Consider the following 70,553-nt stretch of genomic DNA (forward strand, 5'->3'; position numbering starts at 1 on the left):
TATTTTTGGCTGCATTGGGTCTTTGTTGCTGTGCGTGGCCTTTCTCTAGTTGCGGCGAGCGGGGGCTACTCTTCATTGTGGTGTGCCGGCTTCTCATCGCAGTGGCTTCTCTTGTTGCCGCGCACGGGTTCTAGGGTGTGTGGGCTTCATAGCTGTAGCACGCGGGCTCAGTTGCTCCGCCGCATGTGGGATCTTCCCCGATCAGGGATCAAACCCGTGTCCCCCGCATGGGCAGGCAGATTCTTAACCACTGCGCCACCAGGGAAGTCCAGGGTCTGGCTTCTTAAATACAGTGGAGCTCTGAGAGGCCACAGCAAGCAAACAGCCGGACTGCACACAGGTGGTCCTTGAGCAAAAACTAACATCGCTCAGGTTCTACTGATAACCTCCTCTTTCGTGACAGGCACACTAGTAACTGCGGGGCCCGCACAGCGACCTTTGTTGGAAACCCAAGGGTGTCCTTTCCCCCAAGGTCCCTGGCCTTGGTCTGCATACCGGACCCTCCCGACCGAGTCGGGCCTGCTTCCTCCGCGAGTCTCCAGGTGCCCTCTGTGTAGTCCGGGAACACCCCGCAAAGCAGACGCCCCAACCCTTCCCCGAGGCCCCTCAGACACCGCCTGGAGCGGACCCTCCCCGCGGTGCCCGGGGCTGAGCGGGCCGCACAAGGTGACGTGACGCCATTGGCCGGCGCGGGGCGAGGGGCGGGGAGGGGCGGGCCTGACGCTCCAAGCCCCGGAGCAGTAGGCGCTGCGGACGCGTCTCCGGTGACTGCGAGAGCAAGGCAGCAGCAGCGGCTTCTGGACAGCGCGATGAGTGGACGGTGAGTGATGCACGGGCGAGAGAGTTCGGGGCGTCCACGGAGCGCCGACCTCCGCCCACCGCCCGAGCCCAGGACCTTCCCCAGCCGGGGGCTCCGGAGTCTGGGCACTGGTGCCCTTGGCTGCCGCGTGCAAAGTCCCCTCCCTCTGCCAGCCTGGCGTATTGTGGGCCTCGGGCCCAAGGCTGAGAGTGAGCACTGCGCCAGGCACCTCCTCCAAGGAGAGGGCACTTTAGAAGCTAAAACCTGAGCACAGCAGGTGTGCGCGCGGCAGCAGGCTACATCTTTGCCCACCTTGTCTCTCATCTTGGCCAATATCCTAGAAGCATTGATCTTAGAACTGGGGGGAGAGGCTCGAAGTGCCTCTGGCACAATTCTGATTTCATGGATGGAAGACCATGAACACCAAGATAATAGCAGAAGCAGGGCCTCACAATTGCTATTTATAGAGGATTTGCCTTGTTCCCAGACCTGTGCTAAGAGCTTTAGCACAATATGCCACCTACTTCTCAAACCTTGATACTTTCATTATCCCCATTTTCAGATGAGAAAACTGAGGCTTTAAGAGTTATGGAATTGTCCAGTTTTACCCAGATGAGTCAGTGGTGGAGTCAGGATTTTAACCCAGGGCTTGTTGTGCCAGGTCTCATTCATTTCACCCACTGACTTCAGAGCTCACCCTGCCAGCCACTCTGCTCGCCCCCGTGCTCCTGACTGTGTCCTGCACTTCCCACTCCAGACAGATGCCTTTTTTTTTATTCATCTGGCACAGGCCTGGGGGAGTGAGGGCCTTCTCTCACACCAGGATCAGTGCCAGGCCAGTGCCAGTGTTTTCTTGAAACACTGAAAAGAGAGCTGTGAGTAATCCCACTTCACAGAGGAATTAAATAGGGTCACAACCGGTGAGGGCTGGGATTCTGGAATTTTAGCCCAAGCAGGTTGGACTCCAAAGCCATGTACTTGCACTTGCAGGAAGCATCCTCACTGGCTTCTCTCTAGTTTAACTGCTCACGGCACAATCAAGATTTGTTGCCAGAAGCCATGAGTAAATATTAACTACAACTAAAATGCCGATCTGCCTGCCCCCCACCCCCCCCGCCGGCTCCCCTGAGTAATTCCTGAGCTGCTGCCAGCAGAGTGGGAGGTGCTGGGGGGGCAGGGGGGGTACTGGGGAGGGAGAGGAGAGGAAGGGGAAGGGAGAGAAGAAGATGAATGCCTTAAACCTAGGTCAAAAAATTGCTGGCTAAGAAGTTGTAATGAGGTGTGTTTCAACACTGTTGGTACGTTTTTATTAGTTTTTGTCGTTATTCCCTCTGTGTGTAGTGCCTGTGGTTCGAGACTTTACAGGGAAAGTGAGATTGAGGCCACAGATTAAAGTGTCAGTGTGAAAGCCGGGAGGTGGGACCATATTTCCACCATGAGACTCCAGCAAGTGGCCTGGAGGTCGAGAACAGAGTGAAGTCCAGGGTCCCCCCGGGTGAGGGTCAGCTGGACAATGACCCAAAACAACAGAACATGAACAGAACTCAGGCGTGTGTTATAGCTCAGGTCCTGTAAATGCAAAGGCTCAAAGGGGAGACTCTGATTACCAGAAAGCACTCTGGACTTGACCCTGGTTTTGAGAGTGAACTCAGCCAGTTGTTGTGGCTCACAGACGCTCCTGCTGAGGACTGTCATCCTCTCTGAGTCCCAGGTTCCCATCTCCAGAGCCTCACTGTCTCTCTGGAGACCCTGACTCCCACTGTGACCTCTATTGGGAACTTCTGTTTATCATGGGTGAACCCCATACAGGCCCATCTTACCTGTTTCCTCATTCACCTTCACAGCAGTTGGTGATTCAGCTAATGAGGAACCTGAGGTTCAGAGAGGGAAAGGGACTTGCCTAAGGTCACACAGCTAAAGAATCTCAGAGCAGAGCTTTAAACCCAGATCCTTGCAAAGGCTGGTGGTTATTCTCTCACAGAGTGCACTGAAGAAAATATTTTCAAATTGTTTTAAAGTAAATCAAAATCAAATAGGAAGTGGCTGCACTTCCCGAAGCTTCTGCAGTTTTGTCACTCTTGTTAAAGGGGAACTTGCAGTTTGCTCAGTCTCCTTTTCTGGCTGTCTGACCTCCTTCCCCAGGATGCACTGCTTAGAGAGATTTGGAACCCCCTTCCCTTGCCTTGCCTGACCTTGGGGGGTGGAGTCGAGGGTGTCATACAGCCCCATAGCCAAAGAGCTAGGAAGAGACCTAAAGACACTCTGGTCCAGCTGCCAGGACAATCTTGGCTAAACTGAGGCCCGAGAGATGTCACAACACGTTGAAGTCACGTGCCAAGCTGATACCCCAGCGAAGCTCATACCCAGACTTCTCTCTAGTATGCCCCTTTGCCTCCTCTCTCTTGATGTGACACATTTCAGCAGAAGTTCTTAACCTGGGACTTGCAGATCCAGGAGCACATGAGCAGGGGCTTACTGATCCTCCTGCAATGGTGTGCAAATTCAGTGTGTGTATGTGTGCACAGTCATGCACACACGGGCATTTTTCTGGAGACAGTGTGTTAAGCTTTCAAGAGACTCCAGAGGGCTCCATGACCCAGAATATTCTGAGCCGAACCGTGTCTCACAGGAAACCATCTCCAGCAGCTGCATGCAGCACACAGGTCTGGTGCAGTGGGTAGCACGGGCTGGGGGGATGGGAGGACGTGGGGGACGAGGAGGGGCAGCGATTTTGAGCACCCAGTGCAGCCCTGCAGCAGCTGGCACTTGGCACTCGGAGGGCCTGCACCTCTGGCTCCAGGCCATTGGGATAGTAACCAGTGGTCATTCTGAGTACCTGTTTGGCCCAAAAAGCATAGCTGAGGGGATTCCTTTTTTCCTAGATCTCTTCTTCCATAGGCAAGAGCTAAGCTCAGTCTGGGGAGGGAGAATCCCGCGGGGCCAGGGAATATGTATGTAAGGGGGAGCCGTAGGATTGGAAATGCTTTCTTGCCCCAGGGTGCCAGGCCTCGAAAGCAAGGGCAGAAGCCAGAGACCTGGCTGCAGGGGTCTGGGTGCAGCACTGCCTCTAGGTGGCGACTGTCAGAAAGCTGTGAGGAGGGCCAACCTGCCTGGATGCAGAGGACCGGGCTCTTCAGAGGAAGAGCAATGGTGTCAGGGAGCCTGGTGCTGGGATAGGCTCAGGGGGAATGTTGGTGGAAGCCCAGGACCTCGGGGGTGGGGAGGATACAGTAAAGGTGAGCTGGGGCCAAGGGGTAGACCGAGGGGAAGGCAGCGAGTGGAGGTGCTGGGTGGCTCTGCAGCTGCCATTCCTGCTCTCCCTCGACTCCAACTGGACTGTGCACAACACCCCTCTGGGCTTCCAGCCACCAGGGCTGGGGCAGGGACGGTGTGGCCAAGCCCAAGGGGTGAAGGCAGAGGAGAGAGGAAGGGCAAGGACAGCAGTGTGGAAGGGGATGGAAGCTGCAGCTGCTGCGTCCCTGCCCGCCATCCGCATCCCAACAGCTGGCTTTCTCGGCACAAATACATTGCCAGGGGGTGGCCTGTGTCTGGCCAGACCCCCTCTCAGAGGCAGCTGGTACCAGCAGGCACTACAGCTTCTTCCCTGGCCAACCTCCTGCCATTTGCCGGTTAACAGGTGCTAGCTAGGGAGGGCCCATTTAAAGGTTCATTGTTTTCTGCGCCACCTTCCTGCTGGCCCTGGCTGGCATTTGAAAGTTGCAGCCACGGGCTGCAGAGCAGGAGACTCAGGCTTCACAGGAATGCATGGCAGTGTCACCAGCACCTGCCCTTTCCCTAGGAACCTCCTACCTCGTTCTGGTCTGAGCAGCCTGGGCTGAGAGGCTCCCAGCTGTGCCCCACATGCTCCGTCCTCTTTCTTTGACTCGCCATGTCACGGTCTTTACATATTTGATTTTAATCCTGCCTAAAGAAGAACTTCAGAGTCATAATTTTATAAGATGTTAGAACAGAGGTTACCAGGCACTCAGATTTCACAGACATCCTCGGAACATTTTAATTTGGATTCCGATACATTTTCCATTTTGCCAAGTTAGAACAACAACGACCATCTATCACTGCCACTATTTTATGGAAGAGAGGGCATCGTAGGACTAAAAAGTAGGCAGCACATCGTCTTGAAATAAAAGGCTTTCGAATGCAGTGGATTTAGCTTCATGAAAACGCCACTGCATTAGCTTTCTTTTTCTGCTTCTGCCGTTAGCCAGTAGGAAGTGGGCTGTAGTGATGGCCTGAGGAGCTGCAGAGCTGCCTTCTCCCATAATAACCAGCTCCATGACCCCAAAAGAGGAAAGATGGGCCGCAGCTTTAAAGGCTTCATTGTCCTTTGTCCCAAACCAAAGGCCAGGGACAATAGCGAGGGCAGGCAGCGGGCCCACTGTCCTCAGCAGCCCCTCCTCACGGCTGGCAGAGCAGCTGCTGAAGTGGAAAGCGAAAACAATCCACTGCCTGTTCACTGGGACAGGTAACCGTGGCTGGCTTGCTGCCCTGGGGCCCCTCCTCCGGGGGACAGGGAGCCCTGGCGCAGCCTGAGTCCTCGGGTTGGGGACAGAGCCTCCTCCAGCCAGGGAAGTAAGTGTGGGGGCCTGAGCTCTGTGCTCTGGGGCCTGGGGGAGGGGAGCAGGCTGGGACAAGGAAGGCTGGACTCCCCAGAGCCACAGGGCTTGGCCTGCCCAGCTGCACCTGTCACTTTGTGCTTTGCAGCCTGTGCCTGGGTGGTGGGCCAGCCCATCCTCTCCCCTACTCCTGCTTCAACCAAAGCAGCCCCACATTAATCCGTTTGTGTGTTAAGCTTCTCCTAGGGCTTTATTTAAAGATAAGATTGTCCTTTTTTAAAAGGTAGAAAAACACTCCACTGAAGATCATTAAATCCTGCCCAATGCGTGAGGACAGTGAGTGTTTAAGGGGCGGTTTCAGGAACACGCTCCAAATGGAGAGAAATCTCAGTTGGCTTTCTTCCTGGGGTGTGTGTGCCCGCGGTCCCTCAAAGCTCTCTCATTCAGGTTATCCCTAGGATGCCTCCTAGGTACACATGCAGCTCACTTGAGAACTGGACAAGACAATGGGAGTATCAAAATCAATGAAAACCGCCTCAACCTCCAGTCGGGTAAAGGAGGCACAAATGCGGTGTTGGCATTTGGAGAGGAATTCTGAGAGTGACCCCAGAGCTGAGGTCTGGAACACAAGGAGATGGAGGTGTTGCCGAGTTGGGGTCGGGGGATGGGACACGTGAGAACCAGAGACCACGAGACTGGCTTCGGGCCACACACATGACGGATGTCCGAGGACACAGCAGTATGTGGTTCTCTCAAAGAAGAGATTGTTTTTCTATAGAGCAAAGTTTCCCCCCCTGTAAGGCTCAGGCCCCGCCCGGCAATTTGAAAGAGCCCTCGTTTGTTGCCTCCCCCCAGCCTTGCTCACTTATCTCCTTCCCTCACCTGGGATGGTGTACCCCCTTCTCTGTCCCTGCCACATAAGCTGTTTACCCTATGAGCCACCTTCTCCTTTCGCTTTGCTCTCTGCAATCCAGGACCCTTCTGCACTTTCCTCCTGATTCCCTCTGAGCTGTCTCCCCCAGCTGATGTCACCCAACTCCAGCTGGAGACACTCAGCTCGTTGGTCGTGTCCTTTAAATAAGCAGGCTCTTGAGGGTAAAGCATTCCAGAAGGCCTTTGCGGGGAGCATCTCCTGTGTTACTCAGCACAGTATTATCCAGAGCCCTAGGCAAAGCCGTGGATGGGGCGCCCCGCCACGCACCTCACCTTCAACCAGAGCGGCCCCTTTAATCTGATTTGCGTAACTGTTGCATTTGAACAAAGAGTTCTACAGTTGAGAAAATTTCTAACTCATTGGAGATCAATATTCTCATTGTACAGATGGGAAAATCAAGGCCCAGAGAGGAAAAAGCATGCAACTGAAGCTACACGGGTCTTTAGCAGCTCCCAGCCCAAAGCACTTTAAGAAGCATCTTCTATTAATAACTAATCACTGCTTGATACAGAGAATTCCACTTGTAAGTGTCCCTAGTAAATAGAGCAAAATGGGCACATGCTTCCCCACATGCTTTGGGAGAAAGACAGGGTTATAAATGGAGTCATGTCATGCGCCAGCAGTTATACACACACACACACACACACACACACACACACACATATATATATTCATTTTAACTTTACTATTTGCTGAATTAGTCAGGATAGCCTAGGTTATGCTGCAGTAGCAAATCCCTGAAACACAGCAGAGGTTTATTTCTCTTTCCCAGTCCATACTCGTTGTGGATTGGCAGAGGCGTCCGGTCCGCAGAAGCACTTTGGGTCCCAGGCTGACCATCAAGAAGCTGTACTTACTGGGACATGTGGCTTTCTGGGTCACCACGACAGGGAACAGGAGAGCTGCAGGGTCATGCACTGGCTCAGATGCACTGGCCTGGGAGTGACAACAACACTTCTGTTTGCAGAGCTAGTCACGTGGCCCCATAGCTGCGGGGGGCTGGGGGACGGGAGCTATCACGTGGTCATTCCAGGGGCAGTAATTGTCTCTACCCCAGTCACCCAACTTTAAACAGTAAAATGTAGCCCATAAAAATCCAGATTTCTGGCTTCGAAACACCAGAAGATCTGCCCCTCTGGAAGGGGAATGTGTCCCCAAGTCCCCTGATCAGTGTCCCTCAGCTGAGTCACTTCCCTGGCCCCTGGAGACTTTTGCATGATTTGGTCCAGCTGTGTATGCACAACTCTGGAAAGTTGACTTTGGGGGACCCCATGAGGCTTTCTGTATTCGTCCAATAATTTAACAGCCATTTGCGGACGTCCTGCAGCGTCCCAGGCTTGCACTCCGTGCTGGGAACAAGTGGTGAGGTAGAAAAGCAACATCCCAGGCACACCACCCTCCTCCTCTCCTGGGAGAGTCAAAACAAGAGGCCGGCCCTGCAGCGGAGAGCCGGGAGCAGGAGCTAGGCCAGAGAGAAGCTGCTGCTGCTGGAGAAGGGTCTGCTCCGGCACGGGCTTCCTGGCGAGCTACGGTTAGGCTACAGGACGAGGACGGCGCTGGGTTCTGAGCAGAGAATGGCTGTAAAAGCCCAAATGGGAGCAAAAGCATAGAACCCATTAGGGGAACCGTGAGCAGCTCCGGAAGGCTGGAGCTCAGAGCAGGCAGTGGGGAGGAGTGGAAGAGAAGCTGGCTACAAAGCAAGGCGAGAGAAAAAACCATCTCTTGTTATTTCTGGGTAAATCCAGCCCTTGCCATTATGCGCTTGCTTAAAGCAAGACAGTTGTGTCATGGACCCACAGAAACAGTGTTGACTGAGAAACCCAGCCTTGCCCGGAGCTGAAGCCAGCTTCTGCATCGGAAGCATTTGAGGAAGGACCCAGAGAGGGAGCCTGGCAGATCACTTTTTCCACAGGGTATCTGAGGTGCTGAGGAACCGAAACCCTATTTTGAAATAGGCCAAGAAGAAGGCAGCTGGAGGTCCCCAGCTCCAGGCCCCCACGGTGCCAATGCCCTGTGCCCTACAGAGGTAGGGCTGGCTGCTGGCCACAGCTGGGGGCCTGCCCTCTCTGCAGGCCACAGTTTGCCTCACTGTAGACTCAGGCAGAGGGGAGGAATTTAGGGGATGATTCTGATGTCACTGGGAAGCCCACCTCTCTCAAACCATTCAGCTTCTCTGCCCCAGCCGTGTGTCCCCTGCCTCCAGAATCAAATGCTCATTCAAGGCTCATGTGGCCACAAGAAGGCTGGCACATCTTGTTTGTGGGTGGATCAAGCCAGCAGGGAAGATTGTGTGCTGGGCTAGTCAGAGTCAGCGCCCCTCTGCAGCGACGGGCTCTGCTCTGAGGTCACCGATACCACAGCAGTTGGACCTGACCTTGACCACCTCCCGCCCACCCCCAGTAGCACTGGCACACACACAGCTCAGGAAGACGCGATTGAGCCAGGTTTGTGTGAACAGATGTTGGGGTTTTTTGTGAAGGAGCCAAGCAAGCTCCATGGTGTGAAAGACACACTGTGTGCCCTGTCGGTGCCACCTCCCAGGGTAACTAAACCCCTCGGATTCCTAGCTGCAGCTTGGGAGAAGGGGGGTAGAGGCAGGGTCAAAGTTAGAGTATGCGTGTGTGTGTGAAGCTGTGGCTCAGTGCCCGACACGTAGGGGGCCTTGATAAGAGAGTGCTCGGCCAGAATAATGCAGAGACAGAGAGAAGTAAGAATCAGTACGGAGGGTGCCAACAGGATAGAGAAAGCCCTAGTGGATTTACCCTCCGTGAAAGAAACCCAGGAGGGCTTGGGAAGCTCCACAAACTTTTCCAGGTTGTGAATGAGAAGAGATAGAGACAGTTTCATGGGTGAGTCCACGAACAATCCTATAGGATAGAGGTTACTCCATTGTACAGATGAGAAAATGAAGGGTCCGGGGGTTTAAGTTACTGTCCGATATCAGTATAGAGAAGGGGCTAAGAGACCAGCATCTGGAGTCTAGATGCTTGTGTTCGGTGACTTTGCCATTTACTCACTGGGAACCTTGGGCCAAGTACTTCTGTCCCTGTTTTCTCATCCGTGAAATGGGAATAGGATGGTACTTACCTCATAATGGTGTTGTAAGGAATAAACAAGATAATTCATAGAATATGCTCAACAGTCTCCAGCATGTAGTGAACATGGTACCGATTAGCCCGTCCCTAAGAGAGCTGGTCCAGGTGTGCTGACTCCAAAGGCAGTGATGGGGGGACCACCTCAGGCTCCGTGGAAACGGAGGAGAAAGGCCAGGGGTGACTTAGAGGTTTGAGGGAGCAATCAAGGTAGAAACCATCATTCAGGGCGTCCATCAAGAAAAAAAAGCGTATAATCTGAAATATTGAGGAGATTGATCTGACTCCTAGGGATCATGAAGAGGTTTCGGGAAGGGGGCTGATAGGGCAGTTCTGACCTTGCCCTGTCAGGGCTGACATGTGCGGGTGTGGGGTCGCATGAAGTCCTCTAGGTCTGGCCCTGTACCTGGGGGCAGGGGTGGGGTGGGAGTGAGGTAGGGGTCGGGGCGTGGGGACGTGAGAGGGTGGGGAGGTGGGAGGTGAGGCAGAAGCTCCGGCCTCTGCACCAAGGCTCCGGCGCCACACTGGCCATCACTCCTCCCAGCTTAGGTGTCTGTGGGCCCTCCTTTGTCTACCAGCAGGTAACTTCCGAGTCTGCAGACAACAGCAAAAGATGAAGGAAGATTGTCCGCCCAGTTCTCACGTGCCCATCAGCGACAGCAAGTCCATTCTGAAGTAAGCCATTGTGAGCAAAGAGGGGTCTCCATGCCTGCCTTCCCCCCGTGGCCACTCCCCTGCCATGCGCAGCCTGTGGGTAGAGGAATTCTGGGCGCTTTTTGTAGACATGATGATGTGCCTGCCCCAGGGACAGTGATGAGAGCACTTCTCTTTGAAGCCTTTCTCTTTGGAGATCAAGGATCAAGGCATGAGTTTGACCCCCGCCTCCTTGGGCAGACAAAAGCAGGAAAGTGTGACAGTGCCTGCTGTGAATCTGCAGAGATGGCATTTAATTTATATAAAAACTAGAGCAATACTAACATCTTATTGCATTAAACAATTCAGGAAAAAAAAAACCCTCAAAACTAGTTTTGAGTTTTTATTAAAAAAGTATATTTTTCTCAGCTTATTTTTATTTATTTTATTTTGTTTATGATGAGACTTCTAGTCTCATCATAAAAAAACTGTTTGGGATACTTTTCCAAGTTCATTGCTGAACTAAAGAAAAGTGTATTTTTTCATTTTATCTTGCTTTTCAAGTCCTGAGTCCAAATATTTTCTAAATTTGGGCAGCTCCTATCTGCCATCCTGAAGACAAACCAAGCCTCCTTGAAATGGACTAGCTTTTACTGAGGACCTGCCCCCTGGGGTCCTCCTACTAAAGACCCTGAGAAAACAGACAATACTCCCACACCATCATTTTCCTTATTTAGATCTGATAATAAGAACAATGTAACAATATTAAATATCATTTTGAAAAAAGTCATAATAACAACCATACATGATTAATTAGATATGTTATACATGTACGTATCCTAACAATTTTATATTCAGCGTTTGCACACTTATAAGCACAGTGAACATGCAGTATTGAATCCTGCATTGTTAATGCCATTAAGTTGTAAACGGGTTCCCTTGTCAGTTGCCATCACCCCACATCACACGGGGCTGCACAACAGAGCACCAGAGCGTGTTTTTCTCATCCAGGCCCTGGGTTGCTCGAGTGTGGGTGAAAGCATTACCTGAGAGGTTCAAGAGCATCTCTGTCCAGTAGGGGAGCCACCAGCTGCATGTGGCTGCTGAGCACGGGACCTGTGGCTGGAGAGATGTAGTGAATATAAAAGATGCTCCAGCTAGCGAACATTTCTTACAAAATAAAATAATGAGCCAGAATCTCATTAATAATTTTTACATAGATTTCACGTTGACATGATAATATTTTAGATACACTGGATTCAATAAAATGTGTTATTAAAACTAATTTCCCCTGTTTTATTTTCCTTGGTAATATAGCTACTAGAAGATCTAAAATGATGTGTGTAGCTTGCATTGCACGTCTGTTGGACTGCACTGCCCTGCAGAGCCCAGCTTGGGTACAGGGAGCTGTCCTCATTTTCTCTCTGCCACACCTCAGCCAAGGCACAAGCTGTGGCTTTCCCTTTATTCTGGGGAGACAGCATTTGGACAGAGTAGCCATCCTAGGGCCTTCAGGATCTTACTCTCAGGGCTGTCACCTTCATCCCTTGATCACACGTCCAGCAAGTCAGGATGGGGAAGAGGCATCCTGGTGGTACCTTCATAGCAGCCACCCCAGACCCTTGTAGGAAGTAATATGGGGAGAAAAAGCAAGCCTTTAAAATGCCAATTATCCAAGCCCAAGTGACTTATTCTGAGAAGGTGACTCAGAAGTGAGGCACAGGGAGATTGTCAGGAACTCTTATCTATAATAGTGACATTGTGCAAACACCCTAGAAGTACAACAACGTGACCTGGGCCCCTCTGTGAGTTTTGCTTCCTTCACAGCCCCACCCTGGGCTTTCCAGGAGCACTGATCTCCAAAACTCTCTAGAAGACTAAAGGGTGTGTGTCTGATGGCAAAGTCTAGTCTCTCAATGGATTATATGTTGTTGGCAAAACGTGTACATTATGCCCATTTTACAAATGAGGAAACTGAGCCCAGCGAAGCCAAATGCCTCATCCAAGGCCCCACCACATTCCAAGAGCATATGTGTGTCTTTACCTTTTTAGGTCGGAGCTCTTAAGCCTGCTGAAAACCTACAACTGCTACCATGAGGGCAGAAGCTTTCAGCTGAGACACAGAGAGGTAAGGCCCATTTCTCTTCTTTTTCATAGAGTCACCATTTATCCTGGCTTGTCAAAAATAGTGCTGCTTTATACCTGTTAATCAAGGGTAATTCTTAAGACCCTTTCCTTCACTCTGAGTGTCCAGTTTGGATAATAAATTGTAAGGTTACCCATCCCCTGAGTTGGGGACCAGGTTATCTCCTTTGAGGTCTCTGCAAGGGGTACTGAGGGTCGGACCATCCCCGTGAGAATGCAGAGCCGATGGAAATCCCCTTGTGGGCCTTCTCCTTCCACCTGGGACTTGTCTTCGTGAAGGCCGGGACATTGGAGTCTGAAATCTTTGAGACCGCACGGTCCAGTCCTTCCCCTGCTCATCCCACAGCACAGATGAGGAACTCAGCACAAGCCCCTGGCTTGCGCAAGTTCACGGGGCAACGCAGGAGTGAAAGCAGAGTCTCTGTGCTTGTCAACCAAGAGGAAAGCCTTGCAATACAGGAGAGCTCCCCAGAAGATGCTTACAGGGCCAGGAAGGTCCACACATGAGAGGCAGGGTGGGCGTGGGGAGTGGAGGACATTGGAGAGCACGGGTCAGATCAAACCCAGGGCAGCTGTGCAGGGATGTGGGCTTGGTACACCCAGACCCTTCCAGATTTTTCAAAGGAAGCTAGATATCTGGAATTTCATGTGGAATTCCCAAACCTCGAAGCACTGTGTGGCCTAAACAAAACAAGCCAAATACAAGCACGTGGGCACCAGCTGGACTCCAGGGAGTGGCCAGCAGGGCCCAGGCTCGGGGCCTCTGCTCACCGGGCAGATCAAGTGAAGGCCTGGTCTTGCCACCCACCATCCAGAACTTCCAGATCTTTCACATGGGAACCCTGGTCGGGATATTGGGGCATTTGAAAAGCCAAAATGGGGTGTCTTATCGTGATCGTGATTAGGCTTTATTTTGGGAGGTTTCCACGGTTGAGATCGGGTTGACTCTTGGATTTTCTCTAGCACATCAGCGTCTGGCAAGGGCCGGTGGCCTCTGAGTTCCCCTTCTGTTGTTGAACATGGGAACGGACAGTTCAAGCCCTGGCAACCCACAGAGACCTCGTGCAGGTGGAAGCCACTCGGCTCACGAATCTCGCTTCCATTAGTTCTTCAAACAACCACACATCCCCTTCTGTAATTACTAGAACAGAGGGTGAGCCCCGAGGTTCAGGCAGCTCTGGGCAGCAGGGGGATCGCCAGTCAGTGGCAGGGAGGTGACCTCCATCAGCCAGGCCAGGCCAGTGTCACACAGTTCAGGAGCCTGGACGGGAGAGAGGCTGCTGGCTCCTGGCTCAGGCAGTGCTAGGCTGCCTGGGACAACCTGGAATGACACAGACCTCACACTCTGCCTCCCCTTGATCCACCCACCCTGCGTGGGGGCTTGGGACCAGCCCTTAAAACTTGCTCCCCACCCCTAAGAATTTCTGCATGCTTCTTTGCTCGCGCTCCTCTGCAAAGCAGCCTCTGAAACCTGTCTCAGCAGCCCGCCCTGGCCCAGCTCCTTACTGCTTCCCGCAGGGCTCTGATCCTAGCATCCTGTTATCTCTGCTTTCGCTGTCTCTTACTTGAGTGATAAGCCCCTAGACCTGGGCCAAGTGCCCTCCTAGTCCTGCATCCCCTCAGCTAGGCATGGTGCGGTACCTGTGCATAGGTGTTAGATAACTAGCCAGCAGATGCAGGCCTGGAGCAAGTTGGGATGAGTCCTGAGCCCCAGCGTGCTGGGCAGTTTTGATCTGTGCTGCTGAGTGAGGAGTTGGGCTCACTTCGGTTCTTGTGCTGAAGGCATGGGGTGGGGTCTTCTGACTGGACCCTGTTCCTCAGCTCTGGGCCATCCAGGGATTGCTCTAAGATCATGATGGTTCTCAACATGTGGTCCCCACACCAGCAGCTTCCGCATCACCGGGGAACTGGTTAGAACTGCAAATTCTTATCACCCTCCTTCCCACAGGCCTGCTGAATCAGAAACTCTTCACCCTCTCAGCTGTGTTTTGACAAGTCCTCCAGGGGATTCTGACGAAGACCAAGTCTGAGAACAGCTCGTCTAAGAGCTTGACCTTGGCACTTGGGATTCCCCAAAACAATCCCCTCTGTAGGAACAGCTGAGTGAGGAGAGGAACCGGGAAGCCCCAAACCTGTTTGTGTGATGGGACAGTCCACATGGAGGAGTATAGCACCCTGCGGTGGGGAAGAGGTGCTCCTGCTGGCCCCAAAGGCAGGAACTTAACATCACACGGGCAGGGATTTTCATATTCCTAACCCTAAAGAAGGTGTGAGGGTCTGACCTGACCTCATTGGAGCCGGAAAGTACCTTTCAGGAACCTTCTGCAGCTTTAACAGCCAAGGTGTGCCGGCCTGAGGGAGTGTGTGTCTTTGGGAGGTGACCGCCACCATAGAGACAGGCTACCGGCTTGGGAGTCGGGAGTTCTAATGCTGAAATGCGTGACTGGTTCTTGGGGCACGACGTCTCTGGGTGACTCACCCACCACCCAGCGTCCGGGGCTCTGCAGTTCCTCAGGTTGCTGACCTGGGACCTTCTGGGCCTCAGAGACTCATAGCTCCTAGAACTTGCTGCCGGGCCACCTGAGACTGGGCTCTCCCGGCACTGCAGACGCTGAGGACAGGGCAGACAAGAGGAGCTTTGCCTCTGTTGTATTTATTGTAGTACAAGAGCTTTGTGAGGGAGGAGTGACCATTTTCCAAACAAAGAAACTGAGACTCTTAGAGTCTGTGGCCCAAGATGACCCTGAAGGAAGTCAAAGATTCTGGCATGGCTCCAAGGCCCGAGCAGAGAAGTGTATAATACAGCGATAACATCGCCAGCATTAAGCTCTGGAGGTCTGTGGAGGTCTTGATTGAGTATGACTCACCACGCCTCAGGGACCCGGAAAGCAGTTCGTCACCCTGATCCCCAAGCTCGATCAGCATCGGGTATGCCCTCCCAGCGCTGCAAGGGGCTCTTCAAGAGACCCCCCACCCAACTTGTTGTCTCTGGGCCTGCCCCGGAGCAACCTCAGGCTGGCTGCTACTGTTTGGGGCACTTTCTTGTCCACTGTCTCATCTGGGGCCCACAGAACTCGGAGAGATGAAATGTGTCACTGGCAGGGGCCACACCCTGGGGCAGGCATTTCCCTGTGAACTTTCCCCCAGCTTCTACAGAACTAGGAACAAACGATTCCAGCTCAGGAGGCCGAAGCACTAGCTTCCTTCATTGTAAACCTTGCCTTTGAGATCATTTTGCTTGTTTTACAATGAAAAGTGTGATCAACTGGGAGCAATTGTGCCTTTTGAAGATAGCAAAGCATTTTAACCAGGCTGGTTGGTGCTTCCAGAGAAAAATGGACCACCCCAGAAATGCCAGTGGGCAAATATATCACTGCTGACTGTATGAGTAGAGGCAGTAGGGCCCTGGTGTCCTGGTGTGGGGTGTGGCCGCTGCCAAAGCCAGCCTCCCACCCCGCCCCGCGCTCAGCTCTGAGTAGGCTCAAAGCGCCCCCTGGTGGCTTGAGCGCACACTACACCCAGTGTAGGACCGCAGCCCCCGGCCCGCTGCACGAGTGCAAGAAAGGGAAGGACCTTCCCTCCGTCAGGGGTCCCCTTCCCTCTTATAATGATTCCCCTTCTTCTAAGGCCTGAAGGCAGGAATGACAGGGTTGACAGACAGACCACCGGTTCCTGGTGAGTGCTAGGCCCGTGGGGGTTCCTGAGTGCTTTCCAGTCTGTCCCTCCAGGTGGGAGGGGCATTTGTGTTCCTTCCCTGTCTCAGTGGTGGGTGGGAGGAGAATGAGACTGCTCCATAGGGCCCCACCACGAGGACTTTCTGTTAGGCTGTTCTGTCTTCAGGAGCTTGGGACACTGCCAGAAGCCCTTTCCCCCAGGCCTTTATTCATCTTTTTTTTTTTTTTTTTTTTTGGCACCTTCTGAAGGTGCCATTAGCTCCTTTTACGTCGGGGGTATTAGCAGAGGAGCCCAGAGCCCAGGAATCTCCTTGGCCCTATCTGATCTCTGCAAATGCAGCAGTGTGATTTCTGAGCTTGGGGGGATTAGCCAGCGTCATCCTAGTTTCACACCGCTTTGCTATGAGGCTGGCCCAGTAAGCCTGACCCGTCCAGTCACCAGCCAGGCACTCGCTCAGCAGGTCAGCCCTCCTCACCACCTCCTTAGGACGTTCTGGCCAAAGCCTGCCCCACACATATTTGCTGGAGAAAGTCAGGGACCCAGAGGTTTGAGTCAACCAGAGACACAGCGGTTGTGACAGTTGGAAAATTTGTATACAGTGCTTGTAACTCCATCTCCAAGTTCATTTGTACCGTTTCCCCAACCACTGTAGGGATGAAGGACAGGCGTTGCTGTCCCCATTTTACAGATCAGGAAACTAAGTGAACTGCTTGTCTGAAACTTTTTCTTTTAAATTCATGGTTTACATTTTGCCTCCCCACAAAATACACATAAAGGAGGACAGATAAATATTGTAAATGTCCAAAGCAATTTTTAAAATATTTTAAAATCAGAAAGAAAGAAAGAAAGAAAGAAAGAAAGGAAAAAGGGGGGAAGGGAGGGATGGAGGGAGGGAGGGAGAGAGAGAAAAGGAAGGCAAAGTAGTTTGCTAGTCCACAGGGCAAGGAGGTGGAGGAAACTGAACCTGGCCATGAGCTTGCCCGTGGCCCCAGCTCCATCCTCCTCCTCTCCTCTGTCCCTCCCACGCTGACCAGGGCAGCCAGCTCTGACTTGGCCCAAGAGAACAGGGCAATGGGTCTTAAGCCTGTCTCTTTTGAGTTCTCTGATGCCTCACCTGTCTCCCTGAGGAAAGCAATCTGCCCCCTCCCCTATCCCTCACCCTCACCTCCTTGCTTGCCAGATGCCTCTGGGAACTGGGATTTGCCAGGATGTAGGGACCCAGGGCTGTGGGGGAACCATGGACATGTGGGGTGAGGCCCTGGCCCCTGAACTTGCCCAACAGCAGGGCACCTGGACAACACCCTGCACTTTGCCCCACGGATAAGTGGCCCCTGGGTGGAGGCAGGTAAGGGTGGGGATGGGCGGGCACAGGGCCACCTTGTCCAATTGTTTGGTGCCCTGCAGGCTGAGCTGGTGCAGGTTCTGTCTTGGCCATCAGCGTGGGGAAAACGCTGCCCACGACACAACAGGACCTGTGAGGTGGAGCCACTGAGGTACCCACGGGTGGCCCAGTGACAAGTCCCCCGAAACACAGCAGGTGTATTTGCTGAGACCCCCTGTTTGCTCATGGGCCTCTTGGGGGGAGCAGGGGTGTGGGGAGCCAAGGGGCTGACTTGTGAGTGCCCAGGGCCTGGCTCTGAAACCACCAGGGCTGCGGCCTTTGCTTCTCCTCTCCCCCCACCTACTCATTTCCCCACCTGTGAGGCAACCACGTAAACAACAGCTACTCCATGTGTGGGCTTGTGACACGCGCGCCAGGGTGTGTGCGCGTTTTAGCCCATTTACTCATCAGCACAACCTAGGAGGCAGGTCCCATTAATTACCCCCATTTTACCGGTGAGAAAACCAAGGAAGAGATGTTAAAGTAACTTGCCCGAGGTGATCAGCCAGTTAGGAGCAGTGCAAACAGGATGCGTATCGATTGCCACAGCATGTGAGATAGGCTCTTATTCGGAGCAGGGGTCTCACTATGAGTTGCCAAAGCAGGGAGCCTCTACAGAGAGGCACTTCCCTCCCAGAGACCTGCCAGAGGCGGTGCCCACCCGGGGTGGGGGGAGGGAGAGGGTGGAGAGGCGACGCAGACCTGTATGTTATTTGCAAAAGTCTTTATTGGGGAGGAGTCAGAGTTCATGGATCACGGGGAGGTGCAAATAGAGAGTTCTAAGGACGCTGCTGGGACGGGGGCTTGTTGGGGAAACTGCATCCTGGCCAGGTAGCCCAGAAGCCTGGGAGCACTGGTGCCAGTCCCTCTGCAGTCTCAGCAGAGAGTGCCCTGGAGCCCTGACATCACTCAGCCTCCCTCTGGGGGCCCCCTGGGCCTTGCCACTGTCCGTCTGTCTGCATGAAGCCCAGGGGTCAGCAGAGGATCCAGCCCTCCTTGGCATGTCCCTCCCACTTGGCCAATTTTCCTGAGACTCCCCAAAGAGCCAGTCCAGGGGGTCCACAGTGCTGGCCCCGGGCAGTGTGGGCTGCTGGCCACTGAAGCGGGTGGTGATGTCCTGTAGGGACCCAGGGGTGCAGCTCTTCTCACGGGAACGGGCTGGCCGGTGGGGTCTCCTGGGTCGGACCCTGGCTGCAGCCTCATTCGGCACTGAGGTGGGCTGCGCCAGCTGACAGATGGACTTCACGTAGTCATCCAGGCTAGGGGAGGCGGGGGGGTCCTCTCCAGGCCCACCGGGCAGCATCTCCTCCAAGGTCTCCCGAATTGTGGGCAGGTGGGCCACAGAAAGCAAAAGCCGGGACCTCATGGCTGCCGGCCACAAGGAAGCAGCAACCTGTTGGTTGACAGAGGACTGGGGTGAGGGACTAGTGTGCCATCCTGACACCCTTCCTGTGTCCCCTCCCCACCTGAGGCTGCCTGGTGAATCACATGCCTGAGAGCAGTTTAAAGTCTGCAGATCCAAGACCAGGCTCAAACTCCTGGGCTCTTCCTGCTAACATTACTTAAGATCCTATCATTACTGTTGTTCAAGAACCCATACAAATCAGAGAACCCAGCCTCACAGACTGGAGTCAGAGGAAACCTGGGTTTAAAACCAAACTTAGCAGTTCCTGACACGGAGTCCTTTGGCACAGTCACCTCTCCAAGCTTCCACTTACTCATCCATAAAATGGGGTTAAAAATACACCTCTCAAGGGCGTTGGGAAAAACTTGTGGAATGACACCTCATGGGAAATTCCATTATGAATATAAAGCCCTCCGCAGCTGTTGTTACAGCAGTTAGCTGCATCCTGGTCTCTAACCTGCAGTGAGGCTGTGTGCGTCCCAGGCTGAGAACTGCTTCAAAGATACCCAACGCCTTTTTGTTTTACCGCAAACCAGAGGGCAGTTGCTCTCTCTTACCTGTAGCTGAGGAGGTCTGGGGGTAGCAGGGGAGCTGGATGAGCAAGGAAGTCCACAGGAAGCTCAGGGCAGAGGGATCGGGGTCCAGCAGTTGGAGCCCTGTGTCCGGCGTCAGATTGCTGGGAGGAGGGCGACGAGGAAGAAGTGCTACGACCTCTGGACGATGTGCCACTGTCCAGAGTGGAATCCTCCCTGAGCTGTCTGGCGAACCTCGGGGCCTGGCAGCTGCTTTTATACCTTTCCACCAGCAATCAATTACTGTCACACGGCCCAAAATAGCAGTTCTCAGGAAGGCTCTCAGAGGAAAACAGCTTGGCGGGCGGGGCCTGACCCAGCTGCCAGCTTGGAGCAAGCGTTTGCGCCTGTGGGGCATTCTGGGAATGTTTACTCTGCAGGGCAGGGGTGGGGTGGCCACTGGGAGAGGCAGGGGGCTCCACTGGGCTCCAACAAGCAGCCCTAGGGTCTGCCACCTCCGCCTAGAAGTGTTCCCCACTACACCTTACACTAGTACCCTGCAACCCCAGGACACTCTGGCCCGGTGCTAGCTCTTGCAGAGCCCTGGGCCTGCACTTGTGAGGGACCCTGCCAGACACAGCGATGCAGGGCTCAGCCTGGAGGCGGCTAAGGCCAGGTTCCCTGGGCCTGCTGGGAGTTGGGATGTGCCCACCTTCTTCTGGGACCAGGGGCAGCCTGCAGGGTCCTGGTCTTGCTGCTTCCCAGATGTGGTGCTTTCAAATGATAATTGGTTTATTTCTTTGTTCCCCAGGTATCTAATTAGTACTCCTGTGCACCAGTGACTGTTCTAGGTACAGAGAACATAAGCAGTGAACAAATCATTGCGTCCTAGAGCTTAGCTGTTAGGGAAAGAATTAAGTACTCAGTGGATGGGTGCTGTGATGTTGGGTACTGATTACAGCTGCAAAGAAAAGGCCAGCTGCACTGTGGTCGAGGGGTCAGGAGGGTCCTCTCTAAGAGGGGACATTGAGCAGAGAGCTGAACAAATGAGGGTCGTGTGTTCCCAGTGGAGGGGCAGCATGTGCAAAGCCACTGTGACAAGAGCCTGCTGGGCAGGGGACAGCCAGGGGCCCATATGACTGGCCCAGGTGGGGAGAAGTCACTGGGTTTGGCATGGACACTGGGTTTCCCTCCGAAGGGGATGGACAGACACTGCAGGATTTGAACAAGGGTGCAAGAGTCTGGCTTCTGCTTTGAAGGATTGACTTTGCCGCTGTGCGTGGCTAAAGGGCAGCTAACAGGGAGACCGAGGAGCATCTGGCCAGTGTTGGGAGGCCTCTGCTAGTGTCCAGGGGTGAGTGTGTCAGCACAGGAGGCAGCTGAGGGAGAGGCAGGTGACCCTGGGAAAGCTCTTGTAGAGAGCCAGCACCATACCCTTCTCAGACAGACCTCACGTCATCCACCTAGCCGTGGGCCCACCTGGAAGGTAATTGTCTTGTTCCCACAGGCAGGGGATGGAAAGCAAGTCACTGAGACAGAAGCTCAGGTCGGAAGTCTGATTGTTGGACAGACCCTAGATACCGAGGCAAGCGGGAGGAGCTGACAGTCCCAAGTTCATGCATTCTGGCTAGAGTATTTCTCGTGGGCCAAGGCATGGGGCCAACCCGTGATCAGGATGTCAGTTAAACATAGCAATTCCCACCTCGATGGCTCTTCCATCTGGATGCTTCTGTAGAGCCTTTGTCTGTTTCTCTGGCTCTCTTTGAATTCATTTGCAAGTAGCAAATAAGCCAATAGGCTGAACTGAGGAGGGAAGTGTTGACTGGGATAGAATTAGAAGGCCCAGGTTGATTTCCCAACCTGTAGAAAGTCCAGGCTCCGGGACCTGTGTTCTCGTCCTGTTACCTCCCCACCTGCGTGGTGAGGGCTGCCCTGGAGGTCCCTCTTCTCTGCTTTGGGCTTCTCTGATTTGATCAGAGAAAGCTGCAGGCTGACAGGGTCTCCCCTCCATTCTGATGGGGCCAGGCTGGGGGGCAGAGCAGTGGTAGGGGGCTCAGATTGGGCGCACCCGTGCTGCTTGTGCAGGGACACCAGGCCTGAGTCACATCAGGCCAGCTGGTCCCCAGCATAGCTTAACCCTGACCTCAGAGGCAGCAGCTCTGCCTCAGCCCCTCGCTTCCCCAGAGCAAGTCCCCCTGCCTCCTTCTTCATGGCAAGGTCCCCAGAGCCTTCATACAGCAACTTTGGAGGTCTGGCCTCAGTATGTCCAGCCTTGCTGCCCCTGCCCCAGCGGTGCCCCCAGGGCATCAAAGGGTCTGGGGCTGGGTCTGCTTCATCTCCTCCACCCAGAGTCCATCGTGGGGCTGGTGTCCATGAATAAACATGTCCATGAATGAACACACCGAGATGTGTTCCTGGTGGGGCAGAGGCTCTCTCCAGCGACCTGTCAACATCTGACAGAGGCATCTGAAGCTAAGTCTGAAAACAAAGACTTGAACCCCACTTTGGGTTTTCTTACTATCCCCACGGGACCTTTAACTCCAGTGGATCAATCTAGTCTTTCCTTTACAGTTACATATCTGTTACATATTATATACATACAGTTACATATCTTTAGTTACATATCTGTGCCGGTGTAGCACCAGTGGTTATCAAAAATAGCTCTGGGTTTTTTTGTTGTTGTTGTTTGTTTTCTTTTTTAGCAAATAGTGCAAGGCCATTCCAGAAAGCTATGTGTGTTTTTGATAAACTTGAACAGAAGAGAACTATTTTCTCTGTGTATGGCAGGGTGTTTTAAACTATCACTAACTAACCATGAAATCGACACTGCAGGACACCTCTGTAAGCACTGCCAGGGATATGACATTTTCCACAAGGTCCCTCTTCTCACAGGGCTTTTGATGTCAGCAAGGAGAAAGAAATGGCATTTGTGAATCTAAAATGGTGCTTGAGATGGCTTTGGGAGAATGACGATTTAAGTTCATTGCCAAAAGACCAGTATCAAAGCAGATTAGGAGCACATAGCTGGGAAGACCTAGACTCTGTGGAAGCGTGAAGCTGAGAAGGTTTCTGGCAGGTGCTCTGAGGGTGCAGACAAAGCAGCCTGGTCAGGCACACATGTGGGAGTGATGAGGCTGGACACAGGGAGCCTGGAGGTGGTAGCGCTTATACAGGAGCCGGAAATAGGTCAGAGGAACAGAATCAAGGACCTGAGGGGAGCAAGTGGGAGCTGGCTGAGGGTGCCTCTGGAGGACTCTGTCGATTAGGACCTCAGGGTTGGTGGCAGGGGAGTGGCCATGCCATCTGCAGACCTTGGGAAATGCAGGCTGGTCGGGGACGCGGGCTGGGAGCTGTTGTAGATATTCTGAGCGTGTGTGCCAGTGGTGGGACGTGGGACTGTCCATATCCCAGGTGGTGAGGAAAGCAAGACTGGCCCTCAGGAAAGAAGGCAGCTTGGAAATCTGGGGGTGGGTTCAGGCCACTAATGGGAACAGTGTGGGGACTGTCCTAGTCCACCTCTGCTCTCGTGGGCATGGGATCCAGCGGCCTCGGCACATGCCCAGGAGGGCCAGCTGACCGTGGGTCCCCTGCCCAGGTGCAGCAGTGGGTGGAGAGGTGCCCTGTGTTGCACTGGTGTCTGCACAGCTGCGCTTCCCTGGAACGTGTTTCCTTGCCGCTCTGTGGACGTGCCTGCCAGACAGCGGCCGCGTTCCTGTGGGACACCTGACTCAGCCGCCCTGTCCCAGACCCTGCACCCGGGCGGTGGAAGGGCACGCCTCAGGCTTCCTCTCGGCCCCGGGCCACGTGCCTTGGAGCACATAGAAGTTCGTGGGCCTTCCCCCAAAGGAGGACAGGACGCCAGGGAGGAGAGGGCGTGTCTGGGGAGGCCTGAGTGCACGGTGAGTCCCCTGGGCAGGGGCTGAGTCCTGAGCGGGGGTGGGGAGGGTGGGCAGTGACCCCTGAGTGCGGCTGCTCTGGGGGAAGAGGCTGACCCGTGTGAATCCCCACAGGAAGAAGGGGCTCTGATCATCGAGGGGCTCCTCAACATCTCCTGGGGACTGAGGCGGCCCATCCGGCTCCAGATACAGGATGACAGGGAGCGCATGCACCTCTCCTCCGCCTCCTGGGCACCAGGACGCCCGTGAGTACCAGGCCAGGTGGGGCGGGGCCAGGTGGTCTCCGTGACACCTGTTCAACCCGAAAGTATCGTTTGGGGTGTCGGGGGCGGGGGAAGTTGATCTCAGCCTAGCCCCATTCCCATTTGGGGCAGGAGCATGGCAGGATAACCCAACCTCATCCCTGTCACCCCGTGACGGCCTCAGCCCATGACCTCACCTGCCAACCTGCAGCCTCACCCCCAGATGGTCCTTCTCCATGACAACCAAGTCACCTCCCTCTTGGAGAACGTTCCAGGCTCCCCTCACCTCTGGCTGTACTTCTCAAACTTTCCTTGCCTGTAAGAGAGAGAGGGCTCTAGGTGGGGGGCTTCCGACACCCTCTGCAAGCTAAGCATCTCAGCATCTCCTGTTCTATGTTAAAAACGCATACAGTTTTAGCCTCCTACTGCTCTGCTTTTATTTCAATATCAGAATTTATTTTTATAAATTTATCAGAATTTAATATCAGATTTATTTAAATATCAGAAGAATGTTTCGATCGGGATGAAATGGTTTTCTACCTGCCTTATCGTTTTAATGGACGTTTGCCTCTCCACCCCGCCCCGTCGACAGGCAGTTTGCTGCTGCGTTTTGCTTGCTTCTGCATGTAATAAATCCTTCTAAGAGTCAGAAATTCAAAACATTTTCCCCTTCAGAAATTTAAAGTTGCTTCTCTGAGAGCCCTTAACACATTGACGCCCCTGGGGCGTCCCCAGGTATCCCTGGTCACTCATAGCAAATTTTGAGCTGCACAGACTTAGAGCTTCGAGTTTGGATGGGCTCCTTAGAAAGGAGGGTAGAAGTGGTCCCACGAGCAGTCTCGGACAAGGGCCCTCAGAGGCCGCTCAGCATTGGGCGGGATGCTCTGTCTGCCCCTTGCAGGCTCCTGCTCACCGTGTGGCTACTTCCCATCACGCCCATTCCTTCTCCAGCCCAGCACCAGCCACCCTGGCTTGGAGACCACGCTGCTCAGAGGCCTGGAGGTTGGCGCCCTCGAGGTTGCTGCTGCCCGAACCCCGCAGGCCTGAGGGCAGCCCAGAGAGCCCCCTCGGCACATGGCCGCAGATGCCAGCTGCCTCAGCCCAGCACCCAGCAGCGCCTGGGCACTGTGTGTGTCCCTGTGTCCAGGCAACGGCGCCCAGCACAGGACACCGGCTCTTCAGGACAGACTCCGTCTCCTTCCAGCAGACACTGGGGCGATCCTTTGCTTTTCTTTTAATCTCTTACACTGACTTAACATGAAATCCTGGCCTCAGCTCTGCCTGCCCTGATCCTTGCCTGTGTCCTGTCCACAAAGGCAGCCAGCCTCTTCTCTTTGACCTGAGCTACTTTTCTCTGCCTGCAGCCCTCTGAGCACCACAATTGTCTCTTTTCAGAAAGGAGCCACCTCTTCAGGATGGCAGAGTCACTGCCCAGGAACCAAGTGCTCAGGCCGGACCCAGGGAGGAGAGTTCCAGAGACAGCTCAGGTCAGTGGGGCCTCGAGCTGCCCAGGACCCTGTCCTGCTCATCTGGGGTGGGAAGGAAGGGAGGGGTTGGCTCATGACCACCGTCTCTGAATATCAGCTTTGTGGAGTAGCCAAGAATGGCTTGTTACCCTTCAGGAGCAGCCCCTGCTAGATCCCTCCTCAACCCGGGAGAGGCTTTCTTATCGACTCCTCACCTAGGGAAAAGGAATCAGAGGCTTGCAGAGGTGATGTAGTTTGCCTGAGTCCCTGCAACGTGCACCCTTATAGAAAGGAGAGAACACCAGCAGAGGGTGCGGCTCCCCCCTGGCCTTGCAGGCATCTGGGACCTCTTCCCCACACGCCGGGTTCCGTACCTGTGTGTCTGTCCTCTCTGCGCCCTCCCCTTGCACTCAGTGAAGGGCTTGTCCCAGAGGACAGGGCTGGGGCTGTCAAAGTCCTGCTCTGAATCCCTGGAGACGGAGGCCCAGAGGCTTATGGCCATGCGGCATGGTGACACAGGTTATCCTGTCTGGGGGTCACCTTTCCCGTCTGTAAAGTGGGCATCACCCAGGCTGGACCCCAGCCTCCGTCACAGGGACAGTGGTCACATCGCCGTCTGCTGTAGCCCAGTGCAACAGGGAGCCACGCTCCACACTCGGGACCACCACGGGAGCGGTTCTGTCACCACCGCCCTCACCTCAGCCTGACCCCCTCATCCACTTCTCACCACAGAGCCCATGGAGGAGGACGAGGAGACCCCACAGCTTATGAGGACCAAGAGCGATGCAGCCTGTGTGATCCAGAGGCGGCCCAGGTGCCGCGCCCCCGGTGAGGCCCAGAGGATCCGGCGACATCGGTTCTCTATCAACGGGCACTTTTACAACCACAAGGTGATGTCCCAGCCTGGCCTCTCTCCCGGGCCCTGAGGCTGAGGCCACAGGGAACAGCCCCAAGCACGGGTGTAACCACTGGGCCTTCTGTAGGCCGGCTCCGTGGTGGTCATGCCGGAATTCACCTTCACCATGGCCCTGTGTGCAGATGTGGTCATGCCCCTGTCCTGATGGAGAAACGGGCTCAGGAGGAGAACTATCTTGCCCAAAGTCACATCAAAATATCACTCCACTTCATGGCCCCAAAGCCTGTATTTTTTCCATCACACACTCACTGTCAATTCATTCTCAAAAGTTGCATGGATATTTGGAAAGTGATGCCAAATTCACTTTTAATAAGGCAATTTTCTATGAGGTTTCCACCCAAGCTCAGTTGATATGGGAACATCATGTCCCCTACTGTCATTTTCACTTGGTAGATTAAGGCAACTAGGTTGAGGTGTGCCCAGGAGCACGTGTGTCTGTGTCCCAGAGAACCCACACTGCTCCTGATTCCCAGCACTTAGCCTTTTGTCCAAGTATGTATTGTACTGACCTCAGGAAAAAGAGCTCCTTCCCCAGATGACATCATTCCGTAAACAAACCAAACTGTAAAAGGAGAAGTTGATTGTTACTATAAATGGCACGAGTGGCAGTTTGGGTGAGGCCCTAGATGGGGAGTGTCCTGGTAACACAGCCACATCCTGCAGCACTGGGAAATTGGAAGCCAAGGTTTTTAGGTTAAGCAGCTGCCTTCTTGATAGGTGATGACTCATGGGAGGGGGAGGGGAGCCTGGGCAAAGGGAGGTCTCAGGGTCAGATCTGAAGAACAGTCCCCCAGGTGAGGTCTGCTGGGAGCCATTCAAGCCACTCTTGGGGTGCCCTGCACTTTGGGATGAAGAATTCAGCAAGGCAGGCTGAAAGGACCCTGCTTCACCATCAGGACCTCCCTCCACTCCCTGCTAGGTTCGCAGTGAGTGTTAATGAGGGACAATAGGTTATCTTTACTAAATCCAGGAAAACCCAGGACTATTTGAGAGTAGTTTCCTGAGAGAGGGAGGGGGAGGCAGGGCTGAAGTTAAACAGAGATTAAGAATGTCTAGATTAGCCAAAGAACCCACCATCTGACTTTGGTATTCTTTAAATCTTGCTCCAAAGGGGTTTTGTCCTTAAAGTGTTAAGTACCATTTGCTAGTATTTGAATATATATTGATATGCTATTTTAAGGGATTACTCAAAAATTTAGAAAGACTATTTGCATGGGTTTAGGCTCTTTCTAGTTCTACATTCCTAAAAAGGAGCTTTTTGCTCCATGACTCAAGGTAACAAATAGCGGGGTTTATCTTCAGTATATTCACCTCTACTCTAAGGGAGTCATCTCTAAGAGGTGTGTTGGGCACATTAAATCTTACGTTAGTCACTGCAAATGTCACAGGGACACGGAGATGTCTGAGCACTCTGTAGCCTTTGAAATGAACAAATGAACAATGAGGGCTTTCATCACAGCCTTTCATGTCCATTGGAGCCATCCTGCCAAGAAGGGCTTCTTAGCCAGCCAGCCCAACACTCGATACACTACCCATTCAGGCCCCAGTAAGGGCAGATTTTCCCCCAGTCACAGATTTACCTGTGCCAAAATGTAGACCCATTCTTCCAGGCAGAGTGAGTACCTTCCAGGACAGGAACTAGTGTCTTAGGCATGTTGGACAGTTGATTCACATCTCCTGGATGAGTAAGGGGCTCCCTCTTTTTCGCCCTGCCCTACATGCATTCAGAATCAGTGTCCCTAGAAATCAGGCAACAAAGTACTTGAGTCACAGGCAACAATTAAAAAAAAAAAAATTCCTAGAATTAACTTCCTGGGGTTGTTATTCCAGGTTTTATTTCTTAGAACTGTACACTATTGCTTCACTCAATTATTTTCCAAAAGTGTTCTTATTCACAGTAATGTTGGCTTGATTTCCAGACTGGGTAAAACTTAGTACCTGTGTTCACTGCTTTGCCCTGGCCTGTTAGATTCAAATGTGTTCTGTGAGGGGAAAACCATTGTGGTTAGAGATGGGAAAACAGCCACGGTACCCTCGTTCCTACTTGGAGTTGGTTGGTATCTTCTTGAGAAAAGACTTCAGGCAGAAGAAACACTAACAATGTCTTATTGACATGACCTTTCTTCTCCTAGAAATAGCCTGACTTCTGTATTCCATATTTCTTAGAAACTGAAAACCTAGGCTGGCTTTCTGTATCACCCAGAGGCATTCTACATTTCAGCTGTGCAGAAGGCAGGTCCAAGTTTGAGTCTGGCTCTGGTACTCGGGGACCAGCTGCGGACACTGAACAAGTCCCTCACGCACCCCGAGACCCTACTGGGAAAAGCAGAGCTAGGGCCATACAGGAGGAATGTGTGAATTGGAATTTGGAAAGCAAGGAGGAGCTTACCCACACGGAAGTCGGACACGCAGGGAGGCCCCTGTGGCACAGTGGTGAAGCATGGGGTTTGGGGCAGCTCTGCCCTTTCTAGATGGGCGATGCTGACAAGCCACTTAACCTGTCCAAGCTTCCATGTCTTTCCTAAGAAAAGGGGACTAGTGACAGGTACTTCTAAGGGCTGTTGTGAGAATTAAATCAAAGATTATATATAAAGTGTTTAGCAGGTTTACTACCTAGCTAGTGATCATTGAGGACTTAATAGCCTCAGGCAATGCCCTGGTTGACTTTCATGGATGGTGTCTCATAAACAAAGGCAAGATACCTATGAGAATGTCACGGGCCCCCATAACTGTGCAGAAGCCATGTGGCTAGAGCACAGGGTACTTGGGAGGGAACCATGTATCACATGTGCATAACATGAGAGGAGCCACGGATGGCACTGTCTAGGCTGTGGGACATGCTGTAAGACAGTACTCCTCAAAGTGTACCCTACAGATAGCATCACGGGGCATTTTCCTCAAATGCAGATTTTGATCCAGGAGTCTGGACTGGGGGGGCCTGAGACTGTATGCTGACACAGCTGGTCCAGAACACACTTTGAGTTGCAGAATTTCTGAAAGGTTGTTCCTCTGGCCAACAGTGTGGGTAATGGATTGGAAGGCGGAGACTGGAAGGGGAGAGTTGAGAAGCTGATGCAGTATAAACGGAGGGCCTCACCTCAGGCACCGCTGGGAGAATGGAGAGGAGTGGACAGATTTGAGAATGTTCAGCCTTAGGATGAGCAGACACTTAGTGATTTGATCGACAGAAAGAGTGGAGGAGAGACTGGTTCCCCCAACCCCTTGTGAGTTACTTCTACGGCCCTGGTTCCTGGAATCCAGAGAGCTGGACCTTATGGCTTTGTAGGCATCTTTCTTAGAGGCCTCTGTAAGATGTGGGTTGTTACAGCTTCCCTGCGCGTGCCCAGATGTGGGCACAGCTTGTGTGTGGACCTTTGTGGATGGATAGACGCAGGTGTTCCCGAAGCCCAGGTTCGCCTGCTGCTGCAGCCTGCTCAGCACCATCTGGCCGACAGTATGCCCAGACCCTGTGTGATGTCAGCCCCGTGTCCCCTCTGGACTTGCCCTGAACTACCTCCCCCTTCCGGTACAGACCTCCGTGTTTACTCCCGCCTATGGGTCCATGACCAACGTGAGAGTCAACAGCACCATGACCACCCTGCAGGTGCTCACCCTGCTGCTGAACAAGTTCCGAGTAAGTCTGCCCACAGGCGGCCCTGCCCCAGTTGCTGGTGGTTTGCTGTTTCGTTACGGGAGGGGGCTGGGGAAAGCCATGGCTCCTGGCTAGAAGGATGACCCAGGTTTCCTCAGCTGAGCTGGCATCTCTGGGAATTTAAGCAGAGAGAGGGGAGGGTGCCTGGGGATTTGTGTGTGTGGCACTGAGGATGTGGTTACCACCAGGGGTCCCTTTCTGTCTCTCCTGTCTGGAAGAGCCGCGGTCTGACTTCCTGTTACTACCTGTGCAGGTGGAAAATGGTCCCAGTGAGTTTGCACTCTACATCGTTCACGAGTCTGGGGGTAAGTGTCTGCCTTTGCTTCCCGATCATAAAAACAAAAGTCCCTGTCCATTTGGCAAGCTCACCAGCTGTGCTCCTTCTCCGAGGGCTGGGCTGGCTTGTGCAGCGGGCACGGGGCAGGTGCCCTCCTGGCCTTGGGACATGCTATGCCCCCACCACGAGCACCCCTCCCGGGCCCAAATCCAGGCACATTGTCATCCCTTTCAGAATCCCACCAAAACCACATGGTAAGCCGCTCTCTCCAGTAGGTTCAGCAGGGAGTGGGGAGGAATGTGCATCTGGGTCTTCAAGATGGATCAGTGAGGAGTTCTCGCCCACTGAGAACTGCTGTTGCAGAACTTGTACTGCATGGCCCTACGTCCAGTGCTGCACAGCCCAGGTCTGACAACTGAGCAGGCCTGGCCTCCCCAAGTCCACTTCCCCATCCCCCGCTCCTTCAGCCACTGTTCCTCTCTGAGCTGGGCCTTCACCGAAGGACATGATCACACATCATCAGGGCAATGTCCATCACACAACACCTGGCAGCGTTGCCAGGTCCCCTGGACATCTGTCTTCCATTACGTTCCTGTCCTGGAACAAAGAGACGCAGAGATGCCATGAATTTTGTCCACCACCTTCTTTTTCAGAGAGGACAAAATTAAAAGACTCTGAGTACCCGCTGATTTCCAGAATCCTGCACGGGCCCTGTGAGAAGATCGCCAGGATATTCCTGATGGAAGCTGACTTGGGCGAGGAAGTCCCCCACGATGTGAGTGAGGGCTGAGGCTCGGGGAAGCCTGCTCCTGAGTTAGGGGCTGGGGGACAGCATGGTGGACTCCCAAGGGCTCTTAAGGTGACCTTAGGCAGAGCCCTCTTGGGCGATGCTTCCAGGCCCCCACGCCGTTCTGAAGGGCCGGTACAGGATTGCTTTCAGCCCTTCTTCCTGTCAGCCACTACCAAATGTATCAGCTGGTTCAGGGGAGATAAGAAGTTGGGTCTTAGAAAACCATGGCCTGGCCTTTCCCCCTCAGACAGATAGAATCTTTTCCTTCATTGGACCGTGTTTTGTTGTCATTGCATTAAAGACCCACAACAAGGGCTCCTTAACTAGGGCCTAACTAGGGCTTATGGAAGGCACCCTATGGAGGTCTGTGTCTCAGGACAGCCTGAGTCCTGGCTGGGCAATGGGCACATTTCCAAACTCCCTGCCCAGAAAAGGCCTTTAGGGTGTGGACCCCAAGGAGAAGGCCCAGTGACCCTGTATCCCTTGAGCCATTCACAGACGAGTGTAGTTTCACTCCATTGTTAAAAACAATGGCATTCCCACCGTCTCCACCCCACCCCCAGAGAACACCCAGTGTGACTCCACTCACTATTGAATGCTCTTCCTAAAATTCAGCTTAATCTTTCCTCCCAGGGATCATAGTTGCCTTTGAGGTAAGAATGGGCTCCATCCTCCCATCCTGGTACACACAGAGCAGTGTTGGGGGTGGGAGGAAAACAGGACAGCCTCTTCCTTGGATTTAAGACCTTGCTGAATCGGCCGCTATGGAAGCCACGAGGAAAAGAAAACACACTTTTGGCTTCTAATTTAAAACACATTAAAATGTTCTTGGATTTTCTAGGTCGCTCAGTACATTAAGTTTGAAATGCCGGTGCTGGACAGTTTTGTTGAAAAATTAAAAGAAGAGGAGGAAAGAGAAATAATCAAACTGACCATGAAGTAAGCAGCACTTAAAGAGCCAGTCGTGGGTACTGAACATCAGGGCAAGTCTGCAGGGCAGAGCACGCAGGCCCGGGGCTGGGAGACCTCTCTCCTCCAGGTGCGCCAGGTGTCCTCACGCAGCTCGGGGACACCTGCTAAGCCTGGCTCCCCAGCACCGCCCTCTGGCCCCTTGCTCGACAGTGACACCAAGCTGGGGTGACAGCCTGCCAAAATAGGGGGATGCAGCCCAGACCACTCATCTAGCCTTGGCAATCTCACCAGCACAGGACAGGCACAAGCTGCTGAAAAATGCCCAGGAGAGTCAGGCAGGAGCACGGGTGGGCCCTGGACCAGGGTTGTGTGTTCTGCTGGTGACATTGCTCTGGAGGAGCAACCGAGAGGGGGCCTCCTTGTGCACCTTCAGCCTCGTCTGGGCCCTTCACGCTAGCCGGAATTCTAGGCCTGCCCCAAAGCAGCAGTTATTGGAACTGCCTGCACCAGCTGATGTTTGCAGGTGCAGGGGACCAGTTCAATGGAAAGGTGAGCAGGTGTTACCTGCTGGCCCCTGGGGAAGCTACATCAGGGCCCGGCTGTGTGAGGTCAGCCAGGTTGCACATCCCAGTCATCTGTCTCTCCCTCTGCAGGGGAAGCTCGGTCCCAGAGTCCCTCTTAGGAAGGGAAGGAGAGAGGCTGCTGTGAGGGCCCGCGGTCAGGGGACTGGTTCCGATTCTGGCATCTGGCTGAATGATTCTTAGAAAGGCTTCTATGTGTGCAGTCAGGGCCCATTCAGGCAGTCAGCAGAGACCTCGATCAGAGGAAACAGTCTACATGCAGTCAGCAGTGTCACCGTGGCTAGAAGGGACTTGAGGGTCACCTGGTCAGCCTGTTCAATGTACAGAGAGGAAACAGTGGCCTGAGATAAGGAAGGAGGCAGCATCACGTGACTGCAGAGCCGGGGCTTGAACGCTGGCTTCCTGATCCCTACTTTGCCGCCCTGTATACTCCAGCACACTCCTGTCTGTACTGGAGAATCTTTTTTTTTTTTTTTTTTTTTTAACATCTTTATTGGAGTATAATTGCTTTACAGTGGTGTGTTAGTTTCTGCTTTATAACAAAGTAAATCAGCTATACATATACATATATCCCCATATCCTGTACTGGAGAATCTTTGGAATAGAAAGATCATTCTGCTTTGAAGCTTGACAGGGTCTGCAGCCCTGTTTGACTACTCCTCAAAGCCAGTGGTCTTGTGGGATGTGGGCCTGGCTTTTCCCTCTCCTGACAGAGGAGAGATAGTGGCCACTAATCAGCCGGTCAGGAGCCGTGGGTCTCCAGGCCCAGCATCTATGTGCTCCCTTGCTCCCCCCCTCCCTGTCCCCTCCAGTATCAGTGAGTCCTCTTGGCTGTGTCTCCCTCCAGGTTCCAAGCCCTGCGTCTGACGATGCTACAGCGCCTGGAGCAGCTGGTGGAGGCCAAGTAGCCCACCAGCACCTGCCTCCTCCGAAGCCTCCAGCAGCCAGCGCACTCTGAGCACTGGCGGCCGGGCCCTGATTGTCACACAGATTGGTCACACTGGCTGAGGAATCCGGCACCCGTGTTTCCACCTGTCCACCTGCCCAGGTAGCATGAGTCCCACGTCCCTGGCTCTTGGCTCCAAGGTGAGCACTCACAGTGCCCAGACCTAAGCCTGAGGAGCCAGGAACCTGCTGGGTGGGGTCTGCGTGTGAGACTGGCCTGGGCCGTGAGCAGCCCTGAAGCTGTGACGTGGGCCACTTATGTAGCTGGACAGCATGGCCAGTCCTGTTCACTCCACACCTCTCCTGCTCAGGAGAGCAGAACATGACCTTGTTTCCAGGGCGTGGGCTCCGTCTGCTCTCCCAGTGCCCAGCCCAGAACCACAAGCCCTTATCCTCGTCAAACACATGAACCACTAGACCCCCGGCTGCCCTCGTCTCATGCTGCCGCTCAGAAACTCCGCTGGGTAAAGCAAGGGCTGCCAGCGGGTATGGGATGTGCGATGCTCCCAGCCAGCACTTCACCATGGCGTCCCTGGCCCTCAAGCCTCTGATGTCACTCCATGAGCCTCACATAGCCCCGTGCCCCGGCAGCAGAGGTCAGACTGGGAGTAAGACCACCAGCAGCCCATCTTCTCTCTGCAGCACTCACTCTGAGCTTCCTCAGCAAGACCTGAAGGGATTCTTACAAGGAGCTCGCTGCAAGAAACATGTCAGTTTGATCACATTGAGGAGGTGACCCGCGTGGCATTGAAAGGACGCTGCCAGGGTGCATGCGAGCGCGGGAGCTGTCCAGGGACTGCCGGCAGTGGCTTGGGAAGGCCGCGCTCTGCCCCGTTGCTGCTCTCCTCGGACACCTGTGTGCCTCCTGCCCTCTCTGGGTGTGCATTCCTCCCCTCTCAATACTTCCCATCAAAGGGCCACCAAGGGAAAAATGTCTGTTTGAGGAGAAAGGGCTTTGAATCCCCTGGGGCCAGATACAGAACAATTTGGGTTTGTCAGCTGATGGAAAACTTCTGGAATGAACAAGAAGGCATTTGCAAAAATTATGTAACAGTTTACATTGGTCACGTAAGGTGTCTGTCCAAAACAGAGCAAACTGGAGACCACATTCTCCCACTGGGGCCCATGGATAGTGAATTTAAAGGGAAAAACTATAAAGTCTCCCAAATATAGAAATTCAATATTAGGGAGATTCCCTCGGTGCCTTGTGCAGCGCCCATAAAGAACAGAGCCTGGGAGCAGCCGTGCCAATAGAACCCACTGTTCAGGGTGAACTTCACAACAGGATTGCCCCAGCCTGGCGCCATCTGCACAGAGGCAGGCGCAGAGATGCCCAGGGGAGGTCCGCTGTAGTTTCTGCTGTCTCTGCTCGCCTTTGGCAGCACAGTTTCCTGGGTACTCAATAAAGGTGTGCTGTATTGAACTGAAGGAGTTAGGTCCAAGCTTCTTTTCTTTGCTTGTGTGTGTCCACCCTGACCCTCTGCTCTAACCTCTGACACTCCTGTCCCACAGTACACGTGGCCAAGTTTGGCAGAAGAGCCAAAGCTGAGCCACAGCCCACGGCTCATGACACTGACATGACTCCTTCCTTTCCGGGCACAATCTTGGGGCTGGTGTGGGGCCTGAGGACAGAGGCAGCTGCAGGGCACAGAGGAGTCATTGGTGGGGGTCTGTGGACAGCCTGGACAACATGCACAAGGGTCACCCCGAATCGCAGAGTCCCAGCATCAGGAGGACCTCGGGAATCTTGCAGGGCTAGGGGCGGGGCACGGTGACGGGGTCTAGGGGAGGGTAGAGATCGACTCAAACAGGGCTCCTCAGTAAAACAGTGAAATAGCTCCCAGACCCTATTTATAAGCTCAGGTCAAGGACAACTGTTTTCCATTGTTCAGCAGTAATTGAGGGACTGCCTTGTGCCAGACCTGTGCTCAGCCCTAGAGGGACAAAGACAGAGCCATGCTGTGCCCTGTGTTCAGGGGTCTCAGACAAGACCTGGGAGAAGCAGGCCACACACCCTGGATGGTCAGGGGACCAGCAGGGCAGAGAGATGGTGAAGGTCCCTGGAAGGAGGCCCAAGACTGAGCCCAACTTGCCTAAGAGAGTGTGTGTGACATTCTAGCCTGAAGAGGCCTGCCAGCCCTGGAGCAGACAGGGCTTGGCACATGGGAAGCCATCAGATGAAGAAACCCTCTGTAAACATCCCCAGTTTTGCTTTTGGGGTTTTTTGTTTTGTTTTGTTTTCTTTCAGTTGTTACAATATTACTTCATTTAAGGCCTGTCTTGATACGTGTCATTTGTGAAATAGAATTATCAAAACTAACTTCTGAATAACATAGCTAAGAAATCACTAACAAGTTGTACAAAAAAAGGGAAAATGTACAGACAGACCTCAGAGATGTTGCAGGGTTGGTTCCAGGCCACTGCAATAAAGCAAATATCACAATAAAGTGAGTCACACAAATTGGTTTCCCAGTGCATATAAAAGTTACGTTTATGCCCTACTATAGTCTATTAAGTGTACAATAGCATTATGTCTAAAAAAAAATGTACGTACCTTAATTTTAAAATACTTCATTGCTAAAAAATGCTAACAATCATCTGAGCCAAGTCGTAATCTTTTTGCAATAGTAACATCAAAGATTATTGATCATAGATCACCATAACAAATATAATAATAATGAAAGGCTTGCAAATTGTGATGTCAACTGAAAAAAAAAACACACAACCTAAAATTTGTGAGTTACGTTTTATTTGGGGACCTTACTGAGAACTATATCCCATGAGACAGCCTGTCAGACAGCTCTGAGGAACTGTTCCAAAGAGGTAAGGGAGGAAGCAAGATATTCAGGAGTTTTTGCTTAAAAAAAAAAAAAAAGCCAAACATGTAGTTGAACACCGAAAGATGACTGCTGATCACAAAAAGCAGAAGTCTCACGTTAATGATTTTAGTGCCTTTTGGTGTATGGGAAGATGCAAGAGTCTGGGTTCATTAAAATTATTCCTTAGATACGCATCTTAACTATCTAGGGCCAGTATCCTGTTTTTCTCCATCCTAAATTGCCCTCAGGGTGCACCCCTTGGAGCGACTGCAGTGGCTGATGTCTTGATAGCACCAACATTTCTTGTTTACTGAAATGGCTGGCTACATTTTTTTTGTCCACAGTGAGAATTACCAAAATGTGACACAGAGACACAAAGTGAGCAAAGGTTATTGGGGAAATGGCACCAATAGATTTATTCAATGCAGGGTTGCCACAAACCTTCAATTAAAAAAAAAAAAACATGCAATACCTGTGAAGCACTATAAAGCAAAGCACAATAAAATAAGGTATGCCTGTGCACTTCTGCAATCATCTGAGGGGTTACAAAACTTTTTATCAACACTACTTGCTTTTCAGAGGCAATTTGAAAAGCTGCTAATTCAGCTCACCCTGACACCACAATTTCAGACTTTCTCTGTTTGGCTCTGCGGTTTCCTGATGGTTTGTATGGGAGTTCCATGTGCCTCTCTCCACAGAGCTTAGATTATTTGTCATATGTTGCTTAACTCACTGGTATCGCAGGTAGTAAATGTATCCAAAGATAAAGTGAAGATTCCTGTGATGAGTGTCCTCTCTTAAAACAGGACGGTCTTCCCAGGTCAGGCCTCCAGAACCAGGGAAAATAATAAACACAGGATAAAATCAACATGATTGCAAAAGAAGATCTGAACTCAGGAAAAACAGGGTGATTTGCCCAGAGCAAATTACCAGAAGGAATCAAAAAACAGCTTGTTTTTCCCATGGTGATAACCATATGCTACCTGCTTAGAATGTTTTCCAGAAAATGGATTAAAGACCTTCCCACTGTTAAAATAAAGCCGTTCGTTCACCCAGGATACATCTGGCCCCTTAGTCCTAGGGAAACAAAGCACGAGGCTTATCCTGTCAGATCAGGTGATCTGCGGAGAAGCTGGCAATACACAATGTGCCCATGTGGGCAGGATACAGGTGCCCTGCAGCTGCAAAGCAGCAGTGGGATATTTTTGTCAGGTGCCCTGCTGGGCAGCAGCCTCCCTGCCCCTCAGTCCCTCAGCCATGCTCGGGCAGGAAAGGCAGTCAGACTCAAGCCTTTCCAAATGTAAAAACAGCAAGTGCACGTGCTGTATTTAGCCCCCATGATCTGTGATTGTCTGGGAGAAAGTCAGCTGCTGACCTGCCCTTGGACTTCCAGCATTCGGGTGGGGCTCTGCTCCCTCCTGGCTGGACTTTTAACAGAGATGTTTTCTGCAAACTCAGGAATGGGAATTCCCAGAGTTTCCTTTCCCAGAGAACCCAAAGGAAACAAAAAGCAAACTCTCAGCCTTGGTGGACAGAACCCTTGTTCAGGGGCCCTTCATGGGAGATAGACCGCTCCTTACTGCACTTGGCCCTTGGGCCACACATGTGACCGGCTTCTTTTGCACTGTTGCCAAATGCAGACCCAAGGCAGCAGTGCTCCCTGTTGAGACAGTGCTTTTTGGTGTGTGTCTCTGTCTGTCTGCAAGGGAGTGGGGTGCAAGGGACAAAGCCATAGTAAAAGGAAGCTGTCTTGCCAAGACTGTTCTCAGCCCATAAGCCTCTTCTTCCTAGAATGAGCCCTTCAAATACAACTGGGCTCAGGGACACACTGGACCCCACTGCGAGCCGTTTCCCAGAGGAGCCCCAGCCATTAAGGGATCTGGCCTCTCTTGACCCAGTTCTCCCAGAAAGATGTGCTATTACGAGAACACAGCCTATCTTTGCTACCCTGACTGTACCTCCCTCCTTTTCCCTCCCCCCTTTCAGCTTTCTGTTTTGTAAATATCAAGTGTGACCAATTTCAATAATTTAATTTGTTTAAAAATAACCTGGAATTCTATTTGAGAGATACTGCTAGGTAGAGGTTAAGAGCATAGGCTCTGGACCCAAACTGTCTGCCACCTGCGGCCTTAGGCAAGTTACTTGCCTCCATTTTCTCATCTGTAATATGAGGATTATAACAATTCCTATCTCTTAAGATTGTGAAAAGTATATTAGCTTTGCTGTAGTAACAAATAACAACAAAAATAGTGGCTACAACAAGAGTGTTTACTTCTCTGGCCTGTTACATGTGACTGCAGGTGGCTCCAGGTGGGCTTACGTGGCTCTGCTCCACATGCCTTTCATCCTGGGCTGAAGGCTGAAGGAGCAGCCCCTACGTGGGACGTATTATTCTTGAGGCAGAGGGGAAGAACAGAGTGGTGGCAGAAACACAGTGACCCAAAGCTTCTTCTGGGATGGGCTATACTTTGTGTCCACACACATGCAGTTAGCCAATGCTACTCACATGTAAAGTCAACATCAGTGGGATGGGCTATCGTTAACCAGAAGACAATGAAAGTCACACAGGATTAAGCAGGGATGTTAAATCCAAGAAGGGTAGAGCAAATGCTCAAGAGCAGACATACCACAGGAATACTGAATGAGGCACTGCCACTGCTTCAAACAGTGCCTAGAACATAATAAGCACTCAGTAAGTGTTGGCTATTATTACACTAACGAATAAACTGAGGGCATAAAACCCTGCCTGTTTTCTCTCCCTCTCTTTTTTCCTTTTACCCTTTATTCTTCCTCCCCTCCCCACCCCATAACCTTTTCTATCTCTTGCCCCTCTCCATCCTTACCTCCTACTCTGTCCACTCTTGGCCACCCATAGCCCTGTATTTCCTGACTTTTGTCTCTCTCCTTTTTAAATTTCATCTTTCTTTACCCAATTCCCTACTTCTCTAACCTACACATCTCTGGGCCTCTGTAGCTGGCCCATTTGTTTTTAGGTACAGGCAAAAGGGATAATCCACCTTTACGTGGGACATGAAGTTAGTTTTAACTAGTAACTCTCTTACTAATAAAATTTTTTGAATAAATTTTTATTATTTTAATGTACATAGAGCAAACAGTTCCATCAGGTCATTTTTGTTCTTGAAACTTTTCCTAAACTATCTTTGACCATTGTCCCCTACCCCTAACCCCTCTGGCCACCAGCATCAACCACTTATAACAATTTAATAATAAAATAACAATGCCTCATATTTCTTATGTGTTAGGCATTGTGCTAAGTGCCTTACATTATCTTATTTAATCTTTACAACAGTCCAGCTATCATCTAGATAACTGAGCTGACATTCCCCATCCAGGCCTTAGTCAGTTTCACACTTTGCCATCTGCAGAGCAGAAAGCTCCAGCTTGATATCTGAACCTTTGATCTAGTCTGGCCTGTGCCATCAACTCGCTGTGTACTTCAGGCAAGTTTCCCTCTCAGCCTTATTTTACTGCTCTTTAAGATGGACACGAGGATCCCTGCTTCGCAAGGCTATGAAGATGAATGACCAGAGAATAGATGTAAAAGCACTTTGTAAAGAAGCATCTTATAAATTCATTCATTCAACAAATACTTGCTGAGTGCCTGCTACCTTCTGAGCACTGTTCTTAGCACTACAGAGATAACAAAGAACAAGAGACAGATCATGACAGCTTTGTGTGCCACTGTGAGGCCATGAGCTTTTGCTCTAATAACATGGGAAGCCTTTGGAGGATTATGAACAAAATGAATGACATGATCTGACTTGGGTTTTAAGAAGATCACTCTGGGGCTGTGAGTAGATGTAGGGAGACCAGTGAGGAAGCCAATGCAATAATCCAGACAGGAGATAACAGCAGCTTGGTGGAGCTTATAGCAGTGGAGGTGTTGATAGTGGCTCAATTCTGGATATATTTTGAAGATCGAGCCAACAGAATTATAGATGGCTTGGATTTGGGTTTGGGGTGAAAAAAGAAACAACGACATCAAGATTTTTGACCTGAGCAATTGGAAAGTTGGAATTGCCAACTGTCGGGATGAAGACTGATGAAGGAACAGGTTAGGTGAATATCAGAAGTTCATCTGGGGGTATGTTAGGTTCGGGATGTCCATCACACATGCAAATGGCACTGAGTTATATAAGTTATAAGTTATAACTGGATATATAAGTCTAGAGTTCAGTAATATTTGCACCCCAAGGTTGGACTGGAGTTACCGGTTAGGAAGTCTTCAGCACCTACAGATGGTATCTGAAGCCATTAGACTGAAGGAGTTCTGCAGGCAAACGAGGGCCCGAAGAGAAGAGAGGAGATCGGGTGACCCAGCACAGGTTAGGTTGGCGGAGGAGGAGGTTGGCTGTAAGAAATGAGAACCAGGAGAGATCATTACTAAAGAGAAACAAGGGGGTGTGTTGAAAATCACGAGACTTTGGAGCCAAAAAGACCCATTCCAATCCTTGGCCATCCACTTATACACTGTCTAAACTCGAGCAAACTTCTACTCGAAGCCTTGGTTTCCTTACCTGTAAAATGAGTATGATCGTTCCCATTTTGTAAGGGCTTTTTGGTATAATCAAATAAGGTGACTCATGAAAAATATCAGGAACAGTTTAGGCTCTCCAAAAGTACCTCTATATAATTAATAAGTAAACAATATTTGTAGAAAGAATGAAGTCTCGGGGTGGGACAGGCTGGTGTTGCGTTTCAAAAGCCGCGACACACAGGCTGCTGCTCGTCGGCCCTGTGGGTGGCTCCGAGCCATCTCAAAGGGAGAAGACGACAGGTCTTGTGGTCCTGGGGGCCACAGGACGCCTCAGGGGTAGGAGAGGAAAATAAAACGACAGGAAGAAACGAAAAGTCGCTTTTTTCCGCTGGGCCCGTGAGCATAGAGGGTCACTCCGCCAGGATCCTAGAGCGACCGCGCGGCGGAGGCGAACGGCTCGGCCTGCACTTCCGGCGGCGCGAAGGGAGCGGGGCGAGCGAGCGGGCGAGGGCGGCGGCGGCGGGCTGGCGCGGTGAGTGGGCCGGGGCCTCAGGAGCGCGAGCTGGCCGCAGTGGGGCGGTGCCGATCGGGCAACGGGTTGCCGGGCGCGGCTTCGGGCCTCAACTCCCGGCTGCAGCGAGGGCTCTGCGCTGGCTGGCGCCGGGGGCGGAGGGAGCGGGGCGGGCCCGGCCTGCGAGGAGTGGTAGCCGGAGGCCTCGGGAGAGCGGAGGCTTTAACGGAAGCCCGGGCGAGTTGAGGCCAGAGGAGGACAGGCCCGGGATCGTGAGCCGCATTCCTCACGCTCTCCATCAGGCGCGTGTCAGGATAAAACAGATTGAACCAAGCGCTTCGGTAGCACAGGGCCGTTCTGAGCGACTTACAGACTCATTTAAACTTCTAACACCATGATAATGTAGTGGCTTTATTGTCATCCCCATTTTATGGACGAGAAAGCAGGCACATTCCAGTGAGGCGTATTCGCATGGCCAACAGCTCCATTCACTCACGTTTCCCTTAATACCCGCACTTGCTGTGAAATGAGGCTGAGCACCAGTCGGAGCGCTGGACTTGGCGTTGGAAGTTGGGGCTGCAGTCAGTTCTGCCACTAAGAATACAGGCTCTGGGGTCAGGCTGCTAGGGGGTGGGAACCTGGCCGAAGTATACCTGCCTTTCCTTAGAAGTGGAAGTAAAATGAAGATAATCCCGTAAACCTGCTCTGAGAATTAAATAAGATAGCACAGTGACTGGCACCCAGGCTGCCTGTTGGTATATTTCCTCATCTGTAGTGTTCTAGGTGGTTTAGATAGTCTCTGAGTTTCCTACTAAAACTGACTTCTATAGTGTTGAAAAATAAATGTGGGGTTTTTTTCAGTGTATAATTACCATTATAGCTATTTTTGAACACCAACATCATGTACCTGACATACCTCCTTGTAATAGATGTTCTATAAATATTTACTAAAGTTAAGAAATGAGCAGTGCTCTCTCTGTAATTTTGTGTTGTATGCAGTTTGCTCTTCCTGATACTTAACTTAATTGCAGCAGATATACTTAAATACACAAAGTCTCAGCACTGTCAGGCCTGGAGTCTCAATTATACAATAAGATGATGGAAAGGCAAGAACAATGATGTAATTTTTGTTTGCAGTTATTTGCTTTGTAAGCTTGTGTGCAGATACCCAGGGTAATTATTACCATTTTAAAGTCTACTTGCTGACCATAAGATGTGGAAATTAGTTCCAATAATTGTATTACCTTTGCAGTCCTAGGTTTTCCCACATTGTCACCTATTTGGACTTTGTGCTTCTTTGTTTGTGGCCATTATTTTAAGTAACCTTATAAGTAATTAAATGAAGTTAATTTATTTGAAATTTTGAATTTTTGTAGCATTTAGGTATTTTTAAAATACCATCCTATTTTTACATGTAAACTTACTTTCTTTTCCTCCTCTTCTTGTGTTTTACCTACCACCTTTTATCTGTTTCATTACACTAGCAAGTAAAAGTTCTTTTGAAATTTTTCTTTCTCAAAAAAAAAATTCCTCGTTTCAAGTTTTCAAAGAATTGTCCTCTTTCTTGGATCATTGGAATCTAGAGGAAATAATTATGAAATATCTCTTCATTGACATTTTCCTCATCCAGTATTTATTGAATAGATTCACAGAAATTTTCCACTCCTTATAGAGTAGTTCTTATATTCAAAACAACTTATGCTACAAAGTTAGAACTCAGTTGCTCTCTAAAGCCTGTGAAAGTAGAATGGCTAAACAAACAAGGATAAACAGAAATATTTAACAAAGTAGTATGATTTGTCATTTCTTTCTAATTTGGACACCTTAATGAGTCACCCATGAGTATAAGTTTAACATTGGAGTAAATATTAAAATATAATGATAATCTGTTACCCAAATTTTGATTGTCTTTTGGAGTTCTTTTATTCCCATTAAGATGTTACATTGTCTCCACTTTTTAATCTCATTTGTTATTGTCCAACAAAATTTTAGATTTCATATTATCACTTTTTTTTTTTTTTTTGTCCTGTCGCAACAGACAAAAACTCCAAAGGTAAATTTGGTTATATTCATTAAGTTTGGACTCTGGAATTATTAGAATTATTTTGCAAGTATTTTTTGCCAGAATTGTCTTTGTTTTCATATATATTGAATACATTAAAAAAATTTTTTTATTGGAGTATAGTTGCTTTACAATGTTGTGTTAGTTTCTACCGTACAGCAAATACATATATACATATGTATATATACATATACAGCATATATATATATATACATATATCCCCTCTTTTTTGGATTTCCTTCCCATTTAGATCACCACAGAGCACTGAGTAGAGTTCCTTGTGCTATACAGTAGTTTCTCATTAGTTATGTATTTTATACATAGTATCAGTAGTGTATATATGTCAATCCCGATCTCCCAGTTCATCCCACCCACCCCCCCTTTCCCCCTTGTATTCATGTTTGTTCTCTCTCTATGTCTGTGTCTCTGTTTCTGCTTTGTAAATAAGATCGTCTATACCAATTTTTTCAGATTCCATATATATGCCTTAATATACGATATTTAATTTAAAAATGGATGCAGTTTTGATGGGCTGAAGAGGTATTAAAGTTGAATAATTAACAAATCATCTATAATTTGTTTTTTATTTTTTTCTTCTACACATAGAAAATTCTGAGCTGTGTAGCTCTAGGAAGTGAAACATTCATTCAGAAGAAGAGTGTAGACTCTTAAGAATACATTTGGCTCTTCACCATGCGGTTAGGAAAACCTAAGGGAGGTATATCTCGGAGCTCAAGCCAAGGAAAAGTCTATGAGAACCAGCGCAAAACAGGCCGGCAGCGGCAGAGATGGGGAATGACTGTTCGCTTTGAATCAAGCTTGAGTAGACTGAGAAGAAGCTTGGAAGAGAAGCCTTATAAATGTGTCGAATGTGAAAAGAGTTTCACTCAGAGCTCAACTCTTTTTCAACACCAGAAGATCCATACTGGAAAGAAATCCCATAAATGTGCTGATTGTGGAAAAAGTTTCTTTCAGAGTTCTAATCTCATTCAGCATCGACGGATCCATACTGGGGAAAAGCCCTACAAATGTGATGAGTGTGGAGAAAGGTTTAAACAGAGCTCAAATCTCATTCAGCACCAGAGAATTCATACTGGAGAAAAACCCTATCAGTGTGATGAATGTGGCCGATGTTTCAGCCAGAGTTCCCACCTCATTCAACATCAGAGAACCCACACAGGGGAGAAACCCTACCAGTGCAGTGAATGTGGCAAATGCTTCAGCCAGAGCTCTCATCTTAGGCAGCACATGAAGGTGCACAAAGAAGAGAAGCCTCGTAAAACCCGGGGCAAAAATATTAGGGCAAAAACTCACTTAGTATCATCTTGGAAAGCTGGTAAAGGAAGGAAGTCAGTGGCTGGTCTCCGCTAAGTAAAGGGCACTGCATCAGCCCTCTTTTAAAAAATAAAAAGCATTTCTTTTAGAACTGGAGATATTTTTTAATAGTGCACTTAAATACTGTATCCTTTCCTAGCATGGAGACATTGGGAGTTTAATGACATTGGGCTGAGAGAAATTACATTGAGTCCAGCCTTCCTTATTTTTTATGTAACCTGGAGTACAAAGAATTGAAAATGTGTTTTGAGAGAATATAAGCTCCTTGATCTCGTTCGAAATTGCTTCTTGAATCATTTTGACAAAACAGTCATGTTTTGATGACACGTGTAGAAGTGTAGTTCCAATGACTACGCAGTTTCAGGAATTTCTGTGGAAGGAATACTTAAAAGGGAGAAGAAATTAATTCCATTAGTTTTGGAGTTCTGTAGTAGATGAGATTTTATGTTTGTAAAGTTTTGTAGTGTATTAGCCATTGGTTTGTAAGTATGGCTCAAGATTCAACATATTAAAATGAATTCATGTTCACAAATGTTTAATCCACGAGGTGCATCACTCTATGTTAGCTTTCCTTTGTTTCTTTCCTGCTGCTTATGGATAATTATTAATTAAAGGAGTAGAATTTCCCTGTTTTTCACTAAATTCTTAGTAAGTGATACTCTAGAAGCCAAAGAGAGAACTGAATTAGACCGCAGGTCTCCTATTCCTGCTAATACTATCCTTTGTGATGGTGTTACGCCGTGTCACTTGTTTTCCAGAAATTAGAATGGATTTATGTTAGTCCATCCCCATGGCTTTGACTTCTGGCATTCTCTTGTGCTCTGACAAACTGAGCTAGCCTTTTAGATCTATGTGAATAAATAATTAAACCAAAATTATTTTTCCAAAACCATCTCAACTTGCAAATTAAAAATCTACAATTTACTTGCCTTCCTGCCTTCCCCTTTGAGAGCTTTATATAACCCTGATTATCTTAAATGTTTGCCTGTAGCAAAGTGAGGTTTTTAAAAAGTCAAGTGTTGGTGCATTGTAGCTCCTTTGGAATCTAAGTTTAACTTTTTCTGAATTATATGAATTATTTACAAAACTAAACAAACAAATTTCTTATCTTTCATCAGAACAATGCCGAGTACGAAACATTTTGATTAGCCTTCAGCTTAGGTTTTAATTTCTATTGAATGCTAACATTCTTCTGATTTTTTTTTTGTATCTTTCAAATCATAACAGTTTCTGCTGTACTCATAATGACAGTTATCCATAAAAAAATTTTTTTAATGGAGTATTTTGGATACTACTACCTTCTCTTTATTTTTCTCTTGGGAAATTGTTTTGATGTTGTAGGCAACATCTAAAATCACAGCCTTTGGAAGAATCACTTATTTTTCCTGTCTTTGATTGTCTCAAACTTGAACTTTGCCTCCCTCATGGCCTTGTATTTGAGTGCAGAGTCATAGAAGATGGCTTTGTTGACAGAAGTTTCATCCAATAGGATATCCACAAAGTGTTTTGTCAGTACAGGCATGCCTTGGAGTACCACAATAAAGCAAATGTCATGATGAAGTGAGTCACTTGAATTTTCTGATTTCCCAGTACATATAGAAGTTATGTTTAACTGTACTGTAGTCCATTAACTGCAATAGCATGATGTCTAAAGAACAATGTAATACCTTAATTAAAAATACTTTATTGCTAAAAAATGCTAACCATCATCTGAGCCTTCAGTGAGTCATAGCAGTAACGTCAAAGATCACTGATCACAGATCATGTAACAAATATAACAATAATGAAAATGTTTGAAATATTGCAAGAATTGCCAAAATATGGCACAGAAAAATGAAGTGAACAAGTGCTGTTGGAAAAATGGCACCAATAGACTCGTTTGATGTAGGGTTGACACAAACCTTCAATTTGTTTTAAAAAAAAAAAGCAGTAAAGCAAAGCACAATAAAACAAGGTATGCCTTATGAAGTGATCACAGTTATCTTTTACAAAAGACATTGTTTAGATTTTACTGATCGACTTATGTCTTCAGAGGCAGAGAAGCTATTGAATCAAATCTAAAATTGTCAGTGGCAAAAGTATTACTCCCACAAATTTAAAGGTGAGTTCAATTTTATTTTGACTGAGTCAATACTCCTGAGAGAAAGGGATACCTATAAGGGGCAAGAACCATCTAATAAGTTCCTAAGGGAAATGTAAGTATTTGTATGATTTTTTTTGGCAGGTAGCGGAAGTACATCTTCAAAATAGAAATGCATAGCCACAAACAGTATTTATTCCCCATGTTAGGGAAGTAAAGTGCTGTCATTCTGTTGAGAAATATTTGTTGAATACTGGCCATGTGTAAAAGACTGGTAGAAAAGGTAATTTTTTTTTTAAGGTAATACTAAAAGTACAGGTCATGAATATACAGTAGGACTGCCATTCAAATTGGGAGAATTTACATCTGGTACAGGGAAGAAGGAAGGGATCTTGAAAGGGATGACATTTACATTAGGTTAGGGAATAGAAGCCCGAAAGTCTGTAGAGGCCAGGTAGCTAATGTAAATGAAGTGAGAAGAGCTGAGTGCTGTAAACTGAAGTGCATATGCCCATCTAAAAGGATAACCCTGACTCAGTTTTAGCCAGTTAATGCCATGCAGAGATTCTGGACCAGATATGCCAGGTCTTTTGATTTTTCAAGAGAAACAGATTTTAAAGTTCACAACACTTCTTACCAGTTTGCCACACCTGAACTGTGTTTTGAAGGCTCTGTGTGTGACTGTGTCTGTGTTGGAGGAGGGGGTGGCAGAGGGAGAGAGCCTGGTATGGTGAGAGGCAGAGGTACATGATGGAGCAGAAGCTGCATAGCACAGAAGAATCTGCTCAGAGAATAGCAAGTGGCTGCTTTAGTGACAGTCCAGTTTCATCTAAGAGTTGTGAGAGATAAGGCTGGAATAGGCCTCCAGGAGAGCTTTAAATATCAACCTTAAGAGTGAAATGATTTAATAAGATGGGATGCATGAAGGTTTTTGGAGCACAGGTTAGAAGCTAATGGATGATCCAATGAGAAATAATAGCCAGCCAGAAGAAAAATCTCCCAGAAGAGACCCACCTGGCTCACTGGACCTACAGGCTTCACTTCCTGCCTTGGGGCACAAGTTACCTTTCATTCCCTGCCCCACACTTAATGACATCAACTCCAAATTGCTCTGTACCTTTGCTTATTCTGCTTTGACTAGTATCTATTCTGAGAGGCCTCCAGAAAGTAGGCTTTGAAACTTCCTTAGATGTTCTTCCTTTAACTGAAGTGTAATGATCCATGTTTCAATCTCTTTCTCATTCTCCCTCTCACCTACTAGACAGTGAACTCCTGGCTTATAGTAGTCATTCAATTGAAAGTTTTAATGAAGAAAGGCCAAGAAGGAAGTACAGAAAGAAGGTTAGAGAAAGAGGTAAAAAGTTAGTTCTGGAAAGTTTCCAGGTTGGCTGTCAGCTTCCATGGCAACCTAGCTAGAGTCCCACCTAGAACTTCACTTTCCCTGTCTGCCATCCCTCTCCCTCTTCTTCAGTCTTCTCTATTCTTTGGAAAGTCCTTGCTCATTGCATAATTCATTCTTCAGCCTTGCACATAGCACACACTTATATTTGTTGAATGAATTAATTAAATAGGTAGTGAAAGGACAAATGTATAAAATACCATCAAACTCTAAGCAATCAGATTCTCATGGTCTGAAGGAACCTGGGAAGGCCACTTACCTCATCCTCCTCTAAATTGGATGATTATTTTGTAATGACCAGATTCTTCTGTTATGCTCTTTGAAGTATAAAATACACATAGAATCTATATGGTTTTAGAAAACTAATGTCATTTTCAACTTTTAAGTCACCCAAAACTGTGTTTTTCCCCTTAAAACCATATCTGGAACATTTTTAGGACTTGGTAGACTTTAAAACAGACTTTTATATATATATCAGTTTTGTGACCAAGCAATTCCAGATCCTCCAAAAGTCAGTGAAGTTTTTGGGAAGAGATGTGAAGTTGGTAATTTGGAGAGACTCTTTTCTATATGATTTGAAAGGTAGACACTTGGGTCACAGAGACCACTTGGTGTCCCTGAGAGTCAAGAGTACTCTTGTAATAGTCCAAGTTGAAAGAAATGTTTAAAGCAGGGCTATGGAGTAGGGAGTGCAGGGAGGAGAGAAGTAAGAGATACTGTGGTAACAGTGGACAGGCCTGGAGACACATCAGACTTGAGGTGCAAGCAAGAGAGGAAACAAGATGATGGAGGTTTCCAGCCTAGGTGACTAGGAGGTTTGGGGGAGAGGATGATTAATTTGCTTTAGGAAGTGCTGATCTTGAGATGCTTGGAGTATCTGGGTGAAAAATATAATGGGAGATTGAATATCTGTGTCTGAAGTGTAGAAGATATTGAAGAAGGAACTCAATATTTGTGCCACTCTTTGCCAGATGCTTTATATACGTTAGATGTATACTAGTCTGCTTGGGCTGCCATAAAAAGATATCTGACTTAGTGGCTTAAACAGCAGATGTTTATTTTCTCACAGTTCTGGAGACCAGAAGCCCATGTTCAAGGTTCCAACAGAGATGGTTTCCAGTGAGGAATATCTTCCTACTTTCCAGACATCTGCCTTCTCACTGTGTCCTCACTTGGCCTTTCCTCACTCCATGCACTGGAGCAGAGAGAGAGATTTCATTCTCTAGTGTCTCTTAAAAGGATACCAGTCTAGTCCTATTAGATTAGGACCCCACCCTTATGACCTCATTTAATCTGAATTCCATCCTTAAAGGCCCTATCTACCAATACAGTCACACTGGGGGTTAGGGCTTTCCCATATGACTTTGGGGAGGAAACAATTCAGACCCCAATAGATATTTCCTATTATAAACAAAGAATTCCAGTAATTTACTCAAGGTTAAACAGGAACAAAAGACCCATGTCCTTTTGAATGTCTCTATTTAAAATCTTGTTACCACATCCTAGACCATGTGAGATGAATCCACTTTTATGGCTATCAGAAACAAAAGTAACAACCCCATCCTCTTTGACCTCAGAGAGAGAGGAGACTTGGAGAATTGGGACAATAAGAATGAGTGTTGACTCTACACACAGCCTTCAGCTCTCCTGACTCCCTGGCTGAGTCTACCTTGGTTGCATAGATTCCCTTAAGTCTGGATTTATTTGTACCTTAAGAACCAAAGGATCATGAGAAGACAGGGAAACACACAGCAGATGAAGAAGCAAGGTAAAAACCCACCAGACCAAACAAATGAAGAGGAAATAGGCAGTCTACCAGAAAAAGAATTCAGAGTAATGATAGTAAAGATGATCCAAAATCTTGGAAATAGAATGGAGAAAATACAAGAAACATTTAACAGGGACCTAGAAGAACTGAAGAGCAAACAAACAATGATGAAAAACATAATAAATGAAATTAAAAATTCTCTAGAAGGAATCAATAGCAGAATAACTGAGGTAGAAGAATGGATAAGTGACCTGGATAAAATAGTGGAAATAACTACTGCAGAGCAGAATAAAGAAAAAAGAATGAAAAGAATTGAGGACAGTCTCAGAGACCTCTGGGACAACATTAAATGCACCAACATTCAAATTATAGGGGTCCCAGAAGAAGAAGAGAAAAAGAAAGGGACTAGGACTTACCTGCTGGCACAGTGGTTAAGAATCTGCCTGCCAATGCAGGGAACACGGGTTCGAGCCCTGGTCTGGGAAGATCCCACATGCCGCGGAGCAACTAAGCCCATGCACCACAACTACTGAGCCTGTGCTCTAGAGCCCGCGAGCCACAGCTACTGAGCCTGAGTGCCACAACTACTGAAGGCCGTGTGCCTAGAGCCCGTGCTCCACAACAAGAGAAGCCACTGCAATGAGAAGCCCGTGTGCAATGAAGAGTAGCCCCCACTCGCCGCAACTAGAGAAAAACCCACTCACAGCAACTAAAACCCAATGCAGCCAAAAATAAATAAATAAAATAAATTTTTAAAATTAAAAAATAATAGAAAGGGACTGAGAAAATATTTGAAGAGATTATAGTTGAAAAATTCCCTAATATGGGAAAGGAAGTAGCTAATCAAGTCCAGGAAGCGCAGGGAGTCCCATACAGGATAAATCCAACGAAGAACATGCCAAGACACATATTAATCAAACTATAACAAATTAAATACAAAGGAAAAATATTAAAAGCAGCAAGGGAAAAACAACAAATAATATACAAGGGAATCCCCATAAGGTAAACAGCTGATCTTTCAGCAGAAACTCTGAAAGCCAGAAGGGAGTGACAGGACATATTTAAAGTGATAAATGGGAAAAACCTACAAACAAGATTACTCTACCCAGCAAGGAACTCATTCAGATTCGACGGAGAAATTAAAACCTTTACAGACAAGCAAAAGCTAAGAGAATTCAGCACCACCAAACGAGCTTTACAACAAATGCTAAAGGAACGTCTCTAGGCAGGAAAAACAAGAGAAGGAAAAGACCCACAATAACAAACACAAAACAATTAAGAAAATGGTAATAGAAACATACATATTGATAACTACCTTAAATGTAAATGGATTAAATGCTCCAACCAAAAGACATAGACTGGCTGAATGGATACAAAAACAAGACCCATATATATGCTGTCTACAAGTGAACCACTTCAGACCTAGGGACACATACAGACTGAAAGTGAGGGGATGGAAAAAGATATTCCATGCAAATGGAAATCAAAAGAAAGCTGGAGTAGCAATTCTCATATAAGACAAAATAGACTTTAAAATAAAGACTATTACAAGAGACAAGGACACTACATAATGATCAAGGGATCAATCCAAGAAGAAGATATAACAATTGTAAATATTTATGCACCCAACATAGGAGCACCCCAATACATAAGGCAAATGCTAACAGCCATAAAAGGGGAAATCGACAGTAACACAATCATAGTAGCGGACATTAACACCCCACTTTCACCAATGGACATATCATCCAAAATGAAAATAAATAAGGAAACACCGGCTTTACATGATACATTAAACAAAATGGACTTATTTACAGGACATTCCATCCAAAAACAACAGAATACACTTTCTTCTCAAGTGCTCACAGAATGTTATCCAGGATAGATCATATCTTGGGTCACAATTCAAGCCTTGATAAATTTAAGAAAATTGAAATCATATCAAGTATCTTTTCTGACCACAACACTATGAGACTAGATATCAGTTACAGGAAAAAATCTGTAAGAAATACAAACACATGGAGGCTAAACAATACACTACTACTTACTACACTACTACACTACTTAATAACCAAGAGATCACTGAAGAAATCAAAGAGGAAATCAAAAATACCTAGAAACAAATGACAAAACATGATGACCCAAAAACCTATGGGTTGCAGCAAAAGCAGTTCTAAGAGGGAAGTTTATAGCAACGCAATCCCACCTCAAGAAACAAAAAACATCTCAAATAAACAACCTAATCTTACACCTAAAGCAATTAGAGAAAGAAAAACAAAAAAAACCCCTGAAGTTAGAAGGAAAGAAATCATAAAGATCAGATCAGAAATAAATGAAAAAGAAATGAAGGAGACAATAGCAAAGATCAATAAAACTAAAAGGTCGTTCTTTGAGAAGATAAACAAAATTGATAAACCATTAGCCAGACTCATCAAGAAAAAAAGGGAGACGGCTCAATAGAATTAGAAATGAAAAAGGAGAAGTAACCACTGACACTGCAGAAATACAAAGGATCATGAGAGATTACTACAAGCAACTATATGCCAATAAAATGGACAACCTGGAAGAAATGGACAAATTCTTAGAAAAGCACAACCTTCCAAGACTGAACCAGGAAGAAATAGAAAATATAAACAGACCAATCACGAGCACTGAAATTGAGACTGTGATGAAAAATCTTCCAACAAACAAAAGCCCAGGACCAGATGGCTTCACAGGCGAATTCTATCAAACATTTAGAGAAGAGCTAACACCTATCCTTCTTAAACTCTTCCAAAATAGAGCAGAGGGAGGAACACTCCCAAACTCATTCTACGAAGCCACCATCACCCTGATACCAAAACCAGCCAAAGATGTCACAAGAAAGAAAATTACAAGCCAATATCACCGATGAACATAGATGCAAAAATCCTCAACAAAATACTAGCAAACAGAATCCAACAGCACATTAAAAGGATCATACACCATGATCAAGTGGGGTTTATCCCAGGAATGCAAGGATTCTTCAGTATACATAAATCAATCAATGTGATACACCATATTGACAAATTGAAGGAGAAAAACCATATGATCATCTCAATAGATGCAGAAAAAGCTTTTGACAAAATTCAACACCCATTTATGATAAAAAACTCTCCAGAAAGTAGGCGTAGAGGGAACTTACCTCAACATAATAAAGGCCATATATGACAAACCCACAGCCAACAGCATTCTCAATGGTGAAAAACTGAAAGCATTTCCTCTAAGATCAGGAACAAGATAAGGTAGCCCACTCTCACCACTATTATTCAACATAGTTTTGGAAGTTTTAGCCACAGCAATCAGAGAAGAAAAAGAAATAAAAGGAATCCAAATCAGAAAAGAAGAAGTAAAGCTGTCACTGTTTGCAGATGACATGACACTATACATAGAGAATCCTAAAGATGCTACCAGAAAACTACTAGAGCTAATCAATGAATTTGGTAAAGTAGCAGGATACAAAATTAATGCACAGAAATCTCTTACATTCCTATACACTAATGATGAAAAATCTGAAAGTGAAATTAAGAAAACACTCCCATTTACCATTGCAACAAAAAGAATAAAATACCTAGGAATAAACCTACCTAAGGAGACAAAAGACCTGTATGCAGAAAATTATAAGACACTGATGAAAGAAATTAAAGATGATACAAATAGACGGAGAGATATACCACATTCTTGGATTGGAAGAATCAACATTGTGAAAATGACTCTACTACCCAAAGCAATCTACAGATTCAATGCAATCCCTATCAAACTACCACTGGCATTTTTCACAGAACTAGAACAAAAAATTTCACAATTTGTATGGAAACACAAAAGACCCCGAATAGCCAAAGCAATCTTGAGAACGAAAAATGGAGCTGGAGGAATCAGGCTCCCTGACTTCAGATTATACTACAAAGCTACGGTAATCAAGACAGTATGGTACTGGCACAGAAACAGAAATATAGATCAATGGAACAGGATAGAAAGCCCAGAGATAAACCCACGCACATATGGTCACCTTATCTTTGATAAAGGAGGCAAGCATATACAGTGGAGAAAAGACAGCCTCTTCAATAAGTGGTGCTGGGAAAACTGGACAGGTACATGTAAAAGTATGAAATTCGAACACTCCCTAACACCATACACAAAAATAAACTCAAAATGGATTAAAGACCTAAATGCAAGGCCAGACACTATCAAACTCTTAGAGGAAAACATAGGCAGAACACCCTATGACATAAATCACAGCAAGATCCTTTTTGACCCAGCTCCTAGAGAAATGGAAATAAAAGCAAAAATAAACAAATGGAACCTAATGAAACTTCAAAGCTTTTGCACAGCAAAGGAAACCATAAACAAGACCAAAAGACAACCCTCAGAATGGGAGAAAATATTTGCAAATGAAGCAACTGACAAAGGATTAATCTACAAAATTTACAAGCAGCACATGCAGCTCAATAACAAAAAAACAAACAACACAATCCAGAAATGGGCAGAAGACCTAAATAGACATTTCTCCAAAGAAGATATACAGATTGCCAACAAACACATGAAAGAATGCTCAACATCATTAATCATTAGAGAAATGCAAATCAAAACTACAATGAGATATCATCTCACACCAGTCAGAATGGCCATCATCAAAAAATCTACAAACAATAAATGCTGGAGAGGGTGTGGAGAAAAGGGAACACTCTTGCACTGTTGGTGGGAATGTAAATTGATACAGCCACTATGGAGAACAGTATGGAGGTTCCTTAAAAAACTAAAAATAGAACTACCATACGACACAGCAATCCCACTACTGGGCATATACCCTGAGAAACCATAATTCAAAAAGAGTCATGTACCAAAATGTTCATTGCAGCTCTATTTATAATAGCCAGGACATGGAAGCAACCTAAGTGTCCATCAACAGATGAATGGATAAAGAAGATGTGGCACATATATACAATGGAATATTACTCAGCCATAAAAAGAAACAAAATTAAGTTATTTGTAGTGAGGTGGATGGACCTAGAGTCTGTCATACAGAGTGAAGTAAGTCAGAAAGAGAAAAACAAATACCGTACGCTAACACATATATATGGAATCTAAGAAAAAAAAATGGTCATGAAGAACCTAGGGGCAAGATGGGAATAAAGACACAGACCTACTAGAGAATGGACTTGAGGATATGGGGAGGGGGAAGGGTAAGCTGTGACAAAGTGAGAGAGTGGCATGGACATATATACACTACCAAACGTAAAATAGATAGCTAGTGGGAAGCAGCTGCATAGCACAGGGAGATCAGCTCGGTGCTTTGTGACCACCTAGAGGGGAGGGATAGGGAGGGTGGGAGGGAGGGAGACGCAAGAGGGAAAAGATATGGGAACATATGTATATGTATAACTGATTCACTTTGTTATAAAGCAGAAAATAACACACCATTGTAAAGCAATTATACTCCAATAAAGATGTTAAAAAATTAAAAAAAGAATCATTGAATCACATGACAAGTGAATTACATGCTCTATTTTATTTCATTCTCACCAGTACGTGAACAGGTAGATCTTATCTTCTTTTTACACAGAGTGAAAATAAAGTTCACAAAGGTTAACTAACTTTCCAAAGATAACCGATTTCTCAGGGATTAGAACTCAGTATTGGGCTAGTATTGAAGTCATGTCCTTCTGATTGAATAACCAACTAACTGGACTACTTTGCTATCTATGTAGCCACCTTCTTGGGTAGTTAAGTATCTTGATCTTGTGCTCCTCTAAAGCCTTTGTGCTCGCTGTGATGTCTTTATTGTAGGTTAAGACCCACAGATGATGCTGCTGTGGAAAGAGATGTTGATGGAAATGAGGGATGAGACAACTGTCCAAGAATTCACCTTGGAGGGGTTTCCTACTGACCAGTACCTGGGAAAGGTCCTCTTCCTGGTGCACGTGCTGGCATACCTGGCATCCATTGCAGGCAATGAGCTCATAGTCACCATCACTTATTTTGACTCCCGGCTCCAGACGCCTATGTACTTTTTCCTCAGCATTTTCTCCTTCTTTCAGTGTTGTTTCACAAGTGCTGTTATTTGTAAATTGTTGGTCATCTTTCTTTTAGGCAAACAATTTCTTTTGCTGCCTGTCTCACACAAGCCTTTGTGTTAGTATTTCTGGGAGCAGCAGGTTTCGTCCTCATAGTAGTGATATCTCTGGACCGATACTTGGCCATTTGCAAGCCTCTGCATTACCCGATCTTCACAATCCTGAAGACTTGTTTCCTCCTGTTCACAGCCTGCTGTGCTTTGGGCTTCACTCTCATTTCTGGTTTGGTGGTAAATGTGTCCCACTTATCCTTCTGTGGCCCCCATGTCATCCCTCACTTCTGTGACCTCGGCCCCCTGATCCATCTCTCCTGTTCTGACACCAGATCAGTTGAAATGTTGATCTTCGACCTTGCTTTGTTTGTCATTTTGGCATCCCTTATTATAACCATCATTGCATACAGCAACATAAAGTAGTCACAATCATGGGACTCCCGTCAGCCAAGGAGCGACAGAAAGCTTTCTCCACCTGCTCCTCTCACCTCATTGTTCTCTCTCTGATGTACATCAGCTGTGTCTTTATATATGTGAAACCAAAGCAGGTGAAGAGGCTGGATTCCAGTAAGGAGGCTGGCCCTGTGAACACGGTGGTGACCCTGATGCTGAACCCTGTCATCTACACTCTACGGAACAAGCAGGTCCACCAGGCTCTGAAAAAGATAATGTGGAGAATGAAAATATCAAGATAAAAAAATCAAATGGTCTTGGAGTGGATAGCTTCAGAAATGGTCTTGGAGTGGATAGCTTCAGAAAACCATTTGTCTTCATTTCAGACAATGTAGTAGTCCACATAGTTGTAGTGGAAAGTCTGTGGCAGACCTCACTTGATCTCTGTTTGCTCATCCCCAGCAATGAAAGATCTCTGTTTACACCTTGGTGAACATAAATATCTTCTCCCTAAATATCCCACATACTGATGACATTTGATTTTAATTGCGAAATCCCTGACTAAATTTTCATTCTTCCCTCTGATTTAAACCACGTCTTAAAATTTCTGAAATTTAGTGATTTATGCTCTTTATTTTACTGCCATTTGGCCATAAACATTATTCAACAGAATTAGCAACTATTTACCAAAAGGCATTTGTATAATTAAAATGATAGAAGATTGTGGTTATGAAGGAAATGATGGAAACAGTACCAGTGCTCAGGTCTATATGTCCTTCATGCCTACCTCAAAGAAATAATGGTTATAGAACCCTTCATATTGGGATATATATGGTTTGCATCAGATGTGCTCTTAATTGCTGTTTTTGGATAGCTTAGCTACACATGTATGAATCACTTCCATGCTGAAAGAAATAGAACTGTTTTAGCTTTCATACCATCCTCTAAGGAGAGGGAATAACCACAGCATCCCACAGCTGACCAATGCTCCCATTTTCTAAATAATTTATTCCAGCTCCAAGCCCTCAGTTGCATAATGCATACTTATGATTCGTTCTTATCCTAAAACTGTTACTATAGAATGTGTGTGTTCATCAGTGAAAAGGAGCACTTATTCCACATTTGTATGATTTCTTCCAAAGACTCAAGGCAATGGAATCTAAGTTATTTGCTTATCGATCTAATTTATATTACTAATGAAAATAATTTAAACATTTTTTTATGGTAGACTTGTGTTGCCAACTACAAGGTTGTGTTCCGATTGCTAACCTATTTTAAAACCTACAAGGTTATCTTCCGACTGATAACCTATTTTAAAACCAACATTTCCGGTATTTCAATACTCATCCATTGTGTGCTTTTAGCTCTTATTTCCAGGATAGAAATGTGTCTCTTTCATCTTCAGAGGAAATACCTCTAGAAGAGTAACACCATGTTTCTTTTCTTTTGTTTGCTTTTTAACCCAAACTCTGAGATTAGACAATCACAAGTAAATTTTATGAAGTATGTTCTACACCATGATTGAATCATACTTGGCCTTGAAGGTCATATTACAAAGTTCAGATTTCATCTTATTGACAATGAAGAAGTATTAAACATGCTCTAAAAAAAATCACAGCTGTGTTCTGATTAGTTACATATTATAATTCATAGCTGTGGATGTTGTATGAAAAAGAAATTGGAAAAACCAAGATCAAAGTAGGAAAGTGGATACAGAGACTGTTGCAGAAATCGGGAGAACGAGAATGATGGCTTAGGGAAGTGGCAGTGAAAGTGGAATACAAAGGGACCAGTAGTAAACTCTGAAACATTTTGCATTGGAAGCCCTAAGTTCCAAGGTTGGTGCTGCCTTCAACTAACTGATCAACTTCCCAAAATACTTGTCACCTTATGCCACCACAATAAGAAGCCCGCGCACCACAATGAAGAGTACCCCTCGCTCACGGCAACTAGAGAAAGCCTGAGAGCAGCAGCAAAGACCCAACTCAGCCAAAACTAAATAAATAAATAAATAAATAAATAAATAAATAAATAAATAAATAAATAAATTTATTTATTTATTTAAAAAGAAAATATACATCAACCCAAAAGTCTCCTACCACCTCATTGTGAAGATTCTATTTTATCTCCTTGTTGGCTTTGTAGCTATTATTCTTTGATTATCATTTCAGTGATTGCTTTAGGGTTTATACATACATCTTTAACTTATCATTGTCTATAGTCAAGTGATATTTTACCACTTCACATGTAATATAAGAAACTTGTAATAGTATACTTCCATTTCTACCCCCCGTCCTTTATGTTATTGCTAACATACATTTTCCTTGTACATATGTTATAAACCTCACAGTTCATTGTTACAATTTTTGTTGAAAGAGTTAATTATCTCTCAAAGAAACTTAAATAATTTTTAGAATATCTTATATACCTACCCATGTAGTTACTATTTCTGGTGATTTACATTTCTTTTTCTAGATCCACATTTCCATCTGGTATAATTTCCTTCTCTTAGAAAGACTAACTTAACCAATTATTATTCTGCAGATTTGCTGGTGACCATCTTTTGTATGACTTCATTTTCAAAAGATAATTTCATAGGTATAGAATTCTAGGTTGGCATATTTTTATTCACAGTCCTTTAAAAGTATTGTGCCATTGTGATCTCATTTACTTATTTCCAAAGAGAAATCTATGTTATCTTCATCTTTGTTCCCTGTATACAACTGTCTTTTCTCATCTGGCTGTTTTTAAGATTTTCTCTTTTACAATGGTTTTGAGCAATTTGATTATTATGTGCCTCAGTGTAGTTTTTTTCATGTCTCTAGTGCTTGGGTTTTGCTGAGATTTTTGGGTCTGTTTTCATGGAATTTGGAAAATTTTGGCAATTTCTTTAAAACTTTTTTGTCATCCCTCTTTCACACATACACTTCTCCTTCAGAAATCTGACTATATGCATGCTGGATTGCTTGAAGTTATCCCATACTTCACTGGTGCTGTTTTCAATTTAAATGAATTACTTTTGTGTGTGTTTTATTTTTTAAATTTTCTATAATTATATCTTCAAATTTGCTAATCTGTTGTCCGCAATGTCCAATATGCTAATCATTCCACCCAATAAAGTTTTCATCTGAGACATGTTTTGACTCAAAGAAGGCACACTTTGCTTTTAAAAGCCCCCTTATTGAGGTATGATTGACATACAAAAAACTGTGCATACGGGACTTCCCTGGTGGCACAGTGGTTAAGAATCTGCCTGCCAATGCAGGGGACATGGGTTGGAGCCCTGGTCCGGGAAGATCCCACATGCCGCAGAGCAACTAAGTCCATGTGCCACAACTACTGAGCCTGCGCTCTACAGCCTGCAAGTCACAACTACTGAAGCCTGCTCTCCACAACTACTGAAGCCTGCATGCCTACAGCCCATGCTCCGCAGCAAGAGAAGCCACCACAATGAGAAGCCCGCACACCATGACAAAGAGTAGCCCCCACTCGCCGCAACTAAAGAAAGCCCATGCGCAGCAATGAAGACCCAACGCAGCCAAAAATAAATTTAAAAAAAAAAGCTGTGCATACTTAATGTATACAATTGATGAGACTGGAGATAAGTATGCACGCATGAAACCATCATCACAATCAAGGCCGTAAATCTATACATCACCTCCAAAAGTTTCTTCCAACTCCTTTATTTTTGTTTTCTTTTGTGGTTAAGAACATTTAATATAAGATCTGCCCTCTTATCAAAATTTTAACTACACAATACAATATCATAGCAATAGGCCCTATGTTGTACAGTAGATCTCCAGAACTTATTCATCTTGCAGTACTGAAATTTGTATATTTTGACACCTCCCCCTTTCTGGCTCCCCTCAGTGCCTCTTAACCATTATTCTACTCTCTGTCCTATGAGTTTGGATATCTTTTTTTTTTTATAAATGATACCTCTATGCATATATATATATATTTTAAAGATTTATTTATTATTTATTTATTTTATTTATTTTTGGCTGCGTCAGCTCTTAGTTGCAGCACGTGGGATCTTCATTGAGGCATGCGGGATCTTTCGTTATGGCACGTGGTCTCTTTGTTGCGGTGCGCAGCCTTCTCTCTGGTTGCGGTGTGCGGGTTTTCTCTTCTCTAGTTGTGGTGCGCAGGCTCCAGAGCGCATGGGCTCTGTAGTTTTGCAGCATGAGGACTCTAGTTGAGGCACACGAGCTCAGTAGTTGTGGCGCATGGGCTTAGTTGCCCCGCAGCATGTGGGACCTTAGTTCCCCGACCAGGGATTGAACCCGCGTCCCCTGCATTGCAAGGCAGGTTCTTTACCACTGAACCACCAGGGAAGTCCCCAAGGTTGGATATTTTAGATTCCTCATAAAAAATGAGATCATGTAGTATTTGTCTTTCTGGGTCTAGCTTGTTTTACTTAGTACAGTGTCCTCTAGGTCCACCCATGTTGTCACATATTTCAGGGTTTCCTTCTTTTTTAAGGTTCAATAATATTCTATTGATGTATATACCACATGTTTTTATCCATTCATCCATCGATGGACACTTAAATTGTTTCTATATCTTGGCTGTTATGAATAATGTTGCAAAGAACCTGGAAGTGTAAATATCTGTTCAATATCTGGATTTCAGTTTCGTGAATACATACCCAGAAGTGGGATTTTTGGATCATATAGTAGTTCTATTTTTAATTTTTAAGCAAACTTCCATACTATTTTCCACACCGGCTGCACCAGTTTACATCCCCATCAAAAGTGTACAACGGTTCTCTTTTCTCCACATCTTCACCAACACTTCTTGTCCTTTGATTTTTTGATAATAGATATCCTAACAGGTGTGAGATGATATCTCATTGTGGTTTTGATTTGCATTTCCCTGATGATTAATGATGTTGAGCAGGTATGAGTGGCTCAGGTATTCTGTCTCTGTTAATTAAGTGGCGGACAGCATTGCACCAATTCAGTAGTTCTGACAAAAGTTAGTAGAATCTAAATCTTGTGTCCTCTGTTGAGGCTAGTGTGACATTTTCCAAAAACTTTCAAAAAGATTGCTCTTCCAGGCCCATTGGTCAGGTTAGGCAGGAGCTACAGCAGGCTGGCCGCTTATCAACGAAGTCCCTTGTCACAACCATGGACAGTACCATGACAAGCTATAATATACTCTGACGGTTAGGAGCTTATGCTGTGAATTCTTGGAGCTTCCTTTCAAATCTTATCTCCACCACCCACTCATTGTGTGACTTGGCCATGTTACCTAGCCTCTTACAGCATTGCTGGAAAACTAGAGACAAATTGTCGCAGTACTTAGTCCCAGACCTGACATACAGAAACTCTCATATTAGCTGGCTGCAGTTGTCATAGTGGCAGAAATGGCATAGCAGCAACCATGAATCTTCCAAATGTGAGACAGGCCATCTCCAGTTGGCTGTAGTTCAGTGGTTCTCATCCAGAAACAATTTTGTTCCCTCCCCCCTCACCTGCCAAGGAGATTTGGCAACATCTGAAGACATTCTTGGTTGTCTTAAACTGGCGTTGTCTTACTGGCATCTAGTTGGTAGAGGCCAGGGATGCTGCTAAATATCCTACAATGCACAGGACAACCCTCACAACAATGATCCAGCCCAAATGTCAATAGTGTTGAGGGAGACAAACCTGAAGAAAAATGAAACCAGTCTAAAACACAACCATAAAACTACCATATTGTCTTGGGCCAAAGGACAGGAATGTGGCTAAGACTGAAGCTCATGAAGCAGCCTCCACAGAGAGGGAGCTGGATGCACCACAGGGAAATATCTTACCTCCATCAGCCAGACACTTCACTGTGTGGTTGCTGGTGCTGGTAGACCAGTCTGGTTCCTACCACTTGCAGGAGGTCTGCTTGTGTCAGGGAAGCCAAAATGGTAAGGGCTCATGGTTGGGGAATCATTCGAAGGAAGAATGTGCTTTCCTTAACTGATACTTATTATCAAAGACAAAAAGCACAGAAGTAGAAGTGAAAGTTCTATCAGTTCCTCTCTATGGCTCTTCAAAGAATTGATAATGTGAAGTCATAGAAAAGTGCTGCCTGCTGAATGCACGCAAGGTCATGAGTCTGTCTGCATCAAATCACGAGGACTAATTTTAAAAGATAACACTATGGGAAAGCAAGAGTTGCTTCTCTGTCTCAGCTAAGGGAGGCACATTGGTGCCAGTTCCCACACAAAAAACCAAAGTCTCAGTTTCCAGGTCAGTTTAAGGAAAAGAATGCATTTGTTCTGAGAAGGCAAACTCCAAGCAAGGCAACACTCAGCAGGGAGGGATGCTCTACCTGGATCAAAAGGGCTACAGAGAGAGGACCAGCTGCTTAGATAGAGTACAGATGAATAAGCTGAACAGAGCCCAAGACAGGGGACTCAACTGAACAGGAAAGAGAAGAAGTGATCTGAAAAAAATGGACCTGATTGAATTTGAAGAGCAGGAAAAAGAAAAAGAACACTGGGTCTGAAAGAAGATGGGCTTTGGGAGCTGGGAGAGAATCTAGGACTAAGGAAAGGTTGATGATCCATCTCTGTCAGGGAACTCCCTTTTCTGGCCTTTCCTGAGTAGGGATGGTGTCACTCAGGAGCCTGAGGCTTCCTGAGATTAATGGGATCTACTTTAAATCAGGGGCCACTGAATGATCTCTCATTTACCCATCCCAGTTGATTCTCCTCACTAGGTCATTTTTGCAGTCAAATCCACAGCGGTCCCAGTGGCCTCTTTCTGTGTGGTCACATGCAATTTAGCCCCCACTTACCCTTTCCAGTTAACCACTGCAAACATCACTCTGAGCCAGGCAGGGGTGAGGAGTTGCGACATCTCAGCTTCCTTGGCTGCTCCTGTCTTCAGTGATCACTCACCAATAGCAACATCTTAAACCTGCATAGCACTTGATATTATTGTCTTTAGTTCTCTCATTCAGTCTTGGCTGCATCTCTAGGTTGATTTATTGTCCTCATTATACTTAGAAAGAAACTAGAGCTCAAATGGATTGAGTGCTCTGAAAGAGCCTGAATATGAACCCATATCTTCTTCCCCCCAGCTCAGGGCTCTTTCCACATTACACACATCTCTGTGCATCCACAGCACTATTATACCACACCCTGTAATGCAGCCCCCTTCATGCCTTTTCTTTTTATATTCACCAGCATGGGTACTAGGGTCTTCTTAATTGGGTTATCAGTTTTCTAAGGATACAAATCAAGTCTCATATTTCTGCTTTGTCAAATGAGTAATGCTCTGTTAAACACTCGATACTTGTCTAAGTATTTTATTTTTTAATCCATTACAAAATATAGAAAATATAAAATTATAAGAAACCAAGATGAATAACACAACATATGTTCTTCATGGCATGTTGAAAACCTATTAGTGATCAGGGACTTCTCTGGTGGTCCAGTGGTTAAGAATCCACCTTCCCGATTGGGATTGACATGTATACACTGATGTGTATAAAACTGATGACTGATAAGAACCTGCAGTACAAACAAACAAACAAAAAAAACAAACAAAAAAACAACTAATACTAAAAAAAAAAAAAAAAAAAAGGAATGAAATACTGACACACACTACAGCATGGCTGAACCTTGAAAGCATGGTCTCACTGAAAGAAGCCAGACACGACAGGCCACATATTGAATGATTCCATTTCTATGAAATGACCCAAAGAGGTATATCCATGGAGACAGAAAGCAGAGCAGTGGTGACCAGGGACTGGGGTGACAAGAATGAGGAATGACTGCTTATGGGGGGGTGGGATTATCTCTTGTGTTGATGAAAATGTTCTAAAATTAGTTCTGGTGTAGGTTGCACAAGTCTGTGAATATACTAAAACCATTGAATTGTGTACTTTAAAAAAAAAAAAAGAAAAGCCAAAAAAAGAATTCACCTTCCAATGCAGGGGATGTGGGTTCCATCCCTGGTTGGGGAACTAAGATCCCACATGTCATGTGGTAAGTAAGCTCATGCGCCACAACTAGAGAGAAGCCTGCCCGCCAAAACAAAGAGCCTGAGTGATGCAACAAAAGATTCCATGTGCCACAACTAAGACCTGACACAGCTAAAAATAAATAAATAAATAAATACTTTCAAAAAAGAAAGAAAATCTATTAGTGATCATACAGAGTCATTAGCGGTAGTTTTCAAAGCCCTATTCATTGCATAGTCTCTGAGACCACTGAGGGCTTCAACATGTTTTTTTGTGTGTCAGAATCCCATTAGAAGAGATTAGATTTGGTTTCTACCAACTTATGTGCCAATGCCACAGTCAGCCTATGGTTCATGAAATTCTTGAATTTCATGCCCCAAATCATTCTGCTTCTGATGAATGACAATGAGAATACTGGATGAAGAACCATCCAGTTAAAAGGGATGAACAACTCATCCCTTTCAAATCAATATCAAATTGTACTCTCAGCTTCCATCTACAATAGCAAACAATATGTTTTTCTTCAATCCCAAAGATTCAGTTATACACTCACAACTTGCTTCTATCATTTTTAATCGGTCATAATAAAGAGAATCAATTTTTTAGTCCAGTAAAACATGGAGGATTTGTCCACCCAGTTGTATTCTGAAACAATGGGAGGGTAGCATTGCCTTCTTGCAATGCTGTGTAACTTTTAGAGCTAAATCATCGCAGTTGATTTGAGAACAAAGTAAAGGAAGAGTGAGAAATCGCAGGCATTTTTCTAAATACATAGCCCAGGTTTTAAAGTTGAAATTTCCACATTCAAAACAAAGTAGTGATTGCATATGTCATACTCATCAAACTGTACGCATTAAATATGTGCAGTTTTTATATATCAATTATACCTCAATAAAGCTGCTAAAACAAAGTGATGATCCTATATATTTCACCTTGAGAGTTACTGAGAAGAAAAGGGCAAAACAGAAACAACAGTTTTCATTAGAATCAGAAACTATTTTTGAAGTCTAATTGGCTCCAGAGGAAACACTTGGGGTAAGATAGTAGGAGTAGAAGATTTCTTTGGGGCCAGTGGTCACCTTTAAGAAATTCTTCAGATCTCCAGGTTGATACTGTCAGAATCAAGTTGAATTGTACCACATCTACCTGGTGTCTGAGAATTGTTTGGTGGTGTGGGAAACACTCCCACACATCAGAATTGGTGACCAGAATCCTAAGGCCCAAAAGATAAGAATGAGGTAGCCATATGATGAGTGCAGCAGAGGAGCTTTTAAGAATGAGTGACTGGGGGGCAGAAGAGGAACCAAGATGGCAGAGTAGAAGGACGTGCTCTCACTCCCTCTTGTGAGAACACCAGAATCACAACTAGCTGCTGGACAATCATCGACAGGAAGACACTGGAACTCACCAAAAAAGATACCCCACATCCAAAGACAAAGGAGCAGCCACAATGAGACGGTAGGAGGGGCACAATCGTAGTAAAATCAAAGCCCATAACTGCTGGGTGGGTGACTCACAGACTGGAGACCACTTATACCACAGAAGTCCACCCATTGGAGTGAAGGTTCTGAGACCCATGTCAGGCTTCCCAACCTGGGGGTCCGGCAACAGGAGGAGGAATTCCTAGAGAATCAGACTTTGAAGCCTAGTGGGATTTGATTGCAGGACTTCAACAGGACTGGGGGAAACAGAGACTCCACTCTTGGAGGGCACACACAAAGTAGTGTGCGCATCGGGACCCAGGGGAAGGAGCAGTGACCCCAGGGGAGACTGAACCAGACCTGCCTGCTAGTGTTGGAGGGTCTCCTGCAGAGGAGGGGGGTGGCTGTGGCTCACTGTGGGGACAAGGACACTGGCAGCAGAAATTCTGGGAAGTACTCCTTGGTGTGAGCCCTCCCAGAGTCTGCCATTAGCTCCACCAAAGAGCCCAGGTAGGCTCAAGTGTTGGGTTGCCTCAGGCCAAACAACCAACAGGGAGGGAACCCAGCCACACCCATCAGTAGTCAAGCAGATTAAAGTTTTACTGAGCTCTGCCCATCAGAGCAACAGTCAGCTCTACCCACCACCAGTCCCTCCCATCAGGAAACTTGCACAAGCCTCTTAGATAGCCTCATCCACCAGAGGGAAGACAGCAGAAGCAAGAAGAAGTACAATCCTGCAGCCTGTGGAACAAAAACCACATTCACAGAAAGATAGACAAGATGAAAAGGCAGAGGGCTATGTACCAGATGAAGGAACAAGATAAAACCCCAGAAAAACAACTAAATGAAGTGGAGATAGGCAACCTTCCAGAAAAAGAATTCAGAATAATGATAGTGAAGCTGATCCAGGACCTCAGAAAAAGAATGGAGGCAAAGATGGAGAAGATGCAAGGAATGCTTAACAAAGACCTAGAAGAATTAAAGAACAAACAGAGATGAACAATACAATAACTGAAATGAAAACTACACTAGAAGGAATCAATAGCAGAATAACTGAAGCAGAAGAACGGATAAGTGACCTGGAAGACAGAATGGTGGAATTCACTGCTGCAGAACAGAATAAAGAAAAAAGAATGAAAAGAAATGAAGACAGCCTAAGAGACCTCTGGGACAACATTAAACACAACAACATTTGCCTTATAGGAGTTCCAGAAGGAGAAGACAGAGAGAAAGGACCAGAGAAAATATTTGAAGAGATTATAGTGGAAAACTTCCCTAACACGGGAAAGGAAATAGCCACCCAAGGCCAGGAAGCGCAGCAAGTTCCATACAGGATAAACCCAAGGAGAAACACACCGAGACACATAGTAATCAAATTGGCAAAAATTAAAGACAAAGAAAAATTATTGAAAGCAGCAAGGGAAAAATGACAAATAACATACAAGGGAACTCCCATAGGTTAACAGCTGATTTCTCAGCAGAAACTCTATAAGCCAGAAGGGAGTGGCATGATATACTTAAAGTGATGAAAGGGAAGAACCTACAACCAAGATTACTCTACCCGGCAAGGATCTCATTCAGATTCGATGGAGAAATCAAAAGCTTTACAGACAAGCAAAAGCTAATAGAATTCAGCACCACCAAACCAGCTCTACAACAAATGCTAAAGGAACTTCTCTAAGTGGGAAACACAAGAGAAGAAAAGGACCTACAAAAACAAACCCAAAACAATTAAGAAAATGGTCATAGGAACCTACATATTGATAATTACCTTAAACGTGAATGGATTAAATGCAGCAACCAAAAGACACAGGCTTGCTGAATGGATACTAAAACAAGACCCATATATATGCTGTCTAAAAGAGACCCACTTCAGACCTAGGGACACATACAGACTAAAAGTGAAGGGATGGAAAAAGATATTCCATTCAAATGGAAATCAAAAGAACGCTGGAGTAGCTATATTCATATCAGATAAAATAGACTTTAAAATAAAGAATGTTACAAGAGACAAGGAAGGACACTACATAATGATCAAGGGATCAATCCAAGAAGATATAACAATTATAAATATATATGCACCCAACATAGGAGCACCTCAATACATAAGGCAACTGCTAACAGCTATAAAAGAGGAAATCAACACTAACACAATAATACTGGGGGACTTTAACACCTCACTTACACCAATGGACAGATCATCCAAAATGAAATAAATAAGGAAACAGAAGCTTTAAATGACACAATAGACCAGATAGATTTAATTGATATTTATAGGACATTCCATCCAAAACCAGCAGATTACACTTTCTTCTCAAGTGCGCACAGAACATTCTCCAGGATAGATCACATCTTGGGTCACAAATCAAGCCTCAGTAAATTTAAGAAAACTGAAATCATATCAAGCACCTTTTCTGACCACAACGCTATGAGATTAGAAATGAATTACAGGGAAAAAAAAGTAAAAAACACAAACACATGGAGGCTAAACAATACGTTACTAAATAACCAAGAGATCCCTGAAGAAATCAAAGGGGTAATCAAAAAATACCTAGAGACAAATGACAATGAAAACACGACGATCCAAAACCTATGGGATGCAGCAAAAGCAGTTCTAAGAGGGAAGTTTATAGCTATACAAGCCTACCTCAAGAAACAAGAAAAATCTCAAGTAAACAATCGAACATTACACCTAAAGGAACTAGAGAAAGAAGAACAAACAAAACCCAAAGTTAGCAGAAGGAAAGAAATCATAAAGATCAGAGCAGAAATAAATGAAATAGAAACAAAGGAAACAATAGGAAAGATCAATAAAACTAAAAGCTGGTTCTTTGAGAAGATAAAAAAAATTGATAAACCATTAGCCAGACTCATCAAGAAAAAGAGGGAGAGGGCTCAAATCAATAAAATTAGAAATGAAAAAGGAGAAGTTACAACAGACACTGCAGAAATACAAAGCATCCTAAGAGACTACTACAAGCAACTCTATGCCAATAAAATGGACAACCTGGAAGAAATGGACAAATTCTTAGAAAGGTATAACCCTCCAAGACCGAACCAGGAAGAAAGAGAAAATATGAACGGACCAATCACAAGTAATGAAATTGAAACTGTGATTTAAAATCTTCCAACAAACAAAAGTCCAGGACCAGATGGCTTCACAGGTGAATTCTATCAAACATTTAGAGAAGAGCTAACACCCATCCTTCTCAAACTCTTCCAAAAATTTGCAGAGGAAGGAACACTGCCAAACTCATTCTATGAGGCCACCATCACCCTGATACCACACCCAGACAAAGATACTACAAAAAAAAGAAAATTACAGACCAATATCACTGATGAATATAGATGCAAAAATCCTCAACAAAATACTAGCAAACAGAATCCAACAACACATTAAAAGGATCATACACCACGATCAAGTGGGATTTATCCCAGGGATGCAAGGATTCTTCAATATACGCAAATCAATCAATGTGATACAACATATTAACAAATTGAAGAATAAAAACCATATGATCATCTCAATAGATGCAGAAAAAGCTTTTGACAAAATTCAACACCCATTTATGATAAAAACTCTCCAGAAAGTGGGCATAGAGGGAACCTACCTCAACATAATAAAGGCCATATATGACATACCCACAGCCAACATCATTCTCAATGGTGAAAAACTGAAACCATTTCCACTAAGATCAGGTACAAGACAAGGTTGCCCACTCTCACCACTATTATTCAACATGGTTTTGGAAGTTTTAGCCACAGCAATCAGAGAAGAAAAAGAAATAAAAGGAATCCAAATAAGAAAAGAAGAAGTAAAACTGTCACTGTTTGCAGATGACATGATACTATACATAGAGAATCCTAAAGATGCTACCAGAAAACTACTAGAGCTAATCAATGAATTTGGTAAAGTAGCAGGATACAAAATTAATGCACAGAAACCTCTTGCATTCCTATACACTAATGTTGAAAAATCTGAAAGAGAAATTAAGGAAACACTCCCATTTACCATTGCAACAAAAAGAATAAAATACCTAGGAATAAACCTACCTAGGGAGACAAAAGACCTGTATGCAGAAAACTATAAGACACTGATGAAAGAAATTAAAGATGATACAAACAGATGGAGAGATATACCATGTTCTTGGATTGGTAGAATCAATATTGTGAAAATGACTCTACTACCCAAAGCAATCTACAGATTCAATGCAATGCCTATCAAATTACCAATGGCATTTTTTACGGAACTAGAACAAATCATCTTAAAATTTGTATGGAGACACAACAGACCCCGAATGGCCAAAGCAGTCTTGAGGGAAAAAAACGGAGCTGGAGGAATCAGACTCCCTGACTTCAGACTATACTACAAAGCTACAGTAATCAAGACAATATGGTACTGGCACAAAAACAGAGACATAGATCCATGGAACAAGATAGAAAGCCCAGAGATAAACCCACGCACCTATGGTCAACTAATCTATGACAAAGGAGGCAAAGTTATACAATGGAGAAAAGACAGCCTCTTCAATAAGTGGTGCTGGGAAAACTGGACAGCTACATGTGAAAGAAAGAAATTAGAACACTCCCTAACACCATACACAAAAATAAGCTCAAAATGGATTCGAGACCTAAATGTAACACTGGACACTATAAAACTCTTAGAGGAAAACACAGGAAGAACACTCTTTGACATAAATTACAGCAAGATCTTTTTTGATCCACCTCCTAGAGTAATGGAAATAAAAACAAAAATAAACAAATGGGACCTAATGAAACTTCAAAGCTTTTGCACAGCAAAGGAAACCATAAACAAGATGAAAAGACAACCCTCAGAATGGGAGAAAATATTTGCAAATGAATCAACAGACAAAGGATTAATCTCCAAAATATATAAACAGCTCATGCAGCTCAATATTAAAGAAATAAACAACCCAATCCAAAAATGGGCAGAAGACCTAAATAGACATTTCTCCAAAGAAGACATACAGATGGCCAAGAAGCACATGAAAAGCTGCTCAACATCACTAATTATTAGAGAAATGCAAATCAAAACTACAATGGGGTATCACCTCACACCAGTTAGAATGGGCATCATCAGAAAATCTACAAACAACAAATGCTGGAGAGGGTGTGGAGAAAAGGGAACCCTTTTGCACTGTTGGTGGGAATGTAAATTGATACAGCCACTATGGAAAACAGTATGGAAGTTCCTTAAAAAACTAAAAATAGAATTACCATATGACCCAGCAATCCCACTACTGGGCAAATACCCTGAGAAAACCATAATTCAAAAAGACACATGCACCCCAATGTTCATTGCAGCACTATTTACAATAGCCAGGTCATGGAAGCAACCTAAATGCCCATCAACAGACGAATGGATAAAGAAGATGTGGTACATATATACA

At 46.5% G+C, this 70,553-nt stretch overlaps 3 protein-coding genes, 1 long non-coding RNA gene and 1 pseudogene across 12 annotated transcripts; 3 read left to right on the plus strand and 2 right to left on the minus strand.

The window, feature by feature from the left end:
- The first annotated feature begins 699 nt into the window (after positions 1-699).
- RASSF4 (Ras association domain family member 4) lies at positions 700-34,255 on the plus strand. Of its 2 annotated transcripts, none has more exons than XM_082423911.1 (11): positions 700-820; positions 9,981-10,074; positions 12,085-12,160; positions 23,161-23,291; positions 24,684-24,775; positions 25,487-25,644; positions 29,203-29,304; positions 29,576-29,627; positions 30,253-30,374; positions 31,231-31,328; positions 32,730-34,255. In XM_082423911.1, exons 2-11 carry the CDS (start codon positions 10,013-10,015, stop codon positions 32,788-32,790), a joined length of 954 nt encoding a protein of 317 aa, XP_082280037.1. In that variant the 5' UTR covers positions 700-820; positions 9,981-10,012; the 3' UTR covers positions 32,791-34,255. The 2 variants fall into 2 exon arrangements, with proteins under 2 accessions (XP_082280037.1, XP_082280038.1); XM_082423912.1 differs by having other exon boundaries at positions 717-820; positions 9,978-10,074.
- DEPP1 (DEPP autophagy regulator 1) lies at positions 17,943-27,393 on the minus strand. The gene is made up of 5 exons (XM_082423947.1): positions 27,251-27,393; positions 26,180-26,232; positions 23,486-23,604; positions 19,196-19,453; positions 17,943-18,626 (listed from the first exon to the last, which is right to left on the minus strand). Exon 5 carries the CDS (start codon positions 18,597-18,599, stop codon positions 17,973-17,975), a length of 627 nt encoding a protein of 208 aa, XP_082280073.1. The 5' UTR covers positions 18,600-18,626; positions 19,196-19,453; positions 23,486-23,604; positions 26,180-26,232; positions 27,251-27,393; the 3' UTR covers positions 17,943-17,972.
- Positions 27,416-40,322, minus strand: LOC309642385. 6 transcript variants are annotated; one of them, XR_014253132.1, is made up of 5 exons: positions 40,185-40,322; positions 39,870-40,018; positions 36,380-36,473; positions 35,216-35,247; positions 29,318-29,434 (listed from the first exon to the last, which is right to left on the minus strand). It is a non-coding gene; the product is annotated as an uncharacterized lncRNA (long non-coding RNA). The 6 variants fall into 6 exon arrangements; XR_014253135.1 differs by lacking the exon at positions 29,318-29,434 and adding an exon at positions 31,335-32,193; XR_014253130.1 differs by lacking the exons at positions 29,318-29,434; positions 36,380-36,473 and adding an exon at positions 27,416-28,191 and having other exon boundaries at positions 39,904-40,018.
- A 219-nt stretch (positions 40,323-40,541) lies between these two features.
- Positions 40,542-45,612, plus strand: ZNF22 (zinc finger protein 22). Of its 2 annotated transcripts, XM_082423946.1 has the most exons (3): positions 40,657-40,676; positions 41,690-41,828; positions 43,324-45,612. In XM_082423946.1, the coding sequence occupies exon 3, from the start codon at positions 43,411-43,413 to the stop codon at positions 44,086-44,088; it is 678 nt and encodes a 225-aa protein (XP_082280072.1). In that variant the 5' UTR covers positions 40,657-40,676; positions 41,690-41,828; positions 43,324-43,410; the 3' UTR covers positions 44,089-45,612. The 2 variants fall into 2 exon arrangements, with proteins under 2 accessions (XP_082280071.1, XP_082280072.1); XM_082423945.1 differs by lacking the exon at positions 41,690-41,828 and having other exon boundaries at positions 40,542-40,676.
- An 8,083-nt stretch (positions 45,613-53,695) lies between these two features.
- On the plus strand, positions 53,696-58,905 carry LOC309642256 (olfactory receptor 6C75-like; annotated as a pseudogene). Its single transcript has one exon. The product of its transcript is annotated as an olfactory receptor 6C75-like (transcript).
- Positions 58,906-70,553: the final 11,648 nt, after the last annotated feature.

Source organism: Balaenoptera physalus (genome assembly GCF_965194825.1).
Source record: "Balaenoptera physalus genome assembly, chromosome: 14".
Taxonomy (NCBI): Eukaryota; Metazoa; Chordata; class Mammalia; order Artiodactyla; family Balaenopteridae; genus Balaenoptera; species Balaenoptera physalus.

What these genes read in the sequence shown, in the direction of transcription:
- RASSF4 (XM_082423911.1), top strand. Translation starts at nt 10,013, where the DNA reads ATGAAGGAAGATTGTCCGCCCAGTTCTCACGTGCCCATCAGCGACAGC. An exon ending in GACAGCAAGTCCATTCTGAA is followed by an intron (nt 10,075 to 12,084) that starts GTAAGCCATTGT and finishes TTACCTTTTTAG; the next exon opens with GTCGGAGCTCTTAAGCCTGC. An exon ending in ATAATCAAACTGACCATGAA is followed by an intron (nt 31,329 to 32,729) that starts GTAAGCAGCACT and finishes GTCTCCCTCCAG; the next exon opens with GTTCCAAGCCCTGCGTCTGA.
- ZNF22 (XM_082423945.1), top strand. Translation starts at nt 43,411, where the DNA reads ATGCGGTTAGGAAAACCTAAGGGAGGTATATCTCGGAGCTCAAGCCAA.
- DEPP1 (XM_082423947.1), bottom strand. Translation starts at nt 18,599, where the DNA reads ATGAGGTCCCGGCTTTTGCTTTCTGTGGCCCACCTGCCCACAATTCGG.